At 44.5% G+C, this 72,089-nt stretch overlaps 5 non-coding genes across 5 annotated transcripts; all 5 read right to left on the bottom strand.

The window, feature by feature from the left end:
- Positions 1-3,812: 3,812 nt before the first annotated feature.
- trnan-guu (transfer RNA asparagine (anticodon GUU)) lies at positions 3,813-3,886 on the bottom strand. The gene has a single exon. It is a non-coding gene; the product is annotated as a tRNA-Asn (tRNA).
- A 17,423-nt stretch (positions 3,887-21,309) lies between these two features.
- On the bottom strand, positions 21,310-21,381 carry trnat-cgu (transfer RNA threonine (anticodon CGU)). The gene has a single exon. It is a non-coding gene; the product is annotated as a tRNA-Thr (tRNA).
- A 7,662-nt stretch (positions 21,382-29,043) lies between these two features.
- Positions 29,044-29,115, bottom strand: trnah-gug (transfer RNA histidin (anticodon GUG)). Its single transcript has one exon. It is a non-coding gene; the product is annotated as a tRNA-His (tRNA).
- Positions 29,116-34,566: 5,451 nt separating this feature from the next.
- Positions 34,567-34,638, bottom strand: trnah-gug (transfer RNA histidin (anticodon GUG)). The gene has a single exon. It is a non-coding gene; the product is annotated as a tRNA-His (tRNA).
- Positions 34,639-61,838: 27,200 nt separating this feature from the next.
- On the bottom strand, positions 61,839-61,910 carry trnat-cgu (transfer RNA threonine (anticodon CGU)). The gene has a single exon. It is a non-coding gene; the product is annotated as a tRNA-Thr (tRNA).
- Between the last annotated feature and the right edge of the window lie 10,179 nt (positions 61,911-72,089).

The raw sequence follows: 72,089 nt of genomic DNA on the forward strand, positions 1-72,089 counted from the left end.
GGACAGCCACTCGCTTGCACGCGACATTTTCTTGTGAATCTGGTGATTCCGTCAACGCCAAATGAAAAAAAAAAGTTTGTGAGCGCAGCAGCTGTGTGAGCGATGGCATGTGGGCGGGGAAATGGAAAAAAAAATCCGGATTCATCTAATCGGTTAATACTAGCGATTGGAAAAAATGCAACAAGCTTGAAAAGAGCGCTAGTTGTGTACAACGACAGGTTCCAGCTGCTTCCCCTGAGAGGAATGCCTGTGGCTCATGACGCAGAGATCGGCAGCGGCTGACTTTAAAGCGGGTCTGTGAAAATGTGGAGATATCTTGTGTGTGAGAAGAGATCACAAACAAGACATCTCACAAAAGCCTTCGACACTCTCAACCGAGAAGCATTATGGAGCATCCTCCTCTGTTATGGCTGCTACCAAAAGTTGATCACCATCCTCCAGCTGTTCCATGATGGCATGCAAGCCGTGATTCTAACTGGTGGATCCACCAGAGACTCAATCCATATTCAAAAAGGGGCCGGAGCAAGATTTTGTCATCGCACGGAAGATCTTCTTGATTTTACTTGCTGCAATGCCCTACCTCCCCCTCAGAAAGCTCCCTGTTGGATTGGACCTAAACTAGAGAACAAATGGGAACCTGTTCAATCTACGCAGTTTGCAGGCCAGATCCAAGGCCGTCCCATCCTCTGTCATTGAACTACAGTGTGCAGAGTATGCTTGCGACTGCGTGCAACCAGAGGCCGAGCACCAAGCCAAGATTAAACCTTCATCGAGGCAGACGAGGGCATGGACCTCACACTAAATGTCCGTAAGAAAAAGGTCGTCTACGAACCTACGCCGCACTGCCCCGCTATTACCAAAATCGACGGCAAGGCCTTGGACAACGTGGACCACTTTGCCTGAGGAACCTGCTGTCAACAAAGGTGGACATCAATGACAAGGATCAACACCACCTTCAGTGTGCCTGCGCAGCCTTCGGCCGCTGAGTGAGAGAGTGTTTGTAGACCAGGGCCACAAACACTGCACCAGTCTCATGGTCTACAGGGCAGTGTTGAAACCTGTTCTGGGGTTTCGACAGCAGGTACCTGAAACCTCTGGAGAAGTACCACCAGCGCTGCTTCGTCAATATTTTGTAAGTGCATTGGCAGGATCGGCGCACCAACATCAGTGTTCGCACTCAGGCCAACACCCCCAGCATCGAAGCATTGACCACGCTCGATCAGTTCCACTGGGCGGGCCACATCGTCCACATACCTGACACTAGACTCCCGATTCAAGCGCTCTACTCGGCGCTTTGACATGGCAAGCGAGCCCCAAGAGATAAAACGCTTCAAGGACACTCTGAAGCTCTGCACCAACACCACCAAAAGCGGAGGGAAAGCATCCGGGAAAGAAAAAAACATCTCGAGTCTCATTGGCAAGGCCTAGCTGAAGCCAAACTTCGATAGCAAAACGAGCGTCTGGCAATCCGGAAACCCCAATCGCTCGTTTCCCCCACTGCTGTCTGCCCCACGTATGACAGAGACCATACGTCATGCATTGCACTCTTTAGTCAACTGAGAACTCATTTTTACTGTGGAATCAAATTATCCTCAACCCCGAGTGCCTGCCGAAGAAGAACACCTTCATTTTGCTGTGAGCACTTACACTGTACCAAAGCTTTTGTCTTTAAACTATCATTGCAAGTCCATAAGACCATAAGACATAGGAGCAGAAATTAGGCCCTTCGGCCCATCCAGTCTGCTCCGCCATTCAATCATGGCTGATAAGTTTCTCAACCCCATTCTCCCGCCTTCTCCCCGTAACCTTTGATCCCCTTACCAATCAAGAACCTATCTATCGGTCTTAAATACACTCAATGACCTGGCCTCCACAGCCTTCTTTGGAAAGTCCCTTTCCTTTGTGTTTCATGAGATGTTTTTTATTTAATCTCTCCAGCCCTCCAACTTGTCCTTGACATTATATTTTGCTCAACATGCCAACACCCCACCCCCCTTTCAAAAACCATAAAACACACCATAACACCATAAAACCTTTCTCCAGTTCGGAAGAAGAATAACATTAGACTCGGAACATTAACTCTGTTTCTCTCCATAGAGGCTGCGAGGCCTGCTGGGATTTTCCAGTATTTTCTGGGTTTTTCTATTTAAGAATTCCAGAATCTGCGGTGTTTTGCTTTTATTTTGGTTTTGCGTTTTATTGTGTCCTTCGGCTATGATAGGATATTCCCCAAACATTGTCAGCTGTGATGTTAACGAGTAAACATCCCACCGAGATACTTTATAAATATATATTTAAAATAATAGAATAAAACATTAGATGTAGCAGACACAGGTTGGTTTTCCCCCGTTCTTACTCAGATCGTTATTTGTCCTTTTCCATAGCCAACCTAAATCTTATTATCCAATGAGCAGCGTCCAGTAAAGTTCGCCGACCGATATCAGACCCATTTTTTCTCCACCTGTAACCTGGTCCATTTGCAGTAAGTTCCAAAATCTGTTGCAATATGACTGTGGCTCCTATGGTTGACAGCTCTCTCTCTCTCCGGCAGTTGACTCGCAGCACGCCACAAAAAGTCAAAGGGATTTGAGACTCTTGTTCTGATTTCCTTTATATTCGGGAGATTGAATAATTGTGTGAAAGAGATTTCTATCTCCCCTTGCATCCGATAAATCCTGATGTTCTGATATGACTACACACATCGCGCCAAAGCAATTTCGCAATCTTGCAGCTAAAACTGTATTTTATTCATGCAAGTATATAAGTACATAACATTTTGAATATGACATTGCATGAAGTGCAATTCAATTCGATGTCTTTGAGTGGAGTACCATGGTAATCTGAGGAGCCTAGACACAATTACAATTACTGGTTATATTTACACACAAAATGCGTCTGTTTGAGCTAAACAAATTCAGTGATAGCCATTCGCTGGCTCTTTCATCTGGGAAATGCTTGGGCAAACGGAGTCAAGCTGCTTGGTTTAAATTTCAAACAATACTTGGCAGTTAGCTGTCAGTCACCATTAACTGGTGCCTTCTCCATGGCAACGTATCTACCAATCAGTTTCCCCTTGCCAACCAATCAATGCTTTCTTCTCATACAGTATAAAGTTATTGTTTCTCATGACATTGGTATTCTTTCTAATTGTCCTGACGAGTGCAAGAAGAAAAACCTCCACGAAATGTCTCTTTTCATCAGTGCTCAAGTTATGTACTTCAAAACGACCAATATATTGCATTCATTTCAAACAAAACAAGAAGGGCTGTCAATAAAAATCAGAAGAAATTATTCATAGCGTTCAAATATGCTGAATATTAGTCCGTGTATGCCATAAATGGGCCCAAGGAAATTTGGATAATTTTTCTAAATCATTGAGAGGGGTTGCAAGCACTGTCAGCAGGATTTCAAGCTGCGCGAGGCGAACAAAAAAAAATCAACCGATTACCAGCCCATTGCCTGATCCGTCTGGCCACGAGTACCACCTTTAGACAATTGAATGGTTGAGCTTGAAAATCACGTAAAAAAACACTGAAGCGAATTCTGAGATGGAACATATCCTTCTGTTTGTTTTTTGTTGCACTTTTGTCTTCCCCACATCTTTTCGAATGTGAAGCTGCACAGAAAATGTATATTCCTAATGAGGTGGACGTCAGTATCATTTATTTGAAATGAATACTCATGAGGTATCTCGGTCGGAATTCACCGGTATCAAAGTTGACAATGATTGGCGAATGTTTAATTGAAAATGAAGGAAACATGCAACAGCTATGTGTCATGAGTCATTAACGCGAGAAAAAAGTAAACAGCTCCGTCCCTGGGTGGGCTTGAACCACCAACCTTTCGGTTAACAGCCGAACGCGCTAACCGATTGCGCCACAGAGACTCTATTGGCAGTATTGAGCAAAACAAATCATGCAAGATTTTTAGCAGCTACATGGGAACAGTCTGACCTCAATTGCATAAACCAAGTCAACATGACTCACTCTCCGACAAAAACAAAAAATGCTTCTTCAGAGTCATACAGGCTCGAAACGTTAAGTCTGTTTTTCTCCCCATAGATGCTATCAGGCCTGCTGAGCTTTTTCAGCATTTTTTCTCTTTGTTTCAGATTTCCAGCATCCGCTGTATTTTGCCTTTATGATATGAATAGCTCTCCTCCAGCCGTTTATATCCGAGCCTTTCATTGATTTTCCTGTTTCAACTTTTCGCATTGTCCTGAAACCAGTATTCAGCTTTATTTCCTGATGACCAACAACAACGATTCTGTCGATGACAGATATCATTTAATTTCACCAATCAGTTCAGATTAAATGTTTTAATGTCATGATGGAGGGAAAGTTACTTTGACTGTCTCTGATCAGTCGGGCTGCTCGCCCGTCCTTCTCTGATTAGGTTTCCCGGGTTCTTTTCTCAAGTTTCACAAAGCTGGAGTCCGGGTTTTCTGCGTTGTTCCGTTTCCATTCTTCCCACTTCCAACTGACAATATTTTCCAAATCTTTATGCAGGCTTCCGCCTTGCCCCATGCCCAGGGATGTGGAAATTGATTTCTGCGGTGAGATTATAGAGGCCGGGATTTTTCTCTTTAGAGTAAAGAAGGGAAAGCGGAGATTTTATGGAGACGTTCAATCTTATACAGGGGGATAGGCGGAGAAGGTGACAGAGCAAGTAGGGAGAGGCTGCTTTCACTGACAAAAGAATAGGGAATTCGATTTCAGCAAATGGTTAAAAAAATAAAACCGAAGCGGTGAGATGAGCTAACCAGGTTGTAATTTTCACTCAGCCAGTTGCGATCTGGAATGAGCTCCACCGCTTTTCTTGAATTAAGTGCTGGGGGGCTTGTAGGCAGTTTGACATGTCGACTGAAAGACCGCACCACTCACTTAGTACTGCCCTGCAACGCAGCCTTGAGTTTTATGCCCAAACGCTGGAGCGGGATTTGAATCTTTGTAATCCACAGTGCTGTCAAGTCAACAATAGCCGCTGTTCCGTGTTAATGTATTCCAAAGTTTCACAACCCCGCTTGCAAATGTCATTTTACAGTTTCAATTCAAACTCAGTTGGTTTTGAGTCTGCTGTTTCCAGCACATTCCGTCTTTTATGTTGCCGGTTACACAGAAATGTGGATGCGCTCAGTTTGGGAGGAAAAAATAAACCTTTACATTGGCAGACCTTTGATTCCTCAATCCGTTCTTTTAGGAAATGTCACATTTTAGGAAATATGTGAAGTAACCTTTGCTGTGACGCAGATATGAGCCGAGGTTGCGGTAACTACAACACACAACTACAACTGCAAAAAAACTTGTGAATAAGCGACAGTTTGCTGCTGTGATGCTGATTGGGGAATGCAGGACGACAGGGAAAACTTTCCTGCTCCTCTTGAAAATAGTGCCCAGGAATCTTTTGCATCGAACCATTTTAACGCCTCATCCAAAACTTGGCACCTCCAGCAGCGCAGCTCTCGTTCATTCTGCACGGAACCACAGGCTTGATATTTTGTGCTCAAAACCAAACTGAGTCCTGGACGCTTGTGATCCACAGAGAGCACCGAGTGAGCCCATGATACTGTCACTTGATCGTATGCTCCACAATTACACAACCGATTTACCGCATATATTTTCCTGCTTTAACTGAAATTCCTTTGGTTCTGTGTCCAGATGAAGACTGGGAGATTAAGTGATGGAAGTGTTGAATTGTGAAAGCGATCCGAATGTGGCAATACAAATAATTACTTCTATACAGCAGCTTTCCTGACAGCAGGAAGCATACCTCAGGGGCACAATTCCTTCCCTGAACACAATTCCACACACCCATTTTACGCTCTGCCACTTTGGAACACTGTAGTGCACCATGGGCTTTCAAAAGACTTTTCCCTGGGGAATTGCGGCCAACCTGTTGCAATCGTTAATTAATTCGATGCGAATCTTCCATTCCTTCCATTCGCATATTTCATAAGGCAAATTCGGAAATACGTGCTGCTTGTTTCACCATCGCAGCCTGTCAGAACAACTCGCAGGCACCCCAGCTGTTTTCCAAAAGAGCGAACTATTTATCAAAAAAAAAATCGCCATTCTTTATTTAGGACTGTTTTTGTTCCTAGATTTCCAAGGAAGTGTTGTGAGCAATCTGCTTTCAGATTGAATACTGGTTTCGCAGTGTATTGTGGGGCCTTCTTACATCTTGAAATGTATCGATTGGTTTAAAGCGCAGATATAAGTAGATGGGCCATATACTTGCGCGTTATAAGGAAAAGCATATGTAGCCGTTGGCATTAAGTGCCGTGATCGTACAGTAGTTTGTACTCTGCGTTGCGCCCGCAGCAACCTCGGTTAGAATCCGAGTCACGGCAGGCATTCCTTCCTACGTTTTCATTCCTGTGATAGCTGCTGAAAACAATGAGACAATATGAATTTCCTTTTTGGTAATGAAAACCTATTAATTACTTCAGAACTTTTGTCTGTGCTTGATTGTCCACATTTTGACCCCACTTTTTCACGGAGATTCTTCTCCCTTTCAGAATCACTAACCCCCTTTACTTCCTTCCTTTAATTACATTGAGACTTTGCTGAGGCATTGCGCCTCTCTGGCACTCATTTTCAATATGTCCGCCGTTACGTTTGCTCTGCTACCTTCACTGTTGCGGGGAGTACATGTCCAAATCTCACTAAAGGTGCCTCGAACCATATGGTTATATTTAGATGTTTGACCGCCGGGAGGACAAGAGCTGCATTTCGGAAGTGCAACCACTCAATTGCACGCGACATTTTCTTGCGAATCCAGTGATTCTGTCAACGCAAAATGTAAAAGAAAATGAAGTTTGTTTGCGCAGTAGTTGAGATGAGTGAGCGATGGGCTGACAAGCGGGCGGTGAAATTGTTAAAAAAATCCGAATTCAAGTTATCAGTTAATATTAGCGATGGAAATTTGCAACTAACTTGAAAAGACCGCTATTTGTGCAAAAGCACTGCTGAGTTTTTCCACATCAGTTCCCGTTTTTATTTCAGATTTCGAACATCAGCAATGCTTTGCTTTTCTTCGAGTCTAAGAGTTAAATCTTACAAACAACTGCGAGAAACTGCACTCGTAACCGGTAGAATTCGAACCGTTAAATTCTTGGTCCACCGCCCTAACTATTCGGGCACGGCAGCGGATCTTATTTTCTGAAAATGTCGATTCATTGCAATCGCTAGTATCTCTGTTTAAGCCCATTCTCAGCTCAAGCATCTCCTTTGGCGTTTTCATCTTTGCTCTTTTGGTCTTATCCACGGTTTATCCAACATGAAGCTGCGCAGGAACTGTTAATACATTTCTTCAGCTTAAAATGAACACCCTCGCGTCGGCCCGGTCTCCCGCGTGACAGGTGGGGATCTACAAACAGGGAACTGGCCGCCCTTGCTGCTTCGCATTTCCGATAGACTCGTCAGCTCATCAATCACGCAGCCAACAGGTCCGCCTATATTTACTGACCCTAGAGGGAGTCGTTTTATTACAGAGCGCGATTCATGTCAGGAAAACAGAGGAATGGGCAGAGACACAGGAATACAGAGGGAAAGCTATAAAGTAGTCTCGGCAGAAACAGGGAGACAGGTAGAGCTTGAAAGGCAGAGATACATTTCACAACCCCAGCCGTTTGTTAATTCTGAAAGTAAACAGACGTTGACCTTTTACGAATACCAGGTGTCCCAAAACGCTTCATAGCCAGTGAAATACTTTTGACGCATAGCCAGTTTTATAATGACAGAGTTGGAGAGAAAAAAACCCTAAAAAACATGCAGCAGGTGCCAAAAAGAGCATCTTAAGAATTTCATGTAGTAAAGAATCTGTGTTTCTATATCTATAATCAACCCATTATTTGTTTGATGCAGATATAAACATAAACTGTTTAATTTTAAAAAGGTTGCTCGGTTAACATTTCATTAATTCAGGAAACAAGGGTAAAGAGCTTATGAGCTGTCTTAACAAGAATCATACCTGTCGACAAGGCAGCTAACAATAACACCGTATTTGCGCTAACGTATACTTAGATTGCCACGTAAAGTCGACCAGCCATGCTTTCAGACCTACTTTTAAAAATAATTTACGGGATGTGGGCGTCGCTGGTTCGGCCAGCATTTATTGCCAATACCTAATTGCCATTGAGCTGCGTGGTGAACCTCTGCAGCCCCAGAGGTGTAGGAAAGCCCACAGTGCTGCTGGGAGGGAGTTCCAGGATTTTGACCAAGCGACAGAGGAGAAATGGCAATTTATTTCCCAGTCAGGACTGTGACTAACTTGGAGAGGAACATCCACGTGGTGGCTTTCCCATTTGTCTGCTGCCCTTGTCCCTGTAGATGGTAATGCTCGCATGTATAGAAGGTGCTGCCTAAGGAGCCTTGCTGAGGTTCATCAGTGCATCTTGTAGATGTTACACAGTACTGCCAATGTTCGCCGGTGGTGAAGGGAGTGAATATTTGTGGAAGGGATGCCAGTCAAGCTGGTTGCTTTGTCCTGGATGGTGTGGAGCTTCTTCAGTGTTGTTGGAGCTGCACTTATTCAAATCACACTCCTGATTTCTGCCTTGTAGGTGGTGGACCGGCTTTGTGGGGCTATGAGGTGAGTTACTCATCGCAGGATCCCTAGCCTCTGACCTGCTCTTGTAGCTAGAGTTTCTGTAAGGCTGGTCGAGTTCAAGTTCTGGACATTGGTGAACCCAGGCAGCGATAAAAGCAGAGAATGCTGCAAATTAGTAAGGCAGCATCTTTGGAAAGGTAAATAGAGTTCATGTTTCAGGTCAATGAGCTTTAATAAGAAATGGTAAAATTAGAAATGTAATTGATATCAATCAAGTGAAAGCGGGCAGGGTGAAGAATGAACAAAATGAAACGTCTGTGATGAAGGGAAAGCCATGAAAGATAAAATAGCAAAAGAGTTTGTCATGTGATGACCGAAGGGAGTGCTAAACAGAGAAGCAAAGAATGATTGCAGCACAGAATGAGCCCATTCGGTCCGTCCTGCCCAGGTTGAGTCTCTGAAAGAGGAATGGGGCAAATGAGATGTATCGAGACGAGATCCAGCAATGTAACGTAGATAGATATTCAAACACAGCGATTATCAGAGAATTTCCTGCACGTACCTCTCTGCATGCAGTTCTCAACTTTTTATCGCACGCTCTGCTCCTTGTTCTTTTCAGAATGACTCAGATGAATTTCTACGCCGATTACGTTCCAAATTCATCACCTTTTTAACCCTGACATTATTTGCGCCACACACCAGTTAAGTGAATCAACCAAACCTGCATGTGTAAGTTTCGTCACCAGCTGCAATCTACAGTGACCCCAGTTCTACTGTAGACAATTCTACTGTTCTACTGTCACCTATTGTTGGATACATCTCAGAGAATTTCCTGCACTTACCTTTCTGCACAACGTCTACACTGTTAATCGTATAAGATGGTGGGGGGATCAATAACCAGGGGGCATAGCTTTAAGGTAAGGGGCAGGAGGTTTAGAGGTGATATGAGGAAGAATCTTTTCACCCAGAGAGTGGTAGGAATCTGGAACTCACTGCCTGAAAGAGTGGTAGAGGTAGAAACAATCATCATGTTGAAGAAACATTTGGGTGTGCACTTGCGATGCCATGGCATACAAGGCTATGGGCCTAGAGCTGGAAATGGGTTTAGAATAGTTAGGCACTTGTTTGATCGGCGCGGGGCCGATGCGCCGAATGACCTTTTTCTGTGCTGTAGATCTCTGTGACTCTATGTGCACGCGAATCGGATTCACATTACCGCTGTCAAGCTGGGGTGGGGGGGGGGGGGGGTGGGGGGGGGGGGTTGGTGGCGGGGAATGAGTTTTCTTGAATACGCTGCAGGTCGGGTAAAACCTTCAACTGTGATGAAAGGCCACGAATTTGAAATATTCATTCTCTTTTCCTTTCCATGATGCCGCTGCTAATGTGCATTTCCAGCATCTAACATAGTTTTTTCCATAACGCTGAGGAATATCGCCGATGATTTTCAATGACGCTTGGTATGATCTCGAAGCAACTGTCTTTAAACAATCCTAAATGCTGACCCAACGCCCTCTTAATTGCTCCACAAGGAGAATAGCCATCATGAAAGAAACGTTTAGTCACTCAGTTGAATGAAAGCCTCAGCGCTCGACGTGACCTCGAACCAAACGACATACACAAATTTTAAATGCCTACCAACCAAATGACCCACAAGGGCAAAGGATAGAAAGAAAGAATTTAGCCCCGCGGCTCATTGCAAAGTCGGTTGGCGTAGAGCACCGGAAGGGTATTGGGTGGGGGGAGCGCGGTGAGGGGCAGTACACGAGTAACGCTTCTTTCAGTTAGCAGTCACCAGCTTCAAAACTGACATTCGCTCTCTTTGGTAGCTTGGCCGAACAGTATGAAGTGCCAGATTAAAGCTGTTGGATCGAGTGTCAAACTTTATAAATAGCAGGATTTTAATAGTCCTAATTTTAGCAACTTTTTAGACACAGAATCTTTATTTTTTTCTCCATCTTTGTCAGTACAAAATTCACTATACCGCTGAAGCATGTCACTGGCAGAAAAACTCTTTCGTGTTGCTTTCTGAAATATCATAGCGCTGGACGCTGTGAAATATATCTATACCTTTCAAACTCTATCCGTCTGGCTCGTTTTCTCTTTGTCCGTCTGCACTTCTTTGTCTCATTGTCCATCCACCTTCTTTCCGTACAGGAATCGCACTACTCCCCCTGGGGTTGGTAAATGCAATAAGATGTATTGATTGCGTGATTGTGGAGCTGCCGTAACTGTCGGAAATGCATAGCAGCAAAGGGCGGCTTGTTCCTTGTTAGCATAGTGGTGACGGGAAGGTAGCCATTTTGCATTTCCTGAGCAGCTTCATTTCGGAAAAGCTTTCGGGAAGGCCAAAACAGCAATGTATATATATATAGGAAAAGGAGATACTGCTTCCGAGAATTCGCTTAAACGGAGATCAATGTGATTTCAATAGATCAACATTTCCAGGAACTGTGATTAGTCGTCGTTGCGGAATGTTTCACGTGATGAAGTAAAAATCCATGGCCATCTCCCCGCTTCAGTACGAATCTTGCCAATTACCATGGAGATATTTTCTGAAGATTTAGTCAGGTTTCTACTGGCCTAAAATAAATTGGGAACACGGTCTGGTGACCAAGGCTCGCTCTGTGTTTGGAACATGCCCGTAGGTATATTATCAATTAGTTTATTTCAGCGCAATAACAGTATATTTGTAATGAAGTGGATATCGATAACTAATTTCAAATATATACTCGTACAGTATCGCGGTGGGAACTCACTGCTTCTATGTCAGCATCGCGGTGAGAGCTCACTGCTTCTCAGCAGAACAGACAACGGGTGGCGAATATTTGATTGCAACTGAAGGACCCATATCGAAATTGCAAATGCCCGGAGTGGAACTGAACTACTAAACCATCGGTTAATAAGCAAACAGGATCCTATTGCGCCACACAAACCACAGAACTGCTCATCTCCAAGATAAAGCATGAGACATTGATGGCGATTACATGGTAAAGGCTGACCTTGCCCAAGGCCAAAACATGAATGAGTCTCCAGGAGCCTTCTATATTCGAGCCTTTAACTGCATTTTCTAATTCCAAGTATTCAAATATTCTGAAACCAAACAATGTTTATTTCCTGATGTGCAGCATCGACAATCCTGTCACTTATTTGTAGTTAAATTCACCAGTTAGCTCAGCTTAAATGTTTCAGCGTCTTAAAGAAGGGAAAGGTACCTTTAACTGCCTCTGACCTGTCGGCGTCTTCGCTCTTAATTCTCCTCTGATTAGGTTTTCAAAGCGTTTCTCAACATTCACCAAGCTGGAGATTGGATTTCTTCCAAAACTTTGTGTACTCTTTCGCCTTTCCTCATGTCCAGGGGTGAGATGATAATTTACGTTCATACAGTACGGGGGCCAGAATTGTTCTCTTTAGAACAAAGAATGTTAGGGAGAGATTTAATATAGGCGGTGAAATTTATACAGGAGATTGGGCGGATGATTTTGTGCAGAAAATAGCGAGAGAGTGTCTCCACTGACAAAGCACATGGTTTGAATCCAGGAGCTTGACGAGTAAGGGAGTTTTAAGGGTTAAATTTCTGAGCTTTAGCAGAGCTTGACTCATTATTGTGTTTCAGGACGTAAAAATACATGGGCATCTTGGTGCTGCTGGGCTGCACTGAGTGCTGCTTGAGCGCACAGAATTTGAAGCCAGGGATTGGTGAGTGAGCGAGCTAGGCGAAAAGGGGAACGATAAACTGGTTAGGGTAAATGCAAATAATTAGCACAATAAAGATGGCTGGACAGTGGATGTGATACGGTTGCAGCACTTCGGAGCTCTTGGGTGCCGCTGCAATCCATGTCAATCACGTCTGCAATTAGTGCCCGCGGATTAACGAGATTTGGGTCAGAATTGATGAGCTGGAGGCCGAACTGCAAACACTGCGAATGGGAATTAGGAGTCATAGTAACCTAGAGTTATACAGCACAGAAACGGGGACTTCGGCCCATCTTGCTCGTGTCGGCCATCAAGCACCTATCTATTCTAACCCCATTTTCCAGCAATTGGCCTGTAGCCATGTATGCTATAGCGTTTCAAGTGCTCATCTAAATACTTATTAGATGTTGTGAGGGTTCCTGCCTCTACCACCCCATTTAGCTGTGTGTTCCAGATTCCAACCACCCTCTGGATGACTTTTCTCCCCTCAAACCCCCTCTAAACGTCCTGCCACTTATCTTAAATCTATTGCCCAGGTTATTGACAACTACGCTAAGGGATACGTTTCTTCCTATCTACGTTATCTATGTCACTCATCATTTTGTATACCTCTATGAGGCCCCCCTCCGTCTTCCCTCCTCTAAGAAAAACAACCTTAGCCTATTCAGTCTCTCTTCATAGCTGAAACGATCCAGCCCAGGCAAAACCCTGGTAAACCTTCTCTGCACCCTCTCCAGTGCAATCACAAACTTCTTATGGTGTGGCGACTAGAACTGCACCCAGTTCTCCTCCTGTGGCCTAAATAGTGTTTTGTGTAGCTCCAGCATAACTTCCCTGCTCTTATATTCTATGTCTTGGCTAATAAAGGCAAGCATCCCATATGCCTTCTCAACCACCTTATCTACCTGTGCTGCTGACTTCAGGGATCTATGGACATGCACACCAAGGTCCCTCTGACCCTCTGTACTTCCTAGTACACTGTCTAATCCCTTGCCGTCTTAGCCCTCCCAAAATGCAACACCTCACACTTCTCAGGATTAAATTCAATTTGCCACTGCTCTGCCCATCCCACCAGCCCATCTATACCGTCCTACAATCTACTGCTTTCCTCCTCACTAATTACAACACCACCAATTTTGATGTCATCTGCGAACTTACTGATCATAACTCATACATTCAGACCTAAATCATTAACGTACACCACAAACAGCAAAGGCCCCAGCACCGATCCGTGTGGTACACCACTCATCACAGGTTTCCAATCGCGAAAACAATCTTGGGCCATCATCCTCTGCCTCCTGCCACTAAGCCAATTTTGGACCCAATTTTCCAAATTGCCTGGGTTCCATGGGCTCTTATGTTCTTGACCATTCTCCCAGGGGGGAGCTTGTCAAAACCCTTACTGAGCCCATGTAGTCTACATCAACTACACTACCCTCATGGACACAACGAGTCACTTCCTCCAAAAATTCAATTAAATTTGTTGGACATGATCTCCCCCTGACAAAGCCATGCAGACTATTCCTGATTAATCGCTGCCTCTCCAATTGGAGATTAATCATGTCCCTCCGAAGTTTTTCCAATAGTTTCCCTACCACGGATGTTAGACTCACTGGCCTGTAATTACCTGGTTTAACGCTGCTACCCTTCTTCAATGATAATACCACATTCGCTGTCATCCAGTGCTCTGGCAATTCTCCTGTGGCCAGAGAAGATTTGAAATTTCGTGTCAGAGCCCCTGAAATCTCCTCCCTTGCCCAAAAAGCAGACCGGGATACATCTTAACATCTGTGCCTAGGGATTAATCCACTTTTAAACCAGCTAAAGCCGCTAATACCTCCCTTTCAACGTTAATTTGTTCAAGTATATCACAATCCCCCTCCCTGATTTCTACACCTACATCGTCCTTCTCCATAGTGAACACAGATGAAAAGTAATCATTTAAAACGGCACCTACGTCCTCCGGTTCCACACACAGATTGCTGCTTTGACTCCGAATGGGCCCCACTCTTTCCCTGGTTACCCTCTTGCCCTTAATATATTTATAAAATGCGTTGGGAATTTCCTTTATATTGCCCGCCAAATGCTTATTCATGCTTTTCTTTGCTCTTATAATTACATTTTTACACACCGCCCTACATTATCTATACTCGTCTGGGGCCTCCGCTGTTTTCAGCCCCCTGTTTCTGCTATGATCCGCTTGTGTTTCCTTATTCAATCCTCTATATCACATGACATACAGAGGTCCCTGGACATTTTGGGCTTACGCTTCACGTTTAGTGACACATGTTGTCCCTGAACTCTCACTATTTCATTTTTGAATGACTCCCACAGGTCTGATGTAGACTTTCCTACAAATAGGTGCTAACAGTGCACGTGGGCCAGATCCTGTCTTATCATATTGAAATTGTCTTTCTCCTAATATTTCTGGATCATTTTTGTGCTTTACCATAACTACCATAAATCAACCAAAATAATGGCTCTATACCCGAAATGCTCCCCCATTGACACTTCTACCACTTGCCCGGCTTCATTCCCTAATATTAGCTGCAGTGCCGCCCCTTCTCCTGTAGGACTTTCTAACTGCTGGACCAAAAAATCTCTCCTGGATGCACTATAAAAATTCCGTCCCCTCTAATTCTAAGACTATCCCAGTTAATATGGGGAAAGTTGAAACGGCTTACAATTATTAACCTAGTATTTTTACACTTCTCTGAGATTTGCCTATATATCTGCTACTCTATCTCCCCCTGACTGTTTGGAGGCCTATAGTACACTCCCAACAACGTGATTGCCTCCTTTTTGTTCTTCAGTTCAACCCATTTGGCTTCATTTGAGGAACTTTCTCAGATATCATCCCTCTTTACTGCAGTAATTGACTCCTTGATCAATAGTGCAATGCCACCTCCTCTTTTACATTCTCTTGTTAGGCCTGCAGATTCTATATCCTGGAATATTGAGCTGCCTGCTCTGCCCTTCCCTCAACCGTGTCTCTGTGATAGCAACAATATCATATCCCCATGTATTAATCAATGCCCTCAGTTCACCCATGTCACTTCTAGGACTACTTGTGTTAAAATCGATGCAATCCAGCCTTGTATTATTCCCTTGTGCCTTAACAGGTCTATATTTGCTTAGCTTTCCCGACTGACTTAGTTTCTCTTCCAAATCTGGCTGCGCGTCACTCCCTACGGTACCTCGACTCTGTACCCCATCCCCCTGCCAAATTAGTTTAACCATTGTTACCAGTTTGTTCCATTTTTTCCATCGCTAATATTAACGAATACGATGAATTCGGCTTTCTTTTACCATTTCACCGCCCGCTTGTCAGCCCATCGCTCACACAGCTCAAATGCTGCGCACACAATCTTCATTTTTTTTTCATTTTGTGTTTTACCAGAAAATGTCGCGTGCAATCGAATGGCTGCACTTCCGAAAGACAATCTTACTTTCCCTGCACTTGTCCTCCCGGTGGGGGGGGGGGGGGGGGTTGGGGTGGGGGCGGAAACATCTAAACAAAGCCGTAGGGTTCGAGGCAGCTTTGGTGAGATTGGGGCTTGTGCTTCCCGCAGCAGTGGAGGTAGCAGAGCAAACTTAACGGCGGAAATATTGAGAACGAGTGTCAGATGAGGCAATGTCTCAGTAAAGTTGCAATGGGAATGAAGGAGGAAAGTAAAGGGAGTTAGTGATTCTGAAAGGGAGAAGAATCTGAGACGATGTGGTCGAATTCTGGACAATTAAGCACAGGCAAAAGAGAGGGCTGGGTTCAGGATTAATTAATAGGTTTTCATTTCCAAAAAGCATGTCTTCATGCAACTCAGGTTGACTCATTGTTTTTAGCAGCTGTCGTAGGGATGAAAATGAAGGAAAGAATCATTGCCGTGACCCCGATTCTAACCGAGATTGCTGGGGCCACAACGCAGAGCGGCAACCATCATACGATCATGGCACCACATACCAACTGCTGCATTATCTTTCCCTGCAACCAGCTTGTAGAGCACACCCTCTCGAATATCTTGCCCCCAACTTATACCTGTGCTTTGAACCTATCGATACATTTTGATATTTGCGATAGCCTGAGAAAGCGCTGCGAAGCCATTGTTCAACATGAAAGCAGATAGTTCAAAACAGTTTCTTGGAAATCTTGAAATATAATCATTGCAAACTGAGGAACTGCGATTATTTTTTTGATAAGTAGTTCGCTCTTTTGGAAAGCAGTTGGGATGTGTGCGTGTTGAGCTGGCAGGCTGCGGCGCTGAAGCGAGCAGTGCTTGTTTCCGAGTTTATCTTATGAAGTATGAAAATGGATCGAATGGAAGAGCCGCTTCGAATTAAGAAACGATTGCAACAAATTGGCCGCAATTCCTGCGGGAAAAGCCTTTTGGAAGTCCGTGGCGCATGACAGTGTTGGGAAATGGCAGAGCGTAAAAGGTGTGGGTGGAAATATAAAGAGACCTCTTGTGTTCAGGAAAGGAATTGTGCCCCTGAGGTAAGCTTGGTGTTGTCAGGAAAGCTGCTGTGTAGAAGGAATTATTTGTATTGCCCCATTCGAATCGCTTTCACAATTCAACACTTCGATCAGTTCATCTCCCAGTCTTCATCTGGGCACAAAACTAAAGGAATTTCAGTTGAAGCAGGAAAATATATGCGGTAAACTGGTTGTGTAACTGTGGAATATACGATCAAGTGACAGTCTCATTCGCTCACTTGGTGCTCTCTGTGGTTCACAAGGGCCCAGGTCTCGCTTTGGTTTTAAACACAGCATTTCAGGCTGTGGTCAGTGCAGAATGAACGAGAGCTGTGCAGCTGGAGGTATCATGTTTTGGTTGAGACATTAAAATGCCTACCTAGTTAGATTCCCGGTCACTATTTTCAAGAGGAGCAGGAAAATTTTCCCCTTCGTCCTGTGTTCTCCCAACCAACATCACATAAACAAACTGTTCGGTCATTCACAAGTGACCTTTGTGGCAGCTTGCTGTGAGCAACGGGGCAGTGCTTTATTGAGTGAATTAGCATTTCTAACGACTATCCAGCGTCACAAAGCGTCACTATATTCAAATCAATTTTAAAGAGCTGCAGCGTGCGGAAGGTGAAAGTGAGCTCCAAGAGTGTCTCCGATAAGGTTAAATTGGAGACACCAGTCCGGAATCCACATTGTATCCACCCTACCACATTTCTCTGGTATGAAATAACTTTTGAACTCTTTCAGATCACCCGTTGCCTTTTCGCTCTATCTTGAAGATTTCACTGCAACCTTGACTCAGTTTTAAATCTGGCGACACTGCTTCAGCAGAAGAGGGCGCCCAAGCGGCAGCTGGACCGACTTCAGGCCCTGACGCCGGCTTTGACCCCGTGAACCCGACCAGTGACCCCGAGACCTCATACTCTGTGAGGCCACAGTGGCTGAGGGCGATGACGTGCGCGCCAACAGGGTCAGGGGAACAGGGGGAGGGCATTCAGCGCTCGAGTTTGTTCCATTATTCAATGGGATCATAGCTAGTCTTTGATCCATCTACAACCACCTGCCTTTGCTATAAATCCCTTAACCTCCTTTGCTGTGTAACATCTGAAAATGTCAAATTCTGGCAGAAGGAGAGAACGGGACGGCAGTGTTCCTGGAGCCTCCTGCATTTCCCTGTCTATTTCTATCCTTTCAATGCCCAGTGAGCGAGCCCTCTGCCGCCTTCAACTCAAAAAGTCTGTGTGCTGACGCCCAAAAATACAGATTGATAAACACTGTAAGAGGCCATTCAGCACATTGTACCTGTGCTGGATCTCTGACAGTGCGATCTATTAGTCCAAATCCTGTACCTATAATGTAATAGTGCCTTCCGAACCCTCGATCTTATTATCTAGAATTACAAACGCAATGAAGGTATTTGAACACAACCGCTTGCAAGCGTCCCTTCAGTCCAGCTACCATTCGGACATGGAATGATATCACAGTTTCTTCACGGTGGCTGAGTGAAAATTCTGGATCTCCCTCTCTAACAGCATTGACCCATCCAGGCAATTTTCGCTCTCCAACAATGCAATATAATTCTCAAGGAATACGGCCAACTCTCCTCTTTTTATCCCCTAAACAATCTTTCTTGAAAAACATCATCCCAGGAACTTGTAATACCAAGCCATGTATTTGTCAGCCACGTTCCTGTTACCAATAACACATCATGATTCCAATGTTTGCTCCGTTTAAAAATGGAAACTTTAAAAGTAATATGAGCGAAATTATATTCCATCGTCGTCTAGTGGTTGAAGTAGGCGGAGTAAATTGGTACTCAAAACAGGGGAAGGCTTTTCAATGATAAAGAAGTGGACAAATATCGTTCACAATAATTGGCAAATAAAACGAATAAAAATAAAACGAAGGGGCTGGGAGCTGGGCGAAGCAGATTCCTTTCATTCGCCAGCGACTTTGAGTGATCTGGAAAAAGTGCGTGACAGGACGGTGAAAGCAGATTCCGTGGCCACTTTCAAAAGGGAAGTGTAAAATTATTAGAAACAATGCAGAGCACCGTCACCAAGTAATCTACTCAGCTTTGCTTGCTCATGGGCTAAAGCAAATATCGCTGCACACTACCACACTATCATGTAACCCCAGTCGGAAACGACTCAATCAATATTAACTTAGTGTCACTGACAGTATGACACCACCTAAAGCATGGGCGCAAATGAGGGTTGCCGCCAGTTGTCTGACTCTAGTTGCGCATTAGCGCGTAATGCATATACAACAGCAGAGGTACATGAAATGCCTTATGTCGTTGATCTTTCTCATAGGCCTGACCCTGTACTGTGGAGAGTAATCTCTGTACTTGGCGGCGTGGGCAGGAGTTGGGGGAGTGGGAGTGGTATTTAAAGTTCAGCCCTGACTCGCGTTCTCTTACCCTGGCTCTCTTTGATACCCCTCCGCTTCTGTACTCGGGAGTCTATAAAAGAAAGATATGAATGTAATGACTCTTTAAGAGGCCCTCTCGTAGTCAACAATGTCAATTCAGTCAGTAAAGCACTGCTGAAGTTCAGTCACTGTTCCGCACAGCAAACTCTCACAGCCAACACCGGATCATGACCGCATAGTTTGCTTTTGTGATGCTGCTTGATGGTGAACAGGGCAGCAGGGAACGCTCTCCTGGTGTATTTGAAAATTGTGCGGGGGAAACTTTTGAATCCAGCCGAGAAGGAGGTTTAACGCCTCACCTGAAAATCGCGCCTCAAACGGCACAGAAATCGCTCATTCCTGCCCTGAGGCCCAGCCTTGATTTTTGCGTTCAAACACTGGAGTGAGACCTATAGACTTCTCATCCATCCGAGAGCATCAAAGGGAGACACATCTGCTGCACCTTGCTCGTGTATTTCACAACTTCACGACCAGTGAATATAAAATATTCAAAGCCGAATCAACCCAAACTATCAATAATTAATTTTAACTCTTTGAGGTCTGAACAAGAATTAAAAACTCGAGATAAAAACAAAAAACTACTGCGGATGCTGGAAATCCAAAACAAAAACAGGATTACCTGGAAAAACTCAGCAGGTCTGGCAGCATTGGCGGAGAAGAAAAGAATTGCCGTTTCGAGTCCTCATGACTCTTCAACAGAACTGAGTAATATTAGGAAAGGGGTAAAATATAAGCTGGTTTAAGGTTGGGGGGGTGGGGGGGTGGTGGGGAGGTGGGGGTGGGGGGAGAGAAGTTGGGGGTGGTGGTGGTTGTAGGGACAAGTAAGCAGTGATAGGAGCAGATAATCAAAATATGTCACAGACAAAGGAACAAAGAGGTGTTGAAGGTGGTGATATTATCTAAGAGAATGAGCTAATTAAGAATGGACGGCAGGACACTCAAGGTACAGCTCTAGTGGGGGTGGGGTGGAAAGACTGACAGGGCATTACAGGTATAGATTTAAAAATAATGGAAATAGGTGGGAAAAGAAAAATCTATATAAATTATTGGAAAAAAACAAAAGGGAGGGGGAATAAACGGAAAGGGGGTGGGGATGGAGGAGGGAGTTCAAGATCTAAAGTTGTTGAATTTTATTGAATATTGAATTCAACAACTTTAGACCTTGAACTCCCTCCTGCATCCCCACCCCCTTTCCGTTTCTTCCCCCTCCCTTTTGTATTTTCCAATAATTTATATAGATTTTTCTTTTCCCACCTATTTCCATTATTTTTAAATCTATACCTGTAATGCCCTGTCAGTCTTTCCACCCCACGCCCACTAGAGCTGTACCTTGAGTGTCCTGCCATCCATTCTTAATTAGCACATTCTCTTAGATAATATCACCACCTTTAACACCTCTTCGTTCCTTTGTCTTTGACATCTTTTGATTATCTGCTCCTATCACTGCTTGCTTGTCCCTACAACCATCCCCCCAACTTATCTCTCCTCCCCCACCCCCCACCCCCACCTTAAACCAGCTTATATTTTACCCCTCTCCTAATATTACTCAGTTCTGTTGAAGGTCATGAGGACTCGAAACATCAATTAAAAACTCGAGGTGGGACAATGTTCTCAGGAGGCAAATTAAAAATAAGTTTGTTCAAAAGTATATTAATCAATACAGAGTTAAAATATAAGAAGTATACTTATCAAATCCAAAAACAGACTTTACAACTTCCGATGGTTGGTCAGGCTGCAGAATCATAATAATCTTGGTATCTCTTTGTTGATAGGTATTCTTGACCAGAATATGGCGAGCAGTAGCTCTTCTCTAAGACCCTGGTTTTATCCTTTACATGAATATCACAATATTGTCAGGTGAGGCTTCGTTAGTTCATTAATTGATTCCGGCCATTGTTAGGCTAATTTATTTGGTCTTAAATTCCATATTTAAAGATAACCGCTTGGTTCAAAAGGACAGTTAATGGAAAATGATAGTTCCTTGTTTTGCTAACCTTGATCAGATTGTGAAAAATGAGCTGTATTCTTGAGCCAGGACTTGGCAGTTCGTGATGTTCTGTATTTCATCAAAAGTTAGAAATCTTACTTTGTCTAAAGGAAAACTTGCTTACAACACATCTTTCGAAAGAGACCTAGGGAATTTTGAAAGAGGATTTCTACATATTTGTAGAAGGTACGGACGGGAGTCGAACCCGCGATCTTTGGTTTACGAGACCAACGCCTTACCACTTGGCCACCGCACCGCGGACGAGCAATCATTATGAGTCCTCGAAATTACAGTAATCGTCAGCGGATAGCAGCGAGCTTGGCAGATGAAGAGCGCGAGAAAGAAAACTGAATAATTTACTGAAGTAAAGGATGGTGTTGAAAACAAAAAAAACAATGGTCAGGAGAGAGAATAATAACCGACTGTGTTGAAACGAATTTGAATCTAATGGTGCAGAATTCAGACAAACTCCTAATCCAAGGATAGAAAGCAATTCAGAAGGCAAATATTGTGTCAGACTTCATTGCAAGCAAGTTGGAATTTATGATTAACGAATTGTTGCAATTTTTTCCGGTTCACCGCAATAATGGTCTTACCCGGTGAAGGAAATGCTTGCATCAGAGGTGGTGTATTGAAAGCTCCGTGGATTCATTCTCGGGATGATAAGGCGGATCTACAAGCAACAAATTGAGCAAAAAGGGCCTCTTCACTGGAATTTAGGATAATGAAAGATGAGGGGGAATTTCTTCATTCAGAGATTTCTGAACTCTTGAAATTCTCTATCGTAGAGAGCTCTGAGTACACAGGGCATGAGTTTATTTAAAGCTGAGGTTGTTAGAATTTTGGGCACTGAGGAGATGAAGCGACATGGAAACAGTCCTGACCTCAATCACCAGCCCCAAGCAAGAGCTCAAGGAGGTGGAAATCACAAACTAAGCAGCATGTTGAGAATTAGCTAAAATTCAATGTGGGTAAGTATGAAATGATGCACTTAGGCAGGACTAAAGTGGAAAGAGTGCACAATAAATGGGAAGTTTTTCAAAAGTGTAGGTGAGACGAGAGGTCTTGTTCTCCATTTGTAAAAATCTCGGAATATGGCCAGAAAATCATTTCAGTTATTTAGGATTAGAAATCGGGAAACAAGGCCCAAACACTCCTTCCAAGGTAAACAGTGATTTATTTGCACTCCTTTCAATTTATTATACTGTACATGCTGCCCAAGATGTGGTCTAGTCTACACAGGAGAGCACAAATGCAGAATGAGTGATTGTTTTGCTTCGGATTGCAAGTCATTTTAATTCTCCACCTTCCTTCCATGCTTATCTTGCTGTCTATAGCCTGCTACGGTGTCCTGTAAAGGAAGCTCAATGAGCAGTGATTTATCTTCATGCTCGACACTCTACAGCGTTCTGCACTCAACATTCTGCACTCAAAAACGTTAGTTCACAGCCTCTGCCTTCATCTTATTCTATGTGGTTTTTTTTTTGTTTCTTCTCCGTCGATCTTGCCTGGCATCCTTCTTCACCCCTTCATGTTGCATTCAGGTGGTTTAATGTAACAAGTCACACCTCATTTTGACACAACTTTTGTTTCTTTATGATCTCCATTGCCACTCATTTTGGGTGTTGCATCATAATGTCTTTTGTAATTTACTTTCCCCTGGCCTCCACCCCGTCACTGTCCTTCAAATTCGTTCTTCTTGTCTCCTCTTCCCTTCCACTGCCTTCAAAACTCTTAGGTTCCTGACTTTCTTCAGTGCTGTTGAAAGTTTATGGACCTGAAACGTTAACCCTGGGTCTGTCCACAGATGCAGCTTTTCCTGCTGAGTTATTCCAGCGCTTTTTGTTCTTCTTATCTAAGAAATAGTATCTCTTGATCCACTCTATAGAACACAACATTCTTATCTATTGGTAGTCTCGCAAATGTAAGTTACAGAATGGATACGGGAATACTGGAGGTACACAAATGAGTTCTTTTAGCGTTTTTAACGACAAAAACTTGTTTTTCTATCGCACCTTTAGCGTCTCTATTGTGGCATCTTGGGATTGAATTGCGCCAGGTTCAAAAATATAGAAGTATTTATGATTTAAATTATGATTCTTTAAAACGGATTATGGGTGTATAAGTATGTTAGTTATGAGTAAATATGCATTTCTGTCTGTTTTTCAATGTATTTAGGTGTACCTGTGTTGTGTATAATTGTATTTAGGAGTAATTGAAAATAAGAGAGAAATAAATATGCCAAAAAAAAAGTTCTAAATAAAGTCGAAGAATTCAGCCGAATAAACGAATAAAGAATGCAAATCCGAGTAAACCAACAAGTCACAACATGCGTTTATATGCAGCACAAGAAGTGAAAATCATATCCAAATGAACATTGTTAGTTGAATTAGAACAGCAATCGCTACCGTTGCTTGTGAGTCGAGTGGTTAGTATTCCACCCTTTCACCACCACGGACCACGGTGTGTTCTGGTTCAGGGAATTAATATAACTAAACATAATCTGCCAGACAAATAATAATTGCGTTCACGCCATTAAAAAAAAAACAATAATTCATTGCGTTCGTTTTGTATGTCAAGTGACCAGGGCTCTTTTCAGCGTCAGGTGAAAATGGTAGACACGACGTCAACACCTAGTCGGTTTCATGTCAGGGCAAGTGTTCAGGAAGAAAATCCATTAACATTCTCCTTGGCTGCTGCACCTTGGCACTCTTTTGTTATTTAATCTCCCCTACACTCCACCGTATCACAGACCTTGCCTTTTGTCATTCCTGCACCTTCCAGCGTACAGCTGGTTTAAAATCCCTTATATTCCTATCTTTCTTCAGTTCTGACGACAGGTCACTGACCTGAAACGTTAGCTCTGTTTCTCTCCACAGGCGCACATGCTGATTTTCTCTATATTTGCTTTTTCTTATTTCAGATTTCCAGCATTTTGCATTTCTACTTACGCAATTCGGACAAGTTGGACGCAGATACATGGCAAATCATTTTCTTCTGATTGCATTTGAAAAGAATATTAATAACATATCGAGGCGTGACCTTATCAGTAAACAACTTAGCTAAGGGGTGACATATCCCAAAGTCCTACCGGGAGCATAAACAGATTGGTCAGTGGGTGGGACTGAAACACCAGCCAATTAATTAATAGCTGAACGCGCTAACCGATTGCGCCACAGAAATTACAACGGCCAAATACCTGAAAGCTAAATATGAAACATTTCTGGTGGCTACACGGAATTGGCCTGATCCCACCCACTGCAGGCAAATCCATGTCACTATGGATAAGCAGTTTACCCTTCATTCTCTTCTAATTCTGTTTATCGAAGTTGGTCCTTTCGGCCCGAACTGTTATCGAAACAAAACATAGTTCCTCAGTCAGGATGGGCTTGAATCACTATATTTCCAACGAAATGCCTTAAACAATCTGCTTACAGGTCGAAGCCTGCTTTCGCAGTGCTTGTCAGGTGGTCTCACAGAAGCATAGGCTGGTTTCAAAGCACAAATATAGATTGGTGGCCCATCTCTTCGAGGCAGTGGTCTCAGGAACCTAGCTGCAGGAAAGAACGAATGCAGCAGCCGATGCGCGGCACCGTGATCGCACAGTGGTTAGTAGTCTTATATTTTGGCCCAGTAACCTCGTTTGAGCTCCGAGTCACAGCAAGATGAACCTCAACATTTTACTCCCTGTGAAACCTGCTGAAAAACGTCAGCAATCAATCTTTATTACATGAAAGCTAGTTTTTTTGGTGATGAAACCCTACTTAATCCTGTGAAACTCACGCGCCTGTGCTTGATGTTCCAGTATTCAAACACTCTCGGAGATTATTCTCCGTCCCACAGTCACTAACCTTCCTTTATTCCTCCAGCAATTTCATTGTCACTTTGCTGCTGCATTGTCTAACCTAACGCTTACATTCAATATTTCCGCCATTATGCTTGTTATGCTGCCTTAGCTGTTGTTGGGAATACATGTCGCATCTCAACATCGGCTCTTCGAAACTAGCAATATATACTAGATCTCGGGTTCACGTCTCACTCTCGGGTTTGAACACAGAAACCAAGGCTGGGACGCAGTGATGAGTGAGTGTCCTACTATTGGAAATGCGTTCTATTTTAAAATGTCTGCACTACTATGAAAAAAAAGACCAGGGGAGATTTCCGTGCTCTCCTGATAGCCCTCAACCGGCATCGCCAAGGAATATTATCCGGTCATTGTCACGTACTGTTTTTGGGAGATTGCTCTGCGCAATGGTGACTGAATTCAGCACTAATTTATTGGCTGTATTAACATTTATCGTGAACACCAGAGGAACCCAAGCGCCATTACATTCAAATCCTTCTTTTCCGACCTGCAGCGGGACAGAAAGGTATCGAAGAGAGTTTGAGTTAAGATTAACTTGGAGACACTGGGGCAGAATCTACTTTATATCCATCCCAGCACATTGTTCTGTAATGAATCAAATTCAAATAATTCAGATTACCGGCGATCTTTTATCTCTGTCCAGAAGATTTGTCTTTAACCTAGACCCAGTTGAGAATCGGTGGTAGCGTTCAAGCAATCGGCGGGCAGGTGCAGAGGGCGGCCGGAGTGGCACCTCGTCCCACTGCACGTCCCGACGGGGGCGGCGTTAACCCAGTGACCTCGGGCTCTGTGGACTCACAGTGGTTGAGAGCGGTGACGTGAGCAGGGGCGCTGGAAAAGTTGGAGGACATTCAGATCCTCGTGTTTGTTCTACCTTTGAATGGGATCATGGTTGACCTTTGATCCAACTCCATCTAAATGCCTTTGCTCCTTACCCCCTTTTGCTGGCAAACTTGTACAGATTCAGGACGAGAGGGGAGAACAGAGACCAGCTACCTGGGGCCTCCTGCAGGATTGCCCCCCTCTCTATGCCTGGCGAGCGAGCTGAGCTCAGTTGCACTTCCCCTGCCGCCACCAAGTCAGTCAGGCTGTGGGCTGGATCTCCAAACTGTACAGGATTATAGAATGATAGAGTACAGGTAGAGACCAGTGGGCCAATTGTGCTTGTACTAACTCTCTGAAAGAGCGATCTAATTGGCTCAATCCTGTGTCCATGCCACCTACCGAAATCGCGAGCTCTATCAACGAGAAATACAAGGGCAACATATGCCTGGGAGCATCACCACCTGTAAGCTTCCATCCTAACAACAACCAACCTGACTTGGGCGAAAATCCTGAATCTTCTTTGCTAACATTATCGGCCCAACAAGCCAATTCTCCAAGTCCAACTCTGTAATATCATTCTGCATCAATGCTGCCAATCCTACTGTTTTCCCCCTATTCACAATATTTCTTGAAAATCTTCATTCCAGACATGCATTTTTCTTTCATCGTTCTGTTTGGTCTATTTGCTCATGGGCACCCTAACCCTAATAAAGACGAAATTCTATTCGCTCGCCGACACGTCGAGGAAGTGGGTGGATTAAATTGACTCGGCGACCAGGGAAACAACTGTTTTCAGTGACAAGACGAGCAAAAGCAGACAACCATCATTGAAGAAATTTATTCCAATCATTTACAGGATGTGAACGTCGCTGGATACGTCAGCATTTATTGCACCTGCTTGAGGAGGAGGTGGTAATCTGCATTCTTGAACCGCTGGTAAAAAAAATGAAAAATAATTAAACGCAGGGCCAAGGAGATTCCTTTATTTCGTCAGCAAGGTGTTAGGATCTGAAACAGGGCGGCGAAAGTAGATTCCATGGTTTCTTCCAAAAGGGAAATGCAAACATTCAACGAACAATGCAAAGCACCTTCACCAAGGAATCGATTTCAGCATTGGTTGCTCACTAAAATAATTACTGCTGCACACTGCCGTGTAACCCCTGTTCGCACCCACACAATCAAAGTAAATTTAGTTCCACTGTCACTATGAAACCAGCTGAATTACCTCCAGTTGTCCAGCTCTAGGGGCGATGTTAGTTAGCGCGTGATAGATGTTTGACAGTATAGAGGAACTTGAAATGGTTTGGGTCTTTCTGAAAGTGCTGATCCTGCATTGTGGAGTGTAATGTCTTTTTAGATCCTTTCATGTTGTTCAATTTGCTGCTAATTTCTAAGATCGAAACAAAAGTCGCAGCCATCATTAAAGTAATCTAAACCATCCGGTCTTTCAGATGTTCTGAACACATTAGATTTGAGCATTCAGCAATAGAGATTAAAGGCCGCGATTAAACTCAATCACAGAGCAGATAATTTATTCTACAGTTAAGGCTCCAACTTTGGCCTTTGAAAAACATGAATATGTGAAGTGGTCAATCGAAGTCTGTCGTATATTTGACGGTGTGGGCGGGAGTTTGGGGTGGTGGGGGTTTGGAATTTAAAGTTCATTCCGGACCAGCGGTCTCCAAGTTATTATTTCCTCTGAATCTATTTGACGCCTCTCCTTTCTTGCGCTGGGATTATAAAAGAAAGACGTGAATGTAATGACGATTTGAGGGGTCCTGTGGTTGTCAGCAATGACAATACACCTAATCAAGCACTGAGGAAGTTCGGTCACTGTCCCGCACAGCAAGCTCTCACAGACAACACAGGATCATAACCGGGCAAGCTGCTTTTGTGATGTTGGCTTAGGCCTAACTGGACAGCAGAGAAAACGCCCCCCACATTTTGAAAATAGTGCTCGGGAATATTTTGCATCCAGACGAGCAGGAATTTTAAAGCCTCATCTGAAAACCGCGCCTCCAACAGTACAGCACTCAGTCATACCTGCCCTGAGCCCCAGTCTAGATTTTTTCGTTCAAACACTGGAGTGAGACCTGAAATCTTGCCATTTACCATGAGCTACCAGGTGCGCCACCCCTGCTGCAACTTGCTGGTTTATTTCACAATTTCACGGCCGGTTTTCCGAATATCATTTTACTGCTTCACCACAAAATCGTTTATTACGCAGTCCAAATGAAGATTGAGATATCAACAGATCGAAGAGTTAGAAATGTTAAAGGGATTCAGCATGAGCGATAAAAGCATTTTTATTCCTGCTAGGTGAATTAACAAATGTGGCCTGTTATGCTGAGTGCCTCCAGCAGTTTGTTTTTAGTATTGCGCTTTCACGACAACAACTTCCCTGATAACACGCAAATGAACTCCACAACAGATCTGCTTTCTTGAGCTGTGCTCACACACAAGGCGTCTTTACATTTCCACACACCCACTTTATAGTCTGCCATTCCCGATCTCGGCGTCCTGAGCCACGGGCATTCACCTGAGGGGCAACCAGTTGTAATCGATCCTTTGCACAATTAGCTGTATTTTCAAGCTTGTTACATTTTTTTCCAATCGCGAATATTAACTGCTAAGATGATTTCGGATGTTTTTTTTTATCACTTCACTGGCCTCACTCGCTTGTCAAAACTTCTCTCACACAGGTCAACTGCTGTACACGCACACCTCCGTTTCCCCCCCCAATTTTACGTTGACGGAATCATCGGATTCACACGAAAATGTCGCGTGCAATCGAGTGGCTGCACCTCCGAAATGTAATCCTACTTTTGACCAGCAATTGTCCGTCCGGCGGTCAATCAGGTCTAAATATCACCATAGGGTTCAAGGCAGCTTTGGTGAGATTTTGACATGTGCTCCTAGCAACAGTGAAGGTATCAGAGCAAACTTAACGACGGAAATATTGAAAATGAGTGTTAAATGAGGAAATGTCTCAGCAAAGTTACAATGTTAATGAAGGAGGGAAGTAAATGAGGTTAGTGATTTTGATGGGGAGAAGAATCTCTGAAAGGATGTGGGGTCGAATTCTGGACCATCAAGAACAGGCTAAAGAGAGGGCTGGGTTCTGAAGTAATAAAGTTTTCATTACCAAAAAGCACGCCTTCATGCAACTGAAATTGACTCATAGTTTTTAGCAGCTGTCACAGGGATGCAAAGACAAATATTAAAGCCTGCCGTGACTCGGATTCGAACCGAGGTTGCTGCGGCCACAACGCAGAGTACTAACCACTATACGATCACGGCACCACACGCCAACTGCTGCGTGTGCCTTGCGCTGCAGCTAGTTTATAGGGCGCACCCATTCGAAAATATGACCCACCAGTTGAGATCTGCGCTTTGAAACTTATCGATATATTCGATACGTGCGACCTCCTGACAAGCACTGCGAAACCAATGTTCAACTTGAAAAGAGATTGCACACAACATTGTATTGGAAATCGAGAAATATGATGAGTGCTAACTGAGAAACTGCGTTTTTTCTTGATAACTGGTGGTTCGCTCTTTTGGAAAGCAGTGGGGGTGCATGGTGAAGCGACTTGTTCCGATTTTTCTTATAAAATATGTGAATGAAACGGATGGAAGTTTGTCGTCCAATTAAGAAACGATTGCGACAGATTGGCCCCGAGCGAAATGTCTTTTGAAAGCCCCTGGCTCATGCCAGAGTGTTCAAAAATGGCAGATTGTAAAAGGGGTGTGTGGAAATACACCTCTTTAGCGCAAGAAGAGTTCAGGGAAGCAATTATGCCCCTGAGGTAACTTGCGTGTTGTCAAGAAGCTGCTATATAGAAAGCAAAACATTAAAAACAGAAACTACTGAAAACGTACCCCAGAGCAGCCACCAGCTGTTGATTCACCTACCAGGAGGAATTATTTATATCGATCCATTCGAATCGCTTTCTCAATTCAAATGTTCCATCAGTTCATCTCTCAGTCTTCATCTAGACACACACGTAAATGAAGCACAAAAATGCATGCGATAAACCGGTTGTGAAACTGTGAAATACACGATCAAGTAACAGCCGCATTAGCTGACTTAGCGCCCCCTGTGGATCACAAGTGCTCAGGTCTCACTTTGGAATTTGAGCACAAAAATCTAGGCTGTAACTCAGTGCAGAATGAAAGAGAGTTATGCTGCTGGAGATGCCATCTTTCGGATGAGACACTATAATGCACACCTGCTTAGATGCATAAGATTCCCGGGCACTATTTTCAAGAAGAGCAGGGGCACTGCTTTCCTGTTAGCCCTCAATCAGCATCACAAAAGCAGCTTTCCCTGATATGATCCGGTGTTGTCTGTGAGAGCTTGCTCTGCGGAACAGTAACTGAAGCTCCGCAGTGCTTCATTGGGTGCATTGGCATTACTGACAACCACAGGACTTCTCAAAGCGTCATTCGCTTCAAGTCTCTTTTAAAAGCCCCGCGTAAGAAGGGGGAGTGGTATCTAAATATTCAGAGGAAAGATTAATTTGGAGACCGCAAATCCGGAATGACCTTTAAATTCCAAACCCCCGCCACCCTAAAACCCGCCCGCGTAGCCAAATACACTCACAGACTCAACCAGCATCACAGTACAAGACTGTTCGGTCATTCACAAGTGTTCTTTGTGGAAGCTTGCTGTGAGCAACAGGGACTGCACTGCAGTGCTTTATTGGATGAAGTATCATTTCTTACGACTATCGGCCGTCACAAAGCGTGACTATATTCAAATTCATTTTTAAGACCTGCAACCTGCGCAAAGTCAGAGAGAGCTCCAAGAGTGTCACAGATGAGATTAGCTTGGAGACGCTGGTCCGAAATCCACTTTGTTTCCAATCCATCACATTTCTCTGGCATGAATGAACGGTTCGCCCAGATTGGCCCCGTCTTTTTCGTTCTACCCTGAAGATTTCTTCTAACCTTGACTCAGTTTTGAATCTAGCGACTCGGCTTCAGGTGGCAGGGACACAAGGCGCTCGAGCAGCAGTTCCGACGGCGGCTCTGACATTGTGAACCCGACAGGTGACCCCGAGACCTCAGACTCTGCGAGTTCGCAGTGGCTGAGGGCGATGGTGCCTGCGCTGCCAGCAGGGGCAGAGCAACAGGAGGAGGACATTCAGCGCTTGTCTTTGTTCCACCCTTCAATGAGGCCATCGCTCATTTTTAATGCAATTTTTGCGGAGGCATAGTGGTACTGTCACTGGACTAGTAATTTAGAAAACCCAGGATGATCATCTGGGGACTTGAGTTCGAATCCCACCATGGCATGTGGCGAAATTTGAATTCAATTGAAACCTGGAATTGAAAGTCTGAAGACCATGCAACCATTGCTGGTTATTGCAACAACCATGAAGCTCACTAATAGGGAAGGAAATTGCGATCATTATCCGAGTCTGACCTCCGTGTGATTCCAGACTAATGCGGTTGACTCTCAAAATGCTCTCGGTGCAACCGTGCAACACAGCACTCCCTCATCGTGCCCTGAAGCCCTGCCTTGATTATTGCGTTAAAACACTGGAGTGAGACCTGAAATCTTAACATCTGCCATGAGCTACCAGGTGAGCCACATGTGCTGCATGCTTGGGCATTTCACGATTTCGCGACCGGTTTTCCATATATCATTTTACTGCTTCACCTCAAATTCGATTAGGACTGATTCCAGAGGAAGATTGCGGTATGAACGAATCGAAGACGTAGAAATGTTGAATGAATTCGACAGAGACGATAAAAGCAATTTCTTCTGGTAGGTGAATTAACTAATTGTGCCTGTTCTGCTGAGTGCCTCTAGCAGTTTGTTTTTTATTATTGCGCTTTCACTACAACAGCGTCCCTGACAACACGCAGCTTAACTCAAGAGGACATTCCCTTTCTCGAACACAAGACCTCCCCAGATTTCCATGTACCTGCTGTTCCCGATGCCTGCGTCCGGAGTCACGGGCAGCCAGGGGCAACCAGCTCGAAATCGATCCTTTTACACAACTATCGGTCTTTCCAAGTTTGTTTCACTTTTTTCAGTCGATAATATTAACTTCCATCTGATGCACTTCCATTAACAGTGAATGTAGCAGAGCAAACTTAACATCGGTGAATTTGAAAATGAGTGTTAGATGAAACAATGCCTCAACAAAGTTACAATGAAACTGAAGGAGGGAAGTAAAGGAGGTTAGTGAGACTGAAAGGGAGAAGAATCTTCGAGAAGATGTGGGATTAATACCATCAAGCACAGACAAAAGAGGGGGTTGAGCTCTGAAGTAATAAATAGGTTTTGATTACCAAAAAGCATGTCTTCATGCACTTCAGATCGACTCATAGCAGCTGTCACGGGGGTGAAAAAGTGAGAAATTATCCCTACCGCGACTCGCATTCAAAAACAAAAAATACAGCAAAAACTCAGCAGGTCTGTCAGCATCTGTGGAGAGAAAGACAGGGTTAACGATTCATAGTCCTAAAGTCATAGAGGTTTACAGCACAGAAAAAGGCCCTTCGGCTCAGCGAGTCTGCGCCAGCCAAACAAGTACCTAATTATTCTCCTACCATTTTCCAGCACTAGGTCATGGCATCGCAAGTGCACATCCAAACACTTCTTAAATGTAATGAGGGTTTCTGCCTCTAGGACCTTTCAGTAGCGAGTTCCAGACTCCAACCACACTCTGAGTGAAAAAAAAATGTTGCTCACATCCCCTCCCCTTACCTTAAATCTACGGCGGCTAAAAACACGCTTTTTAAACCGGGAATGGAACCCGGGTCGCGACATCGCAAGCGTACCCTAACCACTAGAGAACGGTTAAAGCGATGCTTGAACTCACGACCTCGGCATTTCACACGAAAATGTACTGTTATTTCAGGACTAGATGCTAACCGATTGCGCGACTAGAGCGACACACAAATCACTTCGTTTAACAAAAGTTCAAAGGAGTGTTGATGGTGGTGCCATTTCAACACATCATCCTCCTCTCAGGCCCACATGTCTGCCCTTGCCCTGCTGCAATGTTCCAGTGAATCTCAACGCAAATTGGAGGAGCAGCACCGCATTTTCCGTTTAGGCACGTAACAGCCTTCCGGACTTAATACTGATTTCAACAACTTCAGACCATCAACTCTGTCCTCCATCCTCACCCATTTTTTAATCACCTTTGTTTAATATTCATTTTTATTTTAAAAATTTTATTTGTTTATTTTCCCACTTATTTTTGTTCTTAATATTTTCAAATTGATTTTCATTTTTATTCATTGTTTTATTCCCACCATTTAGCCTTTTTTCAATCTTTTCTCCCCCAACCGTCCCCTCCCCCCGCCTCACTCCCCTACCTCAGACCCATCTGTCATTTGCTCATGTTGTTCTCTCCAGAGTGCTTACCCTTGCGCGGCTATTATCACATTCTGCTTTCTACCCTTGATGTTACCTCATTTGGCCAGCACCACCACCATCAGCACTCCTCCATGTGATTCCAGACCAATGCGGTTGACTCTCAAAATGCCCTCTGAGTAAGGAGCAACCGTGCAGCACAGCCCTCCCTCATCATGCCCTGAGGCCCAACCTTGATTATTGTGTTAAAACACTGGAGTGAGACCTGAAATCTTGTCATGTACGATGAGTTTCCAGGTGAGCCACATCTACTGCACCTTGCTAGGGCATTTCGCAATTCCGTGACCGGTTTTCCGAATATGATGTTACTGCTTAACCTCAAATTCTTTTACTGCACAGTCCAGATGAAGGTTGAGCTATCAACGGATCGAGGAGTTAAACATGTTAAAGAATTAGTCAGGAGCGATAAAAGGAATATTTTCTAGTAGGTGAATTAACATCTGCTGTCTGTTCTGCTGAGTGCCTCCAGAAGACTGTTATGAATATTGCTCTTCATCTACAACAGCTTCCCTGACAACACGCAACTGAACTCCACAACACAATTGCTTTCGTTACATTTCCACACACCCGCTTTAAAGTCTCCCATTCCCGATCTCGGCGTTGTGAGCCACGGGGATTCCCCTGAGGAGCAACCAGTTCGATTCGATCCTTTGCACAGTTAGCTGTATTTTCAAACTGGTAACATTTTTTTCCAATCGTTAATATTAACTGGTAAGATGAATTCGGGATGTTTTTAAAAAATATATAATTTCATTGCCCGCACTAGCTTGTCAACCCTTCTCTTACACAGGTCAACAGCTGTGCACATAAACCTCCGGCTCTTTTTCTTTAACCCATTTTCCTTTGACGGAATCATCGGATTCACACGAAAATGCCGCGTGCAATCGAGTCGCTGCACTTCCGATATGTAATCCTACTTTCCCAGCAATTGTCCGTCCGGCGGCCAACCAGGTCTAAATATTGCCATAGGGTTCTAGGCAGTTTTAGTGAGATTTTGACATGTGCTCCCAGCAACAGTGAAGGTAGCAGAGCAAACCTAACGGCGGAAATATTGACAATGAGTGTAAAATGAGGAAATGCCTCAGCAAAGTTACAATGTAAGTGACGGGGGGGGTGGGGAAGGGGGGGGGGGGTGGAATAAATGAGGTTAGTGATTTTGATGGGGAGAAGAATCTCTGAAAAGATGTGGGGTCGAATTCTGGACCATCAAGAACAGGCAAAAGAGAGGACTGGGTTCTGAAGTACTTAATACATTTTCAAAACTTATTACAAAAAGCATGTCTTCATGCAATTGAAATTGACTCATAGTTTATAGCAGCTGTCACAGGGATGCAAAAATAAGCATTATGCCCTGCCGTGACTCGGATTCGAACCGAGGTTGCTGCGGCCACAACGCAGAGTACTAACCACTATACGATCACGGCACTACATACTCGTATGCCTCGCTCGCTGCAGCTAGCTTATAGGGCGCACCCTTTCGAAAGTATGACCCGCCAACTCTCTCTGAGCTTTGAAACCTATCGATATGTTCGATACGTGCAACCGCCTGACAAGCACTGCGAAACCTGTGTTCAACGTGAAAGGACATTGCTCACAACATTTTATCGGAAATCGAGAAATATGATCAGTGCTAACTGAGAAACTGCATTTTTTCTTGAGAACTGGTTCGCTCTTTTGGAAAGCATTGGGGGTGCGTGCATGTTGTGCCAGCAGGCTGCGAGGGTGAAGCGAACAGCACCTGTTCCGATTTTTCTCATAAATTATCTGAATGAAACGAATGGAAGTTTCTCGTCCAATTAAGAAACGATTGCGACAGATTGGCCGCGAGCGAAAAGTCTTTTGAAAGCCCCTGGCTCATGACAGAGTGTTCAGAAATGGCACTTTGTAAAAGGGGTGTGTGGAAATGCACCTCTTTAGCGCAAGAAGAGTTCAGGGAAGCAATTGTGCCCCTGAGGTAACTTGCATGTTGTCAGGAAGCTGCTATATAGAAAGCAAAACATTAAAAACAGAAACTACTGAAAACAAACAGCAGGACAGCCACCTGTTATTGATTCACCTACCAGGAGGAATTATTTATATCGATCCATTCGAATCGCTATCTCAATTCAAATATTCCATCAGTTCATCTCTCAGTCTTCACCAAGACACACACGTAAAGGAATTTCAGTTGAAGCAGAAAAATGCATGCGACAAACCTGTTGTGAAACTGTGGAATACACGATCAAGTAACAGCAGCATTAGCTGTGTCCAGGTTTCACTTTGGAATTTGAGCACAAAAATCTAGGCTGTAACTCAGTGCAGAAATAAAGAGAGTTGTGCTGCTGGAGATGCCATCTGTCGGATGAGAGACTAAAATACACACCTGCTTAGATGCATAAGATTCTCGGGCACTATTTTCAAGAAGAGCCCTGCTGCCCTTTTAGCCCTCAACCAGTATCACAAAAGCATCTTTCGCTGTTATGATCCGGTGTTGTCTGTGAGAGCTTGCTCTGCGGAACAGTGACTGAACTTCCGCAGTGCTTCATTGGGTGCATTGGCATTACTGAAAACCACAGGACTTCTCAAAGCGTCATTCGCTTCAAGTCTCTTTTAAAACCCCCGCGTAAGGAAGGGGAGAGGTATCAAAGATATTCAGAGGAAAGATTATTTTGGAGACCGCAAATCCGAAATGACCTTTAAATGCCAAACCCGCGCCACCCCAAAGTCCGCCTGCCTCGCCAAATACACTTACAGACTCAACCGGCATCACAGAAGAAGATTGTTCCGGTCATTCACAAGTGCTCTTTGTGGAAGCTTGCTGTGAGCAACAGGGACTGCATTGCGGTGCTTTATTGGATGAAGCATCATTTATTACGACTATCGGCCGTCACAAAGCGTCACTATATTCAAAGTCATTTTTAAGACCTGCAGCTTGCGCAAGGTCAGAGAGAGCTCCAAGAATGTCACAGATAAGATTAACTTGGAGACGCTGGTCCGAAATCCACTTTGTTTCCATCCCATCACATTTCTCTGCTATGACTGAATGGTTGGCTTAGATTAGCCCCGTCCTTTTCGTTCTACCCTGAAGATTTCACTCTTACTTTGACTCAGTTTTGAATCTGGCGACTCGGCTTCAGGTGGCAGGGACAGGGGGCGTTCGGGCGGCAGTTCGGGCGGCGGCTCTGACCTTGTGAACCCGACAGGTGACCCCGAGATCCCAAACCCTGTGAGTTCCCAGTGGCTGAGGGCGCTGAGCAGTTCGCTGCCGGCAGGGGCAGAGTAACAGGAGGAGGACATTCACCGCTCGAGTTTGTGCCACTATTCAATGGGATCGTAGCTCATCTTTAATGCAACTTGCGGGAGGCATAGTGGTGCTGCCACTGGACTGGTCATTCAGAAATCCATGATAATGTTCTGGGGACCTGAGTTCGAATCCCACCATAGCAGGTGGCGAAATTTGAATTCAATTAAAACCTGGAATTGAAAGTCTGATGATAACAACCATGGAACCATTGCCGATTAATACAAAAACCGTGAAGCTCGCTGATATCGAGGAAATTGCGGTTGTTACCAAGTCTGGCCTCCATGTGGTTCCAGACTAATGCGGTTGGTTCTAAAAATGGCCTCTAAGCAAGGTGCAACCGTGCAATACAACAGTCCCTCATCGTGCCCTGAGTGCCAGCCTTGATTATTGCGTTAAAACACTGGAGTGAGACCTCAAATCTTGTCAGCTACCAGGTGATCCACATGTGCTGCATGCTCGAGGATTTCGCGACCTCAAATTCGATTACAATTGAGTCCAGAGGAAGATTGAGGTTTTGATTACCAAAAAGCATGTCTTCATGCAATTCAGATCGACTCATAGCAGCTGTCACAGGGATGAAAAAGTAAGAAATTATCCCTACCGCGAACCGCATTCGATCCGAGGTTGCAGCGGTCACAACGCAGAGTACTAACCATTATACAATTACGGCATCACACACCAACTGCGGCAGTCTTCCTGCCTTGGAGCTAGTGTGTAGAGCACACCTTCTCGAATATTTGGCCCACCAACTTATATCTGCGCTTTGGAACCTATCCACGCATTTCAACATTCGCGACAGCCTGACAAGCGCTGCGAAACCAGGGTTCAACATGAATGGAGATAGCTCACAACTTTTTCTTGGAAACCTGGAAATATACTCAGTGCTAACTGAGGAACTGCGTTTCTTCTTGATGAGAAGTTCGCTCTTTTGGAAAGCAGCTGGTGTGCATCCGTGTTGCACTTGCAGGCTGCGACGGTGAAGAGCACAGTGCTTTTTCCGATTTTTTTCCCCATGAAATTGGCGAATGAAACGAATCGAAAATTCGCCCCGTGTGAAGAAACGATTGGAACAGATTGTGGCCCCGAGCGGAACGTCTTTTGAAAGGCAATGGCTCATGGCAGATTGTTCGGAAATGGTAGATTTTGAAGGGGTTGTGTGGAAATATAAACAGACCTCTTATTCGTGAGGATTTCAGGAAAGGGATTGTGCCCCTCAGGTAAGTTGCGTGTTGTCAGGGAATTTAGATAGAGAAAGCAAAACCTTAAAAGCAGAAACTGCTGAGGACAAACAGCATAATAAAGATAAAATAATGCGGATACTGGAGGTCTGAAACAAAAATAAAAAATGCTGCAAAAACTCAGAAGGCTTGACAGCACCTGTGGAGAGAAAGACAGCGTTAACGTTTCGGTGTTATAGAGGCATAGAAAAAGGCCCTTCGGCCCATCGAGTCTGCGCCGGTCAAATAAGTGCCTATATATTCTACTCCCATTTTCCAGCACTAGGCCCATAGCCTTGTATGCCATGGTATCGCAAGTGCTCATCCAAATACTTGTTAAATGTTATGAGGGTTTCTACCTCTATCACCCTTTCAGCCAGCGAGTTTCATGCTCACATTCCCTCTCAACCTCTTCCGCTTAGCTTAAATCTATGTATCTAAAAGTACGCTTCCCAGACCTGGAATGGAACCCGGACAGTCGTGGTGAAAACGCCGAATCCTAACCACTAGGGAAAGCTAAACAGTTCTCTAGGTGAGGTTTGAACTGATAACCTCGACATTTCACACCAAACTACTGTTATATAAGTGTCACGCCCTAACCGATTGCGTCACTAGAAACAGGCTAACAGTTTCGTTTAACAAAAGGTCAAAGGGGTGTTGGTAATGATGCCGTTTCAACACACCATCCTGCTCTGATGCAATGTTCCAGTGAAGCCCAAAGCAAACTACGGGAACAGCACCGCATCTTCCGTTTAGGCACTTTACATCCTTCCGGACTTCACATTGAGTTCAAGAACTTCAGGCCATGAACTCTGTTCTCCATCCTTACCCTTTCTTTACCCCCTTTGCTCAATATTCATTTTTATTTTAACAATTGTATTTATTTATTTTTTCCACTTGTTTTTATCATTCTTTTTTAAAAATTCATTTTCATTTTATTCATTGTTTTATTCCCACCAATTAGCCTTTTTTCGATATTTTCTCCCCCAACCGTCACCCGCCCCGCACTCTCCCCCGCTTCCCCCCACCCACCCCCCCTCCCCACCTCCCAAAGCCCATCTGTCACTTGCTCATGTTGTTTTTTCCAGAGTGCTAACCCCGGTGCGGCTATTATCACATTGTGCTTTCTACCCTTAATGTTCCCATTAGCAACTCATCTGGCCAGTGCCACCGCCATCAATACCGCTGTGACCTTTTGTTTATCTCATCTTTGGCAATGTCTCCTTTACCCCAACCTATCGCTGGCCTTCTATCCAGCTTCACCTGGCCCAACCCTCTTAAACATCATATTTTTCACCACATTTTTACTTCTCTTAGCTCTGCGGAAGAGCCATAAAGACTCGAAACGTTAACTTTATCTTTCTCTCCACAGATGCTGTCAGACCGAATGAGGTTTTCCAGCTTTTTTTGTTTTTGTTTTGGATTTGTAATTACCTCCAGGCAAAGTGATCGATGGCCTTCATTCTTTTTCTACATTGCTGAGTTGCAGGGCCCAATAAAGCCAGGGTGTGACCATGTCCGCTTCCACAAGGTGGCATGCTGTTGCTTCTGCACATCTTCAGCTTGCAGTTATATCTGGAGGAGGAAAGTCGATAAGTGGAGAGGACAAACAATTTGGCTTCATCAGCCTCTGAGCTCTTTATTATGGAACCCATAGCCTGCTTGTAAAACACTGTAACTGCAAGTCCATTCCGCACCACCAACCAACGTGCGGTTATTCTGAGCCAAGGTTTTCTAAGCTCCTCATCTGCTTCCAATGTTTTGGTACTTTACTTAACCTTCTGTCCCCAGTTCAAAGTTCCGCCCTCCCTCCACCTTCCAATTTCATTCTGATACCCGTCACAACTGCTTCCAACTTCATACAGATACGCCTTGTCCCTCTCTCCAATTTCACTCTGATGCAACTCCCTCCCCCTTCCATTTTCATACTGACACTTATTGCCCCTTCCACCAGTTTCATCCAGGCGTGCCTTCCCCTTCCCTCCTTATCACACTGATACTTTGCTGCTGTCACGATAGGTTCTGTCCCTTCAATGCCACATCCATTTCTTGCCTCCTTGATGCGCTTCAATTGACTAAATGCCCTGGGTGGTGAAGTAGAACTGGGATTTGTCACCACAAGTATGACATCTAATGCTGTATTTTCAGACGATGTTGCCAAGGCGACGCATGTAGCTCAGAAATGGGAGGGGGCGGGGGGAGGATAGATCCTTATGGGACACTGGAGTCAAAGGTACAGGAATAGGTGAAGCATCGCAGGTTATTCTCTGGCTAAAGTTAAAGAGGTGACAATGTAACCTGGCAAGTTCAGCTCCCATACACCCCGCCCCACCGCGCCCGCCCCCAACAGCCTGGTCCCCCTCCCAGATCGATGGTTGAAAGCCATGTGAGGGGGATGGTGTGGCTGACCATGACACAGATGGCAAACAGGTTGGAAAAGAGGAGGGGGTAATTAATTGTCTCACTGTCACATAGAATGTTATTTGTGAGTTTGACAGGGCCTGGAACCTGATTGAAGGGTTTCGACGATGGAGTTCCAGTAAAGATGGGCAAGCAATTTGGAGATGAAGACATGTTCAAGAGGTTTGGAGTGAAAAAGGAGGTTGGAGGTGCATATGCAAGTTTCAAGGATATTGAGGTAGATTTTGGTGATTTTGAGGAGCGAGGTGATTATACAAGCTTCAAAAGAGAGGGTATCATTTCCGAAAGGAAGACAGCCATCAGGTGGACCAGCAGAGGAGCTTCTGTGGTCAACATTTTTCTGTGAAACGTGTCAAGGGAGCAGGAGTTGAATCTCACGGACTGGATTAGGTTGGGGCGAGCATGAGATGAGATAGGACCTGTAAATAGCACAAGATCTGTAAGGACACACGCCAGAAGAAATGCTAACAATATATTGCATGAACATAGATGTACACAACTCCCAACACTGCTGTGCATGGAAATAGACCTGGGAGCCACAGCAGGGCACTCTGAGTACAAGGTCCTATACAACCCCAGCACTGTACTGCAATATATTTAATGGAATTGATAGGTTAGATACAGCGAAACCGTCATTTGAAATTTAAACAAGGCAGCTTGAACCTGATTGGTCAAGGCATTGCCCTGATGAATGAATAGGCGAATGTTATCTCTTATCTTGTTCAGCTGGAAGAGGAACAATGTTCGCATACATCCTTTCTGTAAGCAAAGAACAGGGCCTGTGAATTAATATATGTAGCTTCTGGTATACGCAAATGCATAAAATTCAAATTATGCTTGGCAGTTAATTTTCAGTCACCATCATTAGTGCATTCTCCATGGCAACGCTTCTAAAATCAGACTCCGCTTGCCAACCAATGAGCACTCTCTTTTCACACAATAGTAGTTGTTGTTTCCACTTAATTGGTGCTCTTGCCAAGTGTCCTGACGAGTTAAAGACGAAAAGCTTCGACGTCTCTCTTTTTTCAGTAATATTAATGGACAAAGTAAACTTGTTTTACTTCTGGCAAGCGAAGCTGGTCTGTTGTAGCAGGAAAGAGAACGGCTGGACAGCGCTATCAGGGACAGCACAGCCTGGTGCCAATATTCAAGAGCAAGGACACCTAAAAAGAGAGTATATATATTTTAAAACATTCGATCAACAGAAATTAAGATATTAGATGGAGCTGAGACACTAATAAATGGCTCAAATTAATCATTATTTATTTTGCCTTCATTGATAGCACTGGTGAAATGGCCAAAAAGTAAATGTCGCTTCACACGGTGTGATGCGCAAGTGGGTCCTCCAGCTTTTCCATTAGTGTCTTTGACTCAAATAACGTATATACTTCTGAATATGTAATATCCGGTGAAGCTCACCGTACGCTTTCGGAACAGCACTTTATCTATCGAATCGGCAGTTTGCAGTTGTTGCTTTTGACATCAGAGAGGGAGCAGACCATCCTGCAACCAAGTCTGGACCTGTAGGTACCCCTGAAAATAGGAAAGGGTTGCAGAAAGCGTAAACTGGATAGATGAGAACCTGGAACTAAATGTGATGTATTTCAGTTCATACATTTCTGCCCAGCTTAAAAGTAACGGCAATTGAACAGTTTTAACTGGTGCACTGCCAAACATTGTGGATACAAAAGCATATCGTTGACTAGTTTGCTTAGTAGCGTAAACGCCGAGAGTAGCAATCGCAGCCCAGAATTTGCTTAGAGGCACGGGTGGGGATCCAAACCGTGATCTTTGGTTTACGAGACCAATGCCTTCCCACTTGGCCACCGCGCTACCTCCGCAATTCGTTTATGATTCCACGAAATTACAGTGATCCATAAACGGATAACAGAGAGGCGGCCAGTTCGAAATAGGTGAAGAGGAGGGAAAGAAACCTGAATGATTTACTGAAGAAATGGATGGTGTTAAAAAGCAAAACGCGATGGTCAGGAGAGAGAATAGTAAATTACCGTTTTGCGACGACTTCGAATGTCATAGTTGTTAGCAAAGTACTGCGGATGCTGGAAATCTGAGACGAAATGAATGTCGGAGTGCAAGATTCAGACATGCTGAACATCCAAGGATAACAAGCGATGCTGAAGACAAATGTTGTGTCAGCCTTTATTGCAAGTAACTCGGAGTTTATGAAGAAGGAAGCCTTGTTGCAATTTCATTGGGCTTTGATAAGAACACAAATGAAGTTCACCGCAAGTGTAATCTTCCCTTGAGAAAGAAATACTTGCATCAGTGGTGGTGTAATGAAAGCTCCCTGGATTCACTCCCGGGATGACATGGCTGAACTACAAGGGGAGATTGAGTAAAAACAGCCTCTTCACTGGAGGTTAGAAGATGAAAGATGATCGAGGGGGTGGGGTTGGGGGGGTGGGGGGCTGTTGGGTGGGTGGGGGTGGGGGGGGGGCGTTGGTGGGCGGCGGTGGCGTGGGAGGGGGGACTTTGCTCATTCTGAGATTTCTGAACCCTTGAAATCCTCTATCGCAGGGACCTCTGAGTGCACCGGATATTAACATGTTTAAAACCGAACTCGACGGAATTTTAGACCCTGAGGAGATGAACAGACATGGAAACAGTCCTGAGCTCCATCAGTCGTCGCAAACACGGAGCTCAAGGAGATGGAAATCATAAATTAAGCAGCGGGTTGATAATTAGATAAAATTCATCGTGGGAAAGTACGAAATGATGCATTTAGGCAGGACTAAAACTGAAAGACGTACACAACTAATGGGAAGTTTTTCAAAAGTTTAGATGAGACGCGAGGACTTGGTCTCCATATGTACAAAGTTCAGAATATGGTCAGAAAACCATTTCAGCTATTTAGACTTAGAAATGGAGAAACAAAGCCCAAACATTCCTTCCAAGTGAAACAGTGATTTATTTGAACAGCTTTCAATTTAACACGCTGCTCAAGGTGCAGACCGATGATTGTTTTGCTTCCGGTTGCTTCTCGTTTTCGTTTTCCGCGTCCCTTCAATGCTTATCACGCTGTCGATAGCCTGATGCAATGTCTGGTGGAGCAAACTCGAGGAACAACGCCTTTTCTTTAGATTCGGCACTCTACAGTCTTCTGCACTCAACATTCAGTTTTAAAAACTTTAGTATACAGCCCCTGTCACCATCTTGTTCCGTGTAATTTTTTTTTTGCTCCTCGTATTTGTTTTTTCTGTGTCGATATTGGCTGGCTCTTCTCTTTATCCCTTCATGTTGCATTCGGGTGGTGTGCCTTAACATCTCACGCCTCATTTTGAAGCAACTTTAATTCTTTACGATATGCACTGCCACTGTTTTTGGCTGTTGCCTCATTAAGTCTTCTGTTATTTAATCTGCCCTGGTTCCACCCAATCAAAGTCCTCCTCCTTTGTCCCCTCTGCCCTTCCACTGGCTTCAAATCTCTAAGGTTCCTGTCTTTCTTCAGTTCTGTCATAAGGCTATGGACATGAAATCTTAACCCTATGACTCCCCACAGACGCTGCTTTACTTGCTGAGTTTTTTCCATGACTTTTTTGTTCTTATTAGCCAAGAAATAGTGCCTCCCGGCCCAATAGAACGCAACATAGAGTTATAGATTCATACATGTCTACATCACAGAAAAAGGCCCTTTGGCCCTTTGAGTCTGCACCGGTCAAACAAGTACCTAACTATTCTAATCCCATTTTCCAGCAGCAGGCCCATAGCCTTGTACGCCATGGCATCAGAAGTGCACATCCAAATAGTTCTTCAATGCTCTGAGGTTATCTGCCTCTACCACCATCTCATGCATTGAATTCCAGATTCCCACCGCCCTCTGGGTGAAAGAAAATCTTCCTCAAACCTCCTCTAAACCCCCTGCCCCTTACCTTAAATCTATGCCCTCTGGTTATTCATCCCTCCACCAAGGGGAATAGTCCTTCTTGTCTATGCTATCTATGCCCCTCATAATTTTATGCACCTCAATCATGTCCTCTGCTCCAAGGAAAATAACCCCAGTCTATCCAATCTCTCCTCAAAACTAAAACTCTCCGTCCCAGGCAACCCCCTGGCAAATCTCCTCTGCACTCTCTCTGCTGCAGTCACATCCTTCCTATAATGTGGATTCCAGAGGTGCACGCAATACTGTAGCTGTGGCCTAACCAGTGTTTTATGCAGTTCTAGCATAACCTCCCTGCTGTTATATCCTATGCTTCGGCTAATAAAGACAGGTATCCCATGTGCCTTCTTATAGATTCCTTATCTATCTGTCCCGCTACCTTATGGGACCGGTGGACATGCACACCAATGTCCCTCTGATTTTTGGTACTTCCCAGAGGTCCTACCATTCATCGTCTATTCCCGTGCCTTGTTGTCCTGCACAAGTGCATCAAGTACTTATATGGATTAAATTCCATTTGCCACTGATCAACCCTTCTGACCAGCCCGTCTATATCCTCCTGTAATCTAAGGCTGACCTCCTCACTATTTACCTCACCACCAATTTTCACGTCATCCGCGAACTTACTGATCAACCCTCCTGCATTCAAGTCTAAATCATTTATTTATACCACAACACCAAGGGATCCAGCACTGATCCCTGTGGAACCCCACTGGACACAGGCATCCAGTCACAAAAACACCGCCTCGACCATCACCCGCTTCTGCCTGTTAATCAGCCAATTCTGGATCCAATTTTCCAAATCGCCTTGAATCTCATGGGCTCTTCCCTTCCTTATCGGCCTCCCATGCCGGGCCTCAACAAAAGACTTGCTGATGTCCAAGTAGAAGGCGCCAAATGCATTGCCCTTATGTACAGACCTGGTCGCTTCCTCGAAAAATTCAATCAAATTGATCAGACATGACCTCCCCTTAACAAAATCATGCTGACTGTCCTTGATTAATCCCTGCCTCGGCAAGTGTAGATTAATGCTGTCCCCCAGAACTGCTTCCAATAGTTTCCCCACCACTGAATTTAGACTGACTGGCCTGTAATTCCCTTGGTTATTCGTTCCTCCCTTCTTGAATAACGGTATCACATTGGGTGTCCTTCGGTCCTCTGGCACCTCTCCTGTGGCCAGAGAGGTGTTGAAAATGATTGCCAGCGCCCCTGCTATCTCTTCCCTTTCCTTACTCAAATGCCTGGGATGCCTTTCTTCTGAGCCTGGAGATTAATCTACCTTTTATCTGCAAGGCCACTTAGAACCTCCTCCCTTTCTATGCTAATTTCTTTAATTATATCTCAGTCCTTCTGCCTGATTTCCATACCACTTGTGAACACCAACACAAAGTATTCATTTAGAGCCCTACCGACGTCTTCCGGCTCCACACACAAATTAGCATTATGTTCCTTAATGGGCTCTACTCTGTACCGAGTTATCCTGTTACTTTAAATGTACTTGTAAAATAACTTTGGATTTTCCATTATTTTACCTGCCAATGTTATTTCATGCCCCCTTTTACACTCCTAATTTCATTTTAAATTTCCCCCCAACACATTCTATACTCCTCGAGGGCTTCCTCTGTTTTGAGACCCCGATACCTGCCATAAGCCTCGCTATTTCAATTTATCCAATCCTGTATATCCCTCGATATCCAGGGTTCCGTGGAGTTTTTTGTCCCGTCCTTTTATATGTTGGCCCTGTACTCTCCCCATTTCCTTCTGGACTGAGTCGCACTACTCTGAGGCAGAGTTAACTAAAAGTAACTGCTCCCAGACCACTCCGGCCAAATCATCTTTGATCTTAAAATCGACCCTTCTCCAATTTAAAACTCAGATTTCTGACCCATTCCTGTTCTTTTCCATAATAACCTTGAAACTAACGGAGTTATGATAACCATCTGCAAAAAGCTCCCCCATTGATGCCACTTGTCCAGCGTCATTCCCTAAAATTATGCTCAGGGCCGCTGCCTCTCTTCTAGGGCCTTCCACATACTGGCTTAAAATGTTCTCCTGGATGCATTCCAAGAATTCCACTCCCTCTAAACCAATCACACCATGACTAACCCAGTCAATGTTGAGGAAGTTGAAATCCCCCAATTATAATTATTATTGCCTTGTTATTTTTACAGTTCTCTGAAATTTGCCTACATGTCTGCTCTTCTATTTCTCTCTGATTGCTTGGGGGCCTACAGCACACTCGCAGCATTGTGATTGCTCCTTTTTTGTTTTTAAGTTCTACCCATGTAGCTTCATTTGTGGAGCCTTCTAAGATTTCATTCTTCCTTATGTCTGCAATTAATTCCTTGATCGATATTGCGATAACACCGCCAATCCTACCCACCCCCCACCCCACCCCCCAACCGTCTTTTACCTCCTTCCCTGTCTCATCTGAAGACCCTATAACTTGGAATATTGGTTTGCCAATCCTGCCCCTCCTCATCCATATCTCTGTGACAGCAATGACATCATACTTCCTGATGTTAAATTGTGCCCTCAACTCATCTGCTTATTCGTCAGACCCCTTGTATTAAAATAAATTCCATCCAACCTTGCCAAATCCCTTGTGCCTTAACTGGCTTATAATGTCTATGTCTTTCAGACCCACTGGCTCTCTCTTCTAATTTTGGCTGTGCACACCCCCCATCTTAACCTCTTCTCAGGATCCCCCCACCCCGCCCCCCCTCCTGCCAACTTAGTTTGAACCCTCCCCAACAGCACTAGCAAACATCCCCGCAAGGATGTTGGTTCCATTGCGGTTCAGGTGCAGCCCATTTGCCTTATACACGTTTCACCACTCCCAGAAATGGTCCCAATTCCCCAGATACCTGAAGTCCTCCCTCCTGCGCCATCTCTCCAGCCACGCATTCATCTGGACTAACTTCTTAATTCTATACTCACTAGCGTGTGGCACCACAAGCAATGCAGAGATTGCTACCTTTGAGGTTCTGTTTATTAATCTGCTTCCTAGCTCTTTAAATTCTGCTTGCAGGACCTTATCCCTCTTTCTACCTATGTCGTTGGTACCAATATGTACCGCAATCTCTGATTGCTTGCTCTTGCCCTTTAGAATGCCCTTCAGCCATTCATTGACATCCTTGACTCAGGCACCAGGGAGGCAAAAAACCATCCTGGAGTCATGTCTATGGCCGCAGAACTGCCACATTTTTAGGTTTAGAGTCCCCATTTGTAAATGGGCCAAACATGGAAATTATGACACCTTGGTGGTAATAAAAAGTTGGATGAAAAAATTCATGGCTGAGTAGGACATATTTCTGGGAAGATTGTGAAGGGGTAGAGCTAGGAGGGTTGAAATTATTGATGACGAATGAGATTGCAGAGTTGGAGATGGGGAAGTGACATGTTGGGTCAATTAAAGTCGTAAGCGAGGTTCAGGATTTTTGTCTAAGTCAGGATGGTTGTTGGTTAGGAGGAGAGCATACGGATGATGATGTTCCCATGCATCATTTGCCCTTGTTTTTCTAGTTAGTGGAGCTCGCGGAATCGGCAAGTTGCATTACGCTACGGGCACAGGATTGGGTCAACTAGGTCGCTCTTTCCGACAGTTGCTGCAGGTACAATGGTCCCACTTACCTCAACCAGTGATCTACCATTTTGTGCAGTTTGGGGATCCAGCCCACAGCCTGTCTGACTTAGAGGCGGCAGAGGAAGAACAACTGTGATCAGCTGGCTCATTGAGAACTGAGAGCTTTGAGATCATTCGGAAACTGCAGGAGGCCCCGGATAGCTGGCCGGTCCATTCCATCCGCCTGCCCTCTCCTCTCCCCCCTTGAACTTTTACAAGTTTGCCAGAAAAGGGTGCTGCGAGATATGGAGCAAAGGCATGAAGATGATGCCGGATCTAAGATCTGCCATGATTCCATTCAACGGCGGAACAAACATGAGAATGTGAATGTCCTTCTATTTTTCCAGTGTCCCTGCTCACGTCACCGCGCTCAGCCACTGTGACCCCACAGAGCCCGAGGTCTCTGGTTTACCGCCGCCCTCGACGGGATCTGTCGTCGGACGAGCTGCCAGGGCGGCCGCCCTCCGTACCTGCCCGGCGGGTGTTGAAAAGCCATCGCCCAATTTTAAATTGGGTCTAGGTTAGAGGGAAATCGCTGGATAGAGATAAAAGTCTTCCGGTAATGTGAATTATTTGAATTTGATTCATCGCAGTGCAATATGCTTGAATGGGTATAAAGTAGATTTCGGACCAGTGTCTTCAAGTTAATCTTAACACTAACTCTCGTTGATCCCTTTCTGTCCCGCTGCAGGGCAAAAAAGACTTGAATGCAACGGAGATTGGGGACGACCAGTGGTCATGAGAAATGTTAATCCAGTCAATAAATCAGTGCTGAATTCAGTCACCATTGCGCAATCTCACAAAAAACAGCACGTGACAATGGCCGGAAAATATGTTTCTGTGATGTTGGTTCTGGGCTATCAGGACAGCAGGAAAAACTCCTCTGCTCTTTTTGAAAAAAAATAGAAAAGGCATTTTACTATCTAATCAAAGCAACGCATTTGTAACAGTGCAGCACTGAGTTACAGCCAAGCAAACCAGAGAGTGAGACTGAATCCTAGATCTAGCTTATTTCACTCTTCGAAGCATCGATGTTAAGATTAGGGCATGTCCTCCCAGCAATAGCTGAGGCAGCAGAAACATTTTAACGTCGAATATATTGAAAGTAAGTGTTAGGTTAGGCAATGCGGCATCAAAGTGACAATGAAATCGATGGTAGAATAAAGGAGGGCTAGTGATTATGGAACGGAGAAAAATCTCCGAGGGGGTTTGATTTCTGGAGCATCAAGCACAGACACCTGAGTTTTGAAGGAATAAATTGCGTTGCGTCACCAGAAACTCTAGCAATTATAAACATTGATTGCTGACGTTCTTTCAGCAGCTTTCATAAGGAGCAAAATGATGAGATTCACCCTGCCGTTACTCGGAGCTCAAACGAAGTTGCTAGGCCACAAGGCAGAGGACTAACCGCTTTGCGATCCCGGCGCCATATATCAGTTGCTACATTCGTTCCTTCCCGCATCTAGGCTTCTGAGAGCAATGACTCGAACAGATGGGCCAATAATCTATATTTGTGCTTTGAAATCAGTCCATACATTTCCATCTGTGCGACTGCCTAACACGCACTGTGAAAGTAGGTTTCGACCTGAAAGCTCACGGTATTTCCATGGAAAATTAGTCCATCCTCACTGAGGAACTGAATTTTGTTTGAATAATAATACGCCCAATATCCGAATTTCGCTGAACGGAATTAGAAGAGAGTGAAGGGTAAACTGCTTCTACATAGTGACACGGATTTGTCTGCAGTGGGTGGGATCAGACCAAATTCTTGGACTTGGCTTTGAAAAGTGTCGCTGCTGTAGTTTCCGTGGCGCCATCAGTTAGCGGAATTGGTTATTATCCGAAAGGCTATTGTTGCAATCCCACCCAGGAGAAAACTGTTCAGCCCATTGTTGGACATTCCGATGTGAGTCCCCTTTTACATGCTGGTTTCTGGTACGTTCGCGTCTAGATATTTCATCAATATTCTTTTCAAATGAAATGAAAGGAAAATGATTTCCTATGTTCCTGCATCCAACTCCTCCGAAATTCGTAAGTAGAAATGCAAAATGCTGGGAAACTGAAATAAGAACAAACAAAACTGGAGGAAATCAGAATTTACATGCACCACCTGTTCAAACAAACATAACAAACGTATCAGGACGTTGACCTTTCATCAGAATTGAAGAAAGATAGAAAGGTAAGTTTTTTTCAACCCAGTTGAACAGTAGAGGGTGCGGGAAGAACAAAATGTATGGCTTGTGACAGGTTGGAGGGCAAGGGAGATTAAATAAAAAAAGAGTGCATGATGTAACAGCCAAGGAGAATGTTAATGGATCCCATTCCTGAACACTTGCTCTGATCTGAAAACAAGAGTAGATGTTGACGTTGTTTCTACCATTTTCACCTGACACGGAAAAGGACCTTGGTCACTTGAAAAACAAAAGGCGTACACTAAATTATTGGCGATTTTTAATGGTGTGAAAGCAGTTATCATTCACCTGGCAGAGTATGTTTTGTTATCTTAGTTCCCTGAACCATAAACCATAAAGCCGTGGTGGTGAAAGTGTGGAATGCTAACCACTCTATGCAAAGGCAACAGTAGCAATTGCTGTCCTAATTCAACTAACAGTGTTCAATGGGGTAGCGTTTTGACTTCCTGTGCTGCATGTAAATACATTTTGTGTCTCTGCTGGTGACAGATCTATTTACTTGGGGTTGCATTCTTTGTTCATTTATTCAGCTGAATCCTTCGTGTTTCCTTGAAACTTTTTAGGCCTATTTATTTATCTTCTTACTTTTCAATTACTCCTAAATACATCTATAAACAACAGAAGAACACCCAAAGACATTGAGAAACAACATAGAGTAATACACATTTAATCAGAACTAACACACTTATATACCCACAATCAGTTTGCAAGCATCACCATTTCAATGATAAATGTTTATATATTTTGGCCCTCGCGCAATCTAATCCCAGGATGCCATATTAGCGACGTAAAAGGAGAGGTAGAAAAGCAAGTTGTTGTCGATAAAAACGCTAAGAGAACACATTTCCATGACTCCAATATTTCCGATATCCATTCCGCAACTTACCTTTGCGAGACTACCAAAAGATACGACTGCCTGGGAAGAATATCCTGCAGCCAGCGTCGCGGTGAATCATCTAGGAAGAGCGTCCTGCAGTCAGCATCACGGTGAAGCAGACTGGGAAGAATGTCCTGCAGTCAGTTCTTGTTGAAAATAACGCGAGTGACCTTACAAGGCAGAGCGAGAGAGCGTCGGAAAGATCAGAACGAGTGCTTGTGCGGGGAAGCTTCAAAAAGTGGTGTCAGCACAAAGGTGAGGGCTGATGGGTGAGTAGTGGTTAAGAGTTTTTTTTCACCTTTCCTCCAGTTTGAAATAGTTTAAGCTAAGGAAAGGTAAAAGTTCTAGCTTTTAATTAAAGTATAGAAATACTTCAACAATTTTTACTGTATTTAACTTAAAATAAGGGGTTTTTTTTAACTGGAGGCATGGCAGGGCTGCTCAGTCCCGCGCTATGTACCGCCTGTAACATGTGGGAACCCCTAGACGCCCCTTGCGCTCTGACGGACCACGTGTGCAGGAAGTGCCGCCAGCAGCAGCTACATGAGTTCCGAATATTGGAGCTTGAGTGGCAGAACCGTTCTGTTGAAGAGTCATACGGACTCGAAACGTTAACTGTATTCCTCTCCGCAGATGCTGCCAGACCTGCTGAGTTTTTCCAGGTATTTTTTATTTTTGTTTTGGATTTCCAGCATCCGCAGTTTATTGCTTTTATATGAATGTAATGACGATTTGACAGGCGCTGTGGTTGTCAACAATGACAATACACCCAATGAAGCACTGCGGAAGTTCGGTCACTGTCCCGCACAGCAAGCTCTCACAGACAACACAAAATCATAACCGGGAAAGCTGCTTTTGTGATGCTGGCTTAGGGCTAACTGGAGAGCAGAGAAAACGCCCCCCACATTTTGAAAATAGTGCTCGGGAATATTTTGCATTCAGCCGAGCAGGAATTTTAAAGCCTCATCTGAAAACCGCACCTCCAAAGCGCAACACTCAATCATTCCTGCCCTGAGGCCTTGATTTCTGAGTTCAAACACTGGAGTGAGACCTGAAATCTTGCCATCTACCATAAGCTACCAGGTGCGCCACCCCTGCTGCAACTTGCTGGTTTATTTCACAATTTCACGACCGGTTTTCCGAATATGATTTTACTGCTTCACCATGAAATCGTTTATTACACAGTCCAAATGAAGATTGAGATATCAACAGATCGAAGAGTTAGAAATGTTAAAGGGATTCGGCAGGAGCGATCAATGCATTTTTGTAGGTGAATTAACAAATGGTGCCTGTTCTGCTGAGTGCCTTCAGCAGTTTAGCTTTAACATTGCGCTTTCACCACAACACGCAACTGAACTCCATAACAAATTTGCTTTCTTGAGCTGTCGCCAAATACAAGACGCCTTTACATTTCCACACACCCAGTTTATAGTCTGCCATTCTCGATCTCGGCGTCCTGAGCCACGGGCATTCACCTGAGCGGCAACAAAATCTCACCAAAGCTGCCTTGAACCCTATTGTGATATTTAGACCTGATTGGCCGCCGGATGGACAATTGCTGGAAAAGTAGGATTACATTTCGGAGGTGGAGCCACTCGATTGCACGCGACATTTTCGTGTGAATCCGATGATTCCGTCAACGTAAAATGGGGGGAAAAAACGGATGTGTGTGTGTACAGCAGTTGACCTGTATGAGAGAAGTGTTGACAAGCGAGTGCGGCCAGTGAAGTGATTAAAAAAAACATCCGAATTTATCTTACCGGTTAATATTAGCCAGCAACAGTGAAGGTAGCAGAGCAAACTTAACGACGGAAATATTGAAAATGAGTGTTAGATGAGGAAATGTCTCAGCAAAGTTACAATGTAAATGGAGGAGGGAAGTAAATGAGGTTAGTGATTTTGATGGGAAGAAGAATCTCCGAGATGTGGGGTCGAACTCTGCACCATCAAGAACAGGCAAAACGGAGGGATGGGTCCTGAAGTAATAAATAGGATTTCATTACCAAAAAGCATGTCTTCATGCAACTCCAATTGACTCATAGTTATTAGCAGCTGCCACAGGGATGCAAAAATAAGGAATGAGCCCTGCCGTAACTCGGATTCGAACCGAGGTTACTGCGGCCACAACGCAGAGTATTAACCACTATTAACCACTATTAACCACGGCACTACAGACCAGCTGCTGCATAGTTTGCACGCTGCAGCTAGTGTATAGGGCGCACCCTTTCGAAAATCTGACCCGACATTTTTTTCTGCGCTTTGAAACCGATCGATATATTCGATACATGCGACCGCCTGACAAGCACTGCGAAACCTGTGTTCAACATGAAAGGAGATTGCTCATAATAGTTTTTTGGAAATCGAGAAATATGATCAGTGCTAACTGAGAAACCGTTTTTCTTGATAACTGGTTCGCTGTTTTGGAAAGCATTGGGGGTGCGTGCATGTTGTGCCAGCAGGCTGCGACGGTGAAGCGAACAGTACCTGTTCCGATTTTTCTTATAAAATACGTGAATGAAACGAATGGAAGTTTCTCGTCTAATTAAGAAACAATTGCAACAGATTGGCCCCGAGCGAAAAGTCTATTGAAAGCCCGTGGCTCATGCCAGAGTGTTGTAAAATGGCAGATGGTAAAAGACGTGTGTGGAAATGCACCTCTTTAGCGCAAGAAGAGTTCAGGGAAGCAATTGTGCCCCTGGGGTATCTTGCGTGTTGTCAGGAAGCTGCTATATAGCAAGCAAAACAGTAAAAACAGAAACTACTGAAAACAAACAGCAGAACAGCCACCAGTGTTAATTCACCTACCAGAAGGAATTATTTATATCGGCCCATTCGAATCGCTTTCACAATTCAAGCATCTCTCAGTCTTCATCCAGAAACAAGTAAAGGAATTTCAGTTGAAGCAGAAAAATATATGCAGTAAACCGATTGTGAAATTGTGGAATACACGATGAAGTAACAGCAGCATTAGCTGACTTAGTGCTCCCTGTGCATCACAAGTGCCAATGTCTCACTTTCGAGTTGGAACACAAAAATCCAGGCTGTAACTCAGTGCAGAATGAAGGAGAGTTGTGCTGCTGGAGATGCCATCTGTCCGATGAGACACTAAAATGCAGACCTACTTAGATGCATAAGATTCCCGGCCACTATTTTCAAGAAAAGCAGGGGCGTTCTCCCTGCTGTCCTGTTAGCCCTCAACCAGCATCACACAAGCAGCTTTCGCTGTTATGATCCGGTGTTGCCTGTGAGAGCTTGCTGTGCGGTACAGTGACTGAACTTCCGCAGTGCTGCTTTGGGTGCATTGCCATTACTGAAAACCACAGGACTTCTCAAAGCGTCATTCGCTTCAAGTCTGTTTTAAAACCCCCGCGTAGGAAAGGGGAGAGGTATCAAAGATATACAGGGGAAAGATTAAGTTGGAGACCGCAAATCCGGAATGACCTTTAAATGCCAAACCCCCGCCACCCCAAAGCCCGCCCGCGTAGCCAGATACACTTACCGACTCAACCAGCATCTCAGAAGAAGATTGTTCCGGTCATTCACAAGTGCTCTTTGTGGAAGCTTGCTGTGAGCAACAGGGACCGCATTGCGGTGCTTTATTGGATGAAGCATCATTTATTACGACTATAGGCCGTCACAACGCGTCACTATATTCAAATTCATCTTTAAGGCCTGCAGCTTGAGCAAGGACAGGGAGAGCTCCAAGAATGTCACAGATAAGATTAACTTGGAGACGCTGGTCCGACATCCACTTTGTTTCCATCCCATCACATGCCTCTGGAATGAATGAACGGTTGGCCTAGATTAGCCGCGTCCTTTTCGTTCTACCCTGAAGATTTCACTCTAACTTTGACTCAGTTTTGAATCTGGCGACTCGGCTTCAGGTGGCAGGGACAGGGGGCGCTCGAGCGGCAGTTCTGACGGCGGCTGTGGCCTCGCGAACCAGACAGATGACCCCGAGATCCCAGATTCTGTGACTTCGCATTGGCTGAGGGCGATGAGCTGTGCGCTGCCAGCAGGGGCAGAGTAACAGGAGGAGGAGATTCAGCGCTCGAGTTTGTCCCATTTTTCAAAGGGATCATAGCTCAGCTTTAATGCAATTTGGGGGAGGCATAGTGGTGCTGTCACTGGACTGGTAATTCAGAATCATGTTCTGGGGACTTGAGCCCACCGTATCAGGTGGCGAAATTTGAATTCAATTAAAACCTGGAATTGATGATAACGAGCGTGAAACTATTGCCGGTTATTACAACAACCATGAAGCTCACGAATATAGAAGGGAATTGCGGTCATTCCCTAGCCTGGTCTCCATGTGATTCCAGACCAATGCGGTTGACTCTCAAAATGCCCTCTGAGCAAGGAAAAGCCGTGCAGCACAGCCCTCCCTCATCGTCTCCTGAGACCCAGACTTGATTATTGTGTTAAAACACTGGAGTAAGACCAGAAATCTTCTAATCTACAATGAGCTACCAGCTGAGCCACATCTGCTGCATGCTAGGGCATTTCGCAATTTACCAGTTTACCAAATATGATTTTACTGCTTCACCTGAAATTATTTTATTGCGCAGTCCAGATGAAGGTTGATCTATCAACGGATGGAGGAGTTAAACATGTTAAACGAATTCGGCAGGAGCGATAAAAGGGTTTTTTTCTGGTAGATGAATTAACATCTGTTGTCTGTTCTGCTGAGTGCCTCCAGCAGATTGTTTTGAATATTGTGCTTTCACTAGAACAGCTTTCCTGACAACACGCAACTGAACTCCATAACACATTTGCTTTCTTGAGCTCTTATCACACACAAGAGATCTTTACATTTCCACACACCCGCTTTAAAGTCTACCATTCCCGTTCTCGGCGTCCTGAGCCACGGGCATTCCTCTGAGCGGCAACTAGTTCGAATCGATCCTGTGCACAATTAGCTGCATTTTCAAGCTGATTACAGTTTTTTCCCAATCGCTAATATTAACTGATAAGATGAATCCGGGTGTGTTGTTAAAAATCAATTCACTGCCCGCACTAGCTTGTCAACCCTTCTCTCGGACAGGTCAACTGCTGTGCACGCAAACCTCCGATTTTTCTCCATTTTGCGTTGATGGAATCATCGGATTCACACGAAAATGTCGCGTGCAATCGATTGGCTGCACTTCCGAAATGTAATCCTCCATTCCCAACAATTGTCCCCCCGCCGGCCAATCAGGTCTAAATGTCGCCGTGGGTTCAAGGCAGCTTTAGTGAGATTTTGACGTACTTCCAGCAACAGTGAAAGCAGCAGAGCAAACTTAACGGCGGAACTATTGAAAATGAGTGTTAGATGAGGAAATATTTCAGCAAAGTTACAATGTTAATGAAGAAGGGAAGTAAATGAGGTTAGTGATTTTGACAGGGAGAAGAATCTCCGATAAGATGTGGGGGTCGAATCATGGGCCATCAAGCACAGGCAAAAGAGAGGACTGGGTTCTGAAGTAATAAATAGATTTTCATTACCAATAAGCATGTCCTCATGCAACTCAACTTGACACAGAGTTTTTAGCAGCTGTCACAGGGATGCAAACATAAGGAACGAGCCCTGCCGTGCCTCGAATTCGAAACGAGGGTACTGCGGCCACAACGCAGGGTACTAACCACTACACGATCACGGCGCCGCATACCAACCGCTGGACGCTTTGTTCGCTGCAGCTGATTTATAGGGCACAGCCTTTCGAAAATATGACCCGCCAACTTATATCTGCGCTATGAAGCCTATAGATATATTCGATGTGCGACCGCCTGACAAGCACTGCGAAACCTATGGTCAACATGAAAGGAGATTGCTCACAACATTTTATTGGAAATCGAGAAATTTGATCAGTGCTAACTTATAAACTGCGTTTTTTCTTGATAACTGGTTCGCTCTTCCGGAAAGCAGTGGTGGTGCTTGCATATTGTGTCAGCAGGCTGCGGCGGTGAAGCGAACAGTACCTGTTCCGATTTTTCTGAAAAATTTGTGAATGAAACGGATGGAAGTTTCTCGTCCACTTAAGAAACGATTGCAACGGATTGGCCCCGAGCGAAAAGTCTTTTCAAAGTCCCTGGCTCATGGCAGAGTGTTCGGAAAAGGCAGATTGTGAAAGTGGTGTGTGGAAATGCACATATTCTGTGTGGGAAGAGTTCAGGGAATTAACTGTTAACCTGAGGTAAGTGCGTGTTGTCAGGAAAGCTGCGATATAGAAAGTGAAACATTAATAACAGAAACTGCTGAGAACAAGCAGCAGAGTAGCCACAAGTGTTGATTCACCTACCAGAAGGAATTATTTGTATCGGCCCATTCGAATCGCTTTCACAATTCAAACATTCGATCAGTTCATCTCTCAGTCTTCACCTGGACACACAAGTAAAGGAATTTCAGTTGAAGCAGAAAAATGTATGCGGTAATCCGGTTGTGAAACTGTGATCAAGTACTGTGACACGATCAAGTAACAGCCGCATTAGCTGACTTGGTGCTCCCGACGCATCGCAAGTGCTCAGCTCTCACTTTCGAGTTGGAACACAAAACTCCAGGCTGTAACTCAGTGCAGAATGAAATAGTTGTGCTGCTGGAGATGCCATCTGTCGGTTGAGACACTATAATGCACACCTGCTTAGATGCATAAGATTCCCGGCCACTATTTTCAAGAAGATCAGGGGCGTTCTCCCTGCTGTCCTGTTAGCCCTCAACCAGCATCACACTAGCAGCTTTCGCTGTTATGATCCGGTGTTGTCTGTGAGAGCTTGCTCTGCGGAACAGTGACTGAACTTCCGCAGTGCTTCATTGGGTGTATTGCCATTACTGAAAACCACAGGACTTCTCAAAGCGTCATTCGCTTCAAGTCTCTTTTAAAACCCCCGCGTAAGAAAGGGGAGAGGTATCAAAGATATACAGGGGAAAGCTTAAGTTGGAGACCGCAAATCCGGAATGACCTTTAAATTCCAAACCCCGCCACCTCAAAGCCCTCCCGCCTCGCCAGATACACTTACCGCCTCAACCAGCATCACAGAAGAAGATTGTTCCGGTCATTCACAAGTGCTCTTTGTGGAAGCTTGCTGTGAGCAACAGGGACTGCATTGCGGTGCTTTATTGGATGAAGTATCCTTTATTACGACTATCGGCCGTCACAAAGCGTCACTATATTCAAATTTATTTTTAAGATCTGCAGTCTGCGGAAGGTCAGAGAGAGCTCCAAGAGTGTCACAGATAAGATTAACTTGGAGACGCTAGTCCGACATTCTCTTTGTTTCCATCCCGTCACATTTCTCTGGTATGACTGAACGGTTGGCCTAGATTAGCCCCGTCCTTTTCGTTCTACCCTGAAGATTTCACTCTAACCTTGACTCAGTTTTGAATCTGGCGACTCGGCTTCAGGTGGCAGGGGCAGAGGGCGCTCGAGCGGCAGTTCGGACGGCGGCCCTGACCTCGTGATCCCGACAGGTGACCCCGAGATCCCAGACTCTGTGAGTTCGCAGTGGCTGAAGGCGATGGGGTGGGCGCTGCCAGCAGGGGCAGATAAACAGGAGGAGGACATTATTGGCTCGAGTTTGCTTCACTATTCAATGGGATCATAGCTCATGTTTAATGCAACTTGGCGGAGGTAGAGTGGTGCTGTCACTGAATTGGCAATTCAGAAACCCAGAATGATCTGGACGGTGAAGAACACAGTGTTTTTCCCGATTTTTTTCTTATGAAGTTGGTGAATGAAACGAACCGAAAATTCGCCCCGTGTGAAGAAACGACTGCAACAGATTGTGGCCCCGAGCGGATTGTCTTTTGAGAGTCACTGGTTCATGACAGAGTGTTCGGAAACGGCAGATTTTAAAAGGGGTATTTGGAAATATAAACAGACCTCTTGTATTCCAGAAAATTCCAGGAAAGGAATTGTGCCCCTCAGGTAAGTTGTGTGTTGTCAGGGAATTTAGATAGAGAAAACAAAACCTTAAAAGCAGAAACTGCTGAGAACAAACAGCATAATAAAGGTAAATTACTGCGGATGCTGGAGGTCTGAAACAAAAACAAAAAATGCAGCAAAAAACGCAGCAGGTTTGACAGCACCTGTGGAGAGAAAGAAAAAGTTAACGTTTCAGTCATAGAGTCATAGAGGTCTACAGCACAGAAAAGGGCCATTCGGCCCATCGAATCTGCGCCGTTCAAATAAGTACCGAGCTATTCTACTCCCATTTTCCAGCACGAGGCCCACAGCCTTGCATGCCGTGGCATCGCAAGTGCACATCCAAATACTTGTTAAATGTTATGAGGGTTTCTACCTCTCTCACCTTTTCAGGCAGCGAGTTCCAGCTCCAACCACTCTCTGAGTGAAAAAAAATCTTGCTCACATCCCCTCGAAACCTCTCCGCCTTTGATTAACTCTATGTCGTCTAAAAGTACGCTTTCCTGACTGGGAACCAAATCCGGTGAGAGCGCCGAATCCTAACCACTAGACCAGCAAGGAATGGTAGTCGATGCTCTAGGTGAGGCTTGAACTCACAACCTCGGCATTTCACAGCAAACTGTACTGTTATGTAAGCGCCACGTGCACGCCGGTTGCGCCACCAGAAACAGACTAATAGCTTTTTATAAAAGCTTATTTTTTCCATTCTTTTTATCATTCTTATTTTTAAATTCATTTTCATTCAAATTCATTGTTTTATTCCCACCATTTAGCCTTTTGTGGATCTTTTCTCCCCAACCGTCCCCTCCCACCGCCCACCTCCTGTCCCCAGTTCAAGTTTGGGCCCTCCCTCCACCCTCCAATTTCCTTCTGATACCCGTCACAAATGCTTCCAACTTCACACAGATACGCCTTGTCCCTCCCTCCAATTTCACTCTGGTACACCTCCTTCCACCTTCCATTTTCATACTGACACCTTTTGCCCCTTTCACCAGTTTCATTCAGGCGTGCCTTCCCCTTCCCTCCTTAACACACTGATATTTTGCTACTGTCACGATAGGTTTTGTCCCTTCAATACCACATCCATTTCTTGCCTCCTTGATGCGATTGAATTGACTGAATGCCACTGGGTGGTGAAGTAGAACTGGAATTTGTCACCTTAAGTATGACATCTAATGCTGTATTTTCAGACGATGTTGCCAAGGCGACGCATGTAGCTCAGGAATAAGAGGGGTGGGGGGTAGATAGATCCTCATGGGACTCTAGATTCAAGGTGCAGGAATTGGTGAAACATCGCAAGTGATTCTCTGGCTATAGTTAAAGAGGTTAAATGTAACCTGGCAAGTTCAGCTCCCCTACACAACGCTGCATCACCCACGCCCCCAACAGCGTACTCCCCCTATCTGATCGATGGTTGTAAGCCATGGTAGGAGGATGGTGTGGCTGACCATGACACAGACTGCAAATAGGTTGGAAAGGACTTGAAGATGGATTAATTGTCTCACTGTCATATGGAATGTTATTTGTGAGCTTGACAGGGACCGGAACCTGATTGATGGGTTTCAAACATGGAGTTCTAGTAAAGATGGGCCAGCAATTTGGAGATGAACACATGTTCAAGAGGTTTGGAGTGAAAAAAGGAGGTTGGAGGTGCATAAGCAAGTTGCAAGGATATTGAGATAGATTTCGGTGATTTTGAGGAACGAGCTTACACAAACTTCAAAAGAGAAGGGATCATTACCGACATGAAGACAGCCATCAAGTGGACCATCAGAGGATCTTCTGTGGTCAACAATTTTCTGGGGATCGTGTCAAGGGAGCAGGAGATGAGTCTCATGGACTGGATGAGCTTGGAGCGAGTATGGGGTGAGAGAGGACTTGTAAATACCCCAAACTCTGTAAGGACACAGGCCTGAAGAAATGCCAGCAATATATTGCATGAACATAGATGTACGCAACTCCCAACACTGCTGTGCATGAAAATAGACGTGGGATCTACATCAGGGCACTGTAAATACAAGGTCCTATAAACACCAGCACTGTACTGCAATACAGGTCCTGGAATTGATAGGTTAGATACAGAGAAACCGTCATTTGAAATTTAAACCAGGCTGCTTGACCCTGATTGGCCAAGGCTTTGCCCTGATGAATGAATAGGCGAATGGAATGCTTTCTCTTATTTTGTTTAGCTGAAAGAGGAACAATGTGTGCATACGTCCTTTCTGTCTGCAAAGGACAGGGCCTGTGAATTAATATATGTAGCTTCTAGTATACGCGCATGCATTAAATTCAAACAATGCTTGGCAGTTAATTGTCAGTCACCATCATTAGTGCATTCTCCATGGCAACGCTTCTAGAATTAGACTCCACTTGCCAACCAATGAGCACTGTTTCTGCACACAGTGTTAATTGTTGTTTCCACTTTATTGATGTTCTTGCCAAGTGTCCCGATGAGTTAAAAATGAAAAGCTTCGACGTGTCTCTTTTTTCAGCAATATTAATGGACAAATTAAACATGCTTTACTTCTGGCAAGCGGAGATGGTCTGTTGTAGCAGGAACTAGAATGGCGGGACAACACAGCCTGGTGCCAATATTCAAGGACAAGGACACCTATAGAGGGAATATATATATATATATTATAACTTTGGATCAGCAGCAATTAAGATGTTAGATACAGCTGAGACACTATTAAATGGCTCAATGTGATCATAATTTATTTTGCCTTCATTGATACCACCGGTGAAATCGCCACAAAGTAAATGTCGCTTCACACGGTGTGATGCGTAAGTAGTACCTCCCAGCTGTTCCAATAGTGTCTTTGACTCAAATAACGTACATACTTCTGAACATGTAATATCCGGTAAAGCTTACCGTACGGTCTTCGAACAGCACTTTATCTATCTAATCGGCAGTTTGCAGTTGTTACTTTTGACATCAGGGAGGGAGCAGACCATCCTGCAATCAAGTCTGGAACTGTAGAAACCTCTGAAACAAAGAAAGAGTAAAACATGCAAAATGGGTAGATGAGAACCAGGAACTAAATGTGATGTATTTCAGTTTATTTATTTCTTCCCATTTAAAAGGAAGGGCAATTGAGCAGTTGTAACGGAGGCACTGCCAAACATTGTGGATACAAAATTGCACCTTTAACAAGCGTGTGCAGTAGAGGAAACGCCGAGAGCAGAAATCGCAGCCCAGAATCTGTTTACAGGCACGGACGGGGATTGAACCCGCGATCTTTGGTTTACGAGACCAACGCCTTCCCACTTGGCCACCGCGCCACATGCTTCGCACCGTTATGATTCCTCGACATTACAGTGATCCATAAACCGATAACAGAGAGGCGGCCAGTTCGAAATAGGTGAAGAGGAGAGAAAGAAACCTGAATGATTTACTGAAGAAATGGATGGTGTTTAGAAGCAAAACGCGATGGTCAGGAGAGAATAATAAATTACGGCTTTGCGACGATTTTGAATGTCATAGTTATTAGCAAAATACTGCGGATGCTGGAAATCTGAGACGAAATTAATGTCGGAGTGCAAGATTCAGACAAGCTCGCCTTCCAACGATAACAAGCAATTCTGAAGGCAAATGTTGTGTCAGCCTTTATTGCAAACAACTCGGAATTTATGAAGAAGTTGTTGCAATTTCATTGGGCTTTGATAAGAACACAAATGAACTTCACCGCAAGTGTAATCTTCCCTTGAGAAGGAAATACTTGCATCAGTGGTGGTGTAATGAAAGCTCCCTGGATTCACTCCCGGGATGACATGGCTGAACTACAAGGGGAGATTGAGTAAAAACAGCCTCTTCACTGGAGGTTAGAAGGTGAAAGATGAGGGTGGGAGAAAATTTATTCATTCTGAGATTTCTGAGCCCTTGAAATCCTCTATCGCAGGGACCTCGGACGCACCGGATTTGTGTATGTTTAAAGCCGAAGTGGAGAGAAGTTTAGACACTGAGGGGAAATGTAAACAGTCCTGAGCTCCATTACTCGTCCCAAACACGGAGCTCAAGGTGATGGAAATCATAAATTAAACAGCGGGCTGATAATTAGATAAAATTCATTGTGGGAAAGTACGAAATGACGCATTTAGCCAGGACTAAAATTGAAAGGCAGTACACAGTGAACGGAAAGTTTTTCAGAAGTGTAGACGAGACGAGAGGTCCTGTTCGCCATGTATACAAATTTCAGTACATGGTCAGAAAACTATTTCAGCTTTTAAAATTAAAAATCGAGAAACAAGGCCGAAATACTCCTTCCAAGAGAAACAGTGATTTATTTTAACCGCTTTTAATTTAACATACAGCACATGCTGTTCAAGGTGCAGACCGATGATTGTTTTGCTTCCGGTTGCTTCTCATTTTCGTTTTCCACGTCCCTTCCATGCTTATCACGCTGTCTATAGCCTGATACAATGCCTGGTGAAGGAAGCTCGAGGAACAGCGCCTTGTCTTTTGATTCGGCACTCTACAGTCTTCTGCACTCAACATTCAGTTTAAAAAATATAGTATACAGCCGATGTCTCCATTTTGTTCTGTGTGACTTTTTTACTTCTCGCTTTTCTTATTTTCTGTGTCGGTATTGCCTGGCTCTTCCCTTTATCCCTTCATGTTGCACTCAGGTGTTTTGATCTAACAACTCACGCCTCATTTTGACGCAACTTTAATTCCTTACGATATGCATTACCACTGTTTTTGGCTGCTGCCTCATTAAGTCTTCTGTTATTTAATCTGCCCTGGTTCCACCCAATCATAGTCCTCCTCCTTTGTCCTTCCTGTCCCCTCTCCCTTTCCACTGGCTTCAAAACTCTTAGGTTCCTGTCTTTCTTCAGTTCTGTAATAGGGTGATGGACATGAAACTTTAACCCGGTGACTCTCCATAGATGCCGCTTTACTTGCGGAGTTTTTTCCAGTACGTTTTGTTCTTATTAGGCAAGAAATAGTGCCTCCCGATCCGTCCTATAGAACCCAACATCGAGTTATTGATTCATAGAGGTCTACATCACAGAAAAAGGCCCTTCATCACATTGTGTCTGCACCGGTCAACAAGTATCTAACAATTCTAATACCATTTTCCAGCACCAGGCCCATAGCCGTGTATGCCATAGCATCGCAAGTGCACATCCAAATACTTCTTAAATGTTATGAGGTTATCTGCCTCCACCACCCTTTCAGGCATTGAGTGCCAGATTCCCATCACCCTCTGGGTGAAAAGAAATTCTTCATCAAACCTCCTCTAAACCTCCTGCCGCTTACCTGAAATCTGGCTATTCATCCCTCCACCAAGGGGAAAATTCCTTCCTGTTTACCATTTCTACGACCCTCATAATTTTAAACACCCCAATCATGTCCGCCCTAAATCTCCTCTGCTCCAAGGAAAATAATCCCAGTTTATCCATCTCCCCTCAAAACAAAGACTCTCCATCCCAGGCAACACCCTGGTAAATCTCCTCTGCACTCTCTCTGCTGCAGTTACATCCTTTCTATAATGCCAGATTCCAGACCTGCACGCAATACTTCACCTGAGGCCTAACCAGCGTTTTATGCAGTCCCAGCATAACCTCCCTGTTCTTATATTCTATGCCTCGGCTAATAAAGACAGGTATCCCATGAGCCTTCTTAACCACCTTATCTATCTGTCCCGCTACCTTCTGGGACCGGTGGACATGCACACCCCTCGACTATTACCCTCTTCCTCCTGCCAATCAGCCAATTCTGGATCCAATTTCCCAAATTGCCTTGAATCCCATGGGCTCTTCCCTTATTTACCGGCCTCCCATGCAGTACCTCATCAAAAGCCTTGCTGAAGGCCAAGTTGACGGCGTCAAATGCATTGCCCTTAAGTACAGACCTGGCCACTTCCTCGAAAAAAATCAATCAATTTGGTCAGACATGACCACCCCTTAACAAAACCATGCTGACTGTCCTTGGTTAATCCCTGCCGCTGGAAGTGTAGATTAATTCTGTCCCTCGGAATTGTTTCCAGTAGTTTCCCCGCCATTAAATTTAGACTGACTGGCCTGTAATTCCCTGGGTTGTCCCTTCCTCCCTTCTTGAATAACGGTATTGGCTGTCCTCCAGTCCTCTGGCACCTCTCCTGTAGCCAGGGAGGTAGTGCAAATTATTGCCAACGCCTCTGCTATCTCCTCCCTTGCCTCACTCAACAGCCTGGGATGTATTTCTTCCGAGCCTGAAGATTAATCTAGTTTTTAGCTACCAGGCCACTTAGAACCTCCTCCCTTTCTATGCTAATTTCTTTAATTATATCATAGTCCTTCTGCCTGATTTCTATGCCACGTCGCCTCTCTCATTTGTGAACACGGACACAAAGTATTCATTTAGACCCCGACCGACATCTTCCGGCTCCACACACAAATTGGCACTAATGCCCTTAATGGGCCCTACTCTTTACCGAGTTATCCTCTTACTTTTATTGTACTTGTAAAATAACTTTGGATTTTCCTTTAATTTACCTGCCAATATTTTTTCATGCCCCCCTTTTTGCTCTCCTAAATTCATTTTTAATTTCCCCCATACACATTCTATACACCTATAGGGCTTCCTCTGTTTTGAGACCTCGATACCTGCCATAAGCCTCTCTTTTTCTATTTATACAATCCTGTATATCCCTCGACATCGAGGTTTCCCTGGATTTGTTGGCCCCAGTCTGGAATATGCTGGCTCTGTACTCTCCCTATTTCCTTTTGCAAAGAGTCGCACTTCACTGGGGCAGATTTACCTGAAAGTAGCTGCCCCCAGTCCACTCTGGCCAAATCATATCTGATCTTATTAAAATCGGCCTTTCTCCAATTTAGAACATCTGATTTCTGACCAATTCTTGTCCTTTTCCATAACAACCTTGAAACTAAAGGAGTTATGAACACGATCTGCAAAATGCTCCCGCACTGATACCGCTGCCACTTGTCCAGCTTCATTCCCTAAAATTAAACTCAGAGCCGCCCCTCCTCTTGAAGGACATTCTACATACTCGCTTAAAATGCTCTCCTGGATACATTCCAAGAATTCCTCTCCCTCTAAAACTATCACACCATGACTAACCCAATCAATGCTGGGGAAGATTAAATCCCCCAATTATAATTATAATAATTATTATCTTATTATTTATACAGTTCTCTGAACTTTGCCTAAATGTCTGCTCCTCAATTTCCCTCGGAATGTTTGGGGGCCTATAGCACACTCGCAGCAATGTGATTGCCCCTTTTTTGTTTTTAAGCTCTACCCATATCGCTTCATTTGAGGAGCCATCTAAAATTTCATCTTTCTTTACTTCTGCAATTAATTCCTTGATCGATATTGCGATAACAAGCCCTGGCTCCCAACCGTCTTTTATCTCCTTCCCTGTCTCACCTGAAGTCCCTATATCCTGGAATATTGATCTGCCAATCCTGCCCCTCGCTCATCCATGTCTCTGTGACAGCAATGACATCATACTTCCTGTTCTCTGAAATTTATCTCCATGTCTACTCCATTTATTACTTTGTGCCCTCAACTCATCCACCTTATTCGTCAGGCTCCTTGCATTAAAATAAGTACCATCCAAACTTAACAAAATCCCTTGTGCCTTTACTGGCCTATTATTTCTATGTCTTTCAGACTCACTCTCTCTTCTAATTTTGGCTGTGCACACCCCCCAGCTTAACCTCTTCCCAGGATCCCACCCCCTGCCAACTTAGTTTAAACATTCCCCAACAACACTAGCAAACATCCGCGCAAGGATGTTGGCCCCATTCCGGATCAGGTGCAGCCCGTCTGCCTTGTATACGTTCCACCGCTCCCAGCAACGGCCCCAATGTCCCAGATACCTGAAGTCCTCCCTTCTGCACCATCTCTACAGCCACGCATTCATCTGGACCAACTTCTTATGTCCATAGTCACTAACGTGTGGCACCACAAGTAATCCAGGGATGACTACCTTTGAGGTTTTGTTTTTTAATCTGCTTCCTAGCTCCCTAAATTATGCTTGCAGGACCTCATCCCTCTTTCTACCTATGTCGTTGGTACCAATATGGACCACAATCTCTTACTGCTTGCTCTCCCCATTTAGAATGCCCTGCAGCCATTCATTGACATCCTTGACTCTGGCACCAGGGAGGCAACATAACATCTTGGAGTCATGTCTATGGCCACAGAAATGCCTGTCTCCTGTCACTATTGTTCTACCCCCTTTTTCCTCCCCACTGTGCAGCTGAGCCACTCACAGTGCCATGAGCGTCGTTGCACTCCCCAGATGAAATGTCACTCTCACCGTTTTCCAACACAGAAAAACGGTTCTTGTGCGAGATGCACTCTGGGGATTTCCTGACTACCTGTCTGACACCTTTCTTCTGACTGATGTTCACCCATTCCCTCTCTGTCTGCACTTCCATAAAATGTGGGGTGACGACATCTAAAAGCGTGCTACAAATGAAACTCTCAGTCTTGTGGATGCACCTCAGTGCCTCTAGCTGCCGCTCAAGCTCCGAAATTTGGAGCTCGTGTAGCTGGCGGCACTTCCTGCACATATAGTCCGTCAGAGCGTAAGGGGCGCCTAGGGGTTCCTGCATGTTACAGGCGGTACATAGCATGGAACTGAGCAGCCCTTCCATGCCTCCAGTTAAAAACAAAACCTGTTTTAAGCTAAATACAGTAAAAAAAAAGTTGAAGTATTTCTGTACTTTAAATAAAAGCTAGAACTTTTCCTTAGCTTAATCTATTTCAAACTGGAGGGAAAGTGGAGAAAAACTCACAACCACTACTCACCAATCAACTCTCAGCTTTGTGCTTACGTCACTCTTTGTAGCTTCCCCGCACTGGCGTAAGTTTTGAACTTTCCGACGCTCTCCCGCGCTGCCTTGTAATGTCACTCACGTTATTTTCAACAAGAACTGACTGCAGGACACTCTTCCCCATCTGCTTCACTGGGATGCTGGCTGCAGGACTCTCTTCCCAGATTGCTTCACCGCGACGCTGGCTGTAGGACACTCTTCCCAGACAGTCGTATCTATAGGTGGTCTCGCAAATGTATGTTGCGGAATGGATATAGGAAATATTGGAGTCATAGAAATTTGTTCTCTTCGCGTTTTTAACGACAATAACTAGCTTTTCTACCGCTCCTTTTACGTCGCTATTGTGGGATCCTGGGGTTAGATTGCGCGAGGGCCAAAATATATAAACATTTATGATTGAAATGCTGATGCTTGCAAACTGATTGTGGGTATATAAGTGTGTTAGTTCTGATTAAATGTTTATTTCTCTATGTTGTTTCTCAATGTCTTTGGGTGTTCCTCTGTCGTGTATAAATATATTTAGGAGTAAATGGAAAGTAAGAAGAGAAATAAATAGGCATACAAAGTTTCAAATAAAGACGAAGGATTCAGCCGAATAAACGAACAAAGAATGCAAAACCGACTGAATAGATCTATCACCAGCAGAGTTACAAAATGTATTTGCATGCAGCACAGAAAGTCAAAACCCTACCCCAATGTACATTGTTAGTTCAATTTGGACAGCAATCGCTACTGTTACTTCTGCATCGAGTGGTTAGCATTCAATCCTTTCACCACCGCGGCCCATGGCGTTTTCTGGTTCAGGGAACCAAAAAAAACATCATCTGCCAGGACTGATAATTGCTTTCACACCATTAAAAATCACCAATAATTTATTGCACACCTTTTGTTTGTCAAGTGACCAAGGATCTTTTTATTGCCAGGTGAAAATGGTAGAAACAACATCAATATCCATTCTTAGTTTCAGTTCAGAGCAAGTGTCCAGGAAGGGGATCCATTAACATTCCCCTTGGTTGTTACATCTTGTACTCTTTTGTTATTTAATCTTTTGATATTTAATCTCCCCTGCCCTTCAACCTACCACAAGCCATACGTTTTGTTCTTCCCGCACCCTCTACCGTTCAACTGGGTTAAAAACCTTACACTTCTATCTTTCTTCGATTCTGATGCAAGGTCAGCAACCAGATACGTTGGTTCTGTTTGACTCCACAGATAATGCATAGGATTCTGGCTCCTTCAGTTTCGTTTGTCCTTATTTCAGAATCCCAGCATTTTGCATTTCTACTTCGGAATTTCGGAGGAGTCTACTTTATATCTATTCAAGCACATTGCACTGTGATGAATCAAATTCAAATAATTCACATTACCGGCGAACCTTTATCTCTATCCAGAGATTTCCCTCTAACCTAGAACCAATTTAAAACCGGGCGATGGCGTTTCAACACCCGGTCGGCAGATACGGAGGGCGGCCGGCCTGGCAACTCGTCCGACTCCAGATCCCGTCGAGGGCGGCGGTAAACCAGAGACCTCGGGCTCTGTGGGGTCACAGTGGCTGACGCAGTGACGTCAGCAGGGACACTGGGAAAATAGAAGGGCATTCACATTCTTGTGTTTGTTCCGCCGTTGAATGGGATCATGGCTGATCTTAGATCCAACACCATCTACATGCCTTTGCTCCATATCCCGCAGCCCCCTTTTTCTGGAAAACCTATAAAAGTTCAAGGGAAGAGAGGAGAGGACAGGCGGGTGGAACTGAACGGCCAGCTATGCGGGGCATCCTGCAGCTCCCGAATGATCTCAACGTTCTCAGTGTTTGAGGATCCAGCTGATCGCGGTTGTTCTTCCTCTGCGGTCTCTAAGTCAGACAGGCTGTGGGCTGGATCCCCAAACTGCGCATAATAGTAGATCACAGATTGAGGTAAGTGGGACCATTGTACCTGCAGCAACTTTCGGATAGAATGACCTAGTTGGCCCAATCATGTATCCGTAGTGTAATGAAACCTGCAGAATCCGCGAGCTCCATCAACTGGGAACACAAGGGCAAAAGGTGCATGGAAACATCATCACCTGCATGCTCTCCTCCTAACCAAGAACCATCCTGACTTAGACGAAAATCATGAACCTCGCTTACGACCATAATTGACCCAACATGTCACTCCTCTATCTCCAACTCTGCAATCCCATTCTTCACCAATAATTCCATCCGTCCTAGCGCTCCCTCTTCACAATCTTTCCAGGATATGTCCTACTCAGCCATGCATTTTTTCATTCAACTTGTGACCACCAAGGTGTCATATTTCCCATGTTTGTTCCATTTACACATGGACGCTCTCAACCTAATAAATGCGAAATTCTATTCACTCGTCGTCTCGTCGAGGAAGTGGGCGGTTTAAATTAACTCGACAAACTGGGTGAGTCTCTTCAATGACAAAGGATTGGACGGAAAGAGCCTTTAACTATAGTTAAATTTAAAATTCATTCCAGACTAGCGGCCTCCAACTTAATATTTTCTCTGAATCTCTTTGATACGCCTCCACTTCCTTACGCAGGGGTTCTGAAAGAAGGAAATTTGAATATAATGACGCTTTGAGAAGTCCTGTGCTCGTCGACAATGACAATAAACCGTACAAAGTACTGCGGGTTCAGTCACCGTTCCGCACAACAAGCTATCACAGACAGCCGGGAAAGCTGCTTTTGTGATGGTGGCTTAGGCTAACAGGACAGCAGGGGAAACGCCCCTCCTCTGCTTGAAAATAGTGCCGGGAATGTTTTGCACCCAGCCGAGCACGAAGTTTAACGTCTCATCTGAATGACCGCGCCTCCAACCGTACAGCACTCAGTCATCCCTGCCGTGTGGCAGGAAAGGGAGGCCTGAAATCTTGTTCGCTACCATGAGCTACCAGATGAACAACATCTGCTGCACCTTGCTAGGACATTTCACTATTCCACTACCAGTTTTCCGAAAGCAATTTAACTGCTTCACCTCAAATTCGATTGAGCCCAGGGCAAAATTGAGGTTTCAACGAATCGAGGAGTTATAAATGTTGAAGGGGGTCGACAGGTGCGATAAATTCAATTTCTTCTGGTGGGTGAATTAACATCTGCTGCCTGTTCTGCTGAGCGCCTCCAGCAGCTTGCTTTTAATATTGCGCTTTCACGCCAACAGCTCCCTGACAACACGCAACTTAACTCAAGGGAACGTTTCCTTCCTTGAGCTCTTCTCACACACAAGGCCTCTCCACAATTCTACACTCGCATTTTGATGTCCGCCCTTCCCGCTTTCTTCGCCCTGAGATTCCACTCAAGTGCAACCAGCTCGAAAATAATCATTTTGCATAAATAGCGACCTTTTCAAGTTTGTTCCATTTACCCCAATAGATAATATTATCGCATAAGTTGAATTCAGATTATTTTTACCATTTCACCGCCCTCACCAGCTTGTCAGCCCATCGCTCACACAGCTCAACTGCTGGGCACACAAACCTCCGTTTTTTTTTCTTTGCATTACGTAAGTAACGAAGTAAAAAAGTTACAATGTAATTGTCGGAGGGAAGTAAAGGAGGTTAATGACCCTGAGAGGGAGAAGAATAGCCGAGAAGAGGTGGGGTTGAAAACTGAACGATCAAACGCAGGAAAGCGGGAGGGCTGGTCTGCAGTAATAAACAGGTTTTAATTACCAAGAAGCATGCCTTCATGGGACTTAGTTTGACTTTCAATTTTCAGCAGCTGTAACAGGAATGAAAATACAGGAAAGGAACCTTGCCATGACTCGGATTCGAACCGCGGTTGCTGCGACCACAACGCCGAGTACTAAACACTATACGATCAGGGTGGCACATACCAACAGTCGCGGTTATGCCTTCCTGAAGTGAGGCTTACCCTCTCTAAAATATGGCCACCAACTTCTGTCCGTGATATAAATCCTATGGATGCATATCAATAAGTGCGACAGCCTGACAATCACTCGGAAACTAATTTTTAACATGAAAGCAGATTGTTCATAACCATTTTCTTGGAAATCTAAAAATATAATCAGTGCTAACTGAGGAAATGTTTTTTTTTCTTGGTAACTAGTTCTCCTTTTTGCAAAACAGTTGGGATGCCTGCGTGTTATGCTAGCAGGCTGCGACGGTGAAGATCACAGTATTTCTTCCGATTTTTTCTTCTGAAATATGTGAATGAAACGAATGGAAAGTTCGCATCGAATTAAGAACCGATTGCAACAGATTGGCCGCGAGCGAAAAGTCTTTTGAAAGCCCATGGCTCATGCCAGAGTGTTCGGAAATGGTAGATTGTGAAACGGATGTGTGAAATAATAGTTCAGGGATTGAACTGTGTCTCTGAGGTAAGTTGCGTGTTGTCAGGAAAGCTGTGATATAGAAAGAAAAACATTAAAAGCAGAAACTGCTGAGAACAAACAGCAGATCAGCCACCAGTGATTCATATACCAGAAGGAATTAATTGTACCGCCCCATTCGACTCGCTTTCACAATTCGAACGCTTCGAACAGTTCATCTCTCAGCCTTCACCTAGAAACAGAACTGAATGAATTTCAGTTGTATTAGTGCAATGTATGAGGTAAAGCGGTTGAGAAATTGTTGTACACAAAATCAAGTAACAGCAGCATTGGCTCACGTGGTGTTCTGTGTGGGGCACAAGGGTCCAGGACTC

Source organism: Cetorhinus maximus, chromosome 21 (genome assembly GCF_964194155.1).
Source record: "Cetorhinus maximus chromosome 21, sCetMax3.hap1.1, whole genome shotgun sequence".
Taxonomy (NCBI): Eukaryota; Metazoa; Chordata; class Chondrichthyes; order Lamniformes; family Cetorhinidae; genus Cetorhinus; species Cetorhinus maximus.